Raw genomic sequence first — 72089 nt, forward strand, 5'->3', positions numbered from 1 at the left:
AACGGTAGCGTTTTTTCGCACACACACCCATAAAACGGCCAGTTTCCGCCCAGAAACACCCACTTCCTGTCAATCACATTACGATCACCAGAACGAAGAAAAAACCTCGTAATGCCGTGAGTAAAATTCCTAACTGCATAGCAAATTTACTTGGCGCAGTCGCACTGCGGACATTGCGCATGCGCATTAGCGACTAATCGCTCCGTTGCGACAAAAAAATAACGAGCGAACAACTCGGAATGACCCCCATGGATTGTACAGTTTCCTGCCTGTCACATTTTTGCTAATAATGCCTGATCAAAGTCAACACAGCAAATATGCTATTGATAAAACTTCTGAAAAGTTTGTTTTGCCATCTGTACATCATGATAGCCCAAATGTTCCTATCTGCCGCCAAACTCTGTCTTTATGTTTTCAGAAAGAATGCAGCAAAAACAGCTTCACTCATGAGGGTAATTTATTATTTCCTATTGAATAAAATGACCAAATTAAGTGTAATAGTTCTAGATTGCACCAAAAACCTAAGAAATGTGTACAAGCCACACTCTCCTCAGACACACACTCATTTATTATTACTACATTACTGTCATTTATTATTACTGCATAACTGACCAGCCTGGCCTGATTATATGTGTATGGTTTACTAGGTTTACAAGAAAAGAAACGTGGAAAAGCGGCATGGTACTGCTGTTTGGCCCACTTGCTGAGAATTTTAACCTTTGTCAAATTGATTTGCTCCATTCCACAAAGTGCTTATAAAATGTACAAATAATGCTCCTTTATATTAACTATGAAATACTGTATTTATTTATCTGTGATCATCTCTGCTTTCCCCACATTCTTTCCAATGTGCTGACACAAATGCATCATGAATGTTTCTTTTTTATTGGTAAATATCAACTTGTATGGGAGAAAATAATCTCTATCATTTAATAAAAATATACGTTAGATGAATATTCTTGACGTTCTTTATAGAATAGGTGGCACATTTCCAAATTGTGTACTGAGCTCCAACAGGCCCAGGAATTCCTGTTACACAACAGATATTTCCTATATGTACTACAGACAGAGGGTGGTCAGCGTTATGAGAGACAGCTCATCTGTATATCAGCCAAACTCAAGTGGTGGCATCTGCCACTAGGTTCCACCAACTGTACGTTCCAAGTTTCTTTTATGTTCTTCTGTTTTAGGTTTTATGCACTATGCTTAGTTTACATGGGATTCAGGAGACTGACGGTCACATAACCTCCCCCTGCATCCCAAGCACGGGGCACCAGATGCCCTGACAGTGAGCAGTTTGGCTTATGTTTTCTAAAAACAAAGGGTTAGTAATCAAGAACCCAAAATGGCAAGCAGCAGACATTAGGTGGCTCTATCCCTTCACACTTGTTGAACCCCTTCCATTATTTCTGACTGTTATTTGTGTTCCCTGGCAATCAGGAAGATGGATACAGTTACAGTGGTGCTGTCCTAGTAACTATGGGTAGAATTCTAAGCACTATTTCACTAAAGTTTCTGCTTGAGCTTCTGTTCTGGACTGAAAATTCATCTGGCATTATACTACATACAGCAGGTGCCTGTGAGTGGGAGGATAGCAGGGTGCTGCCTGGGATAAATATGGTTTTGAATTATCTATTTTGAATGCCAATAAAAGTGTTATCTCACTGAGAAGGAAATTGCATGATATACAAGCTGAATACGTTGCTACAACATAATTGCATTAAGTGCCTATTGCAGTTGTTTCCTCTGTCTAACTGGTAATGTTCATCCCTCCCTGTATTACTATGGCATTCAGGTGTGGTGACATTTGCCAGAACAAGCCCATCAGCCAGTGCAGGTTAAATCAACAGTTCCACAGGCATTCTAACCAGGCTGTATACTGTAGCTCCCCACCAGCTGCTTCTTTCACAAGCATTACCATATCTCAGCTTACTGTTTTGCACATCAGTGCTGCTCTGTTGGTTTTGTTAAGGAAAGGTCTGTGTGACGCTGGCTGTTCTTCTGTCTGAAAACATCCCACACTAAAATGTTCTCCTTTTGATGTTCATTTTCTCACATGCCTGGGGGGAACAGTTATGTGTGCCTAAAGTATGCAGACAACAGCGTTTGGGATTTTTCAGTAGAAAAGCACTTTTTATTGAATTACATTAAAACATTTTATTCTAATGTGAAATTTATCTAAGTTCCAAATCAAAGATTTATTTGACAATATAATCATTTATTACCGTTATTCATTTGTGAAACATCATTTTCAATATTTGTGTGGGTGTGTTATAATAAGCCAACGTTCACAATGTCAAAATGAGAATGTTAATATGATCTGAATGTCGACATATGAAGTGTCAACATACACAATGGCAACACTGACATAATGTCAGCCTTGCCAGAAGATCAACATTGTGAATCTCCACAGTCAGCATGTTGGCCATGCAGTGTTGCATAGATTTATTAGCTAAACCTACCAGCAGCCTAACCCTAAAATCTGGTAATAACGACGGTCAACATTGACAATGTCCACATTCTCACCAAACCCAGAAAACTGTCCTCCTAACCCTTTTGTCCACGTGCACGGTTTACCCCTTCTGTGTCACCTGGGTCTTTTAGCCCTTCATCTTTTAGATTGTAAGTTCTCACGAGCAGGGCCTTATCCCTTCATGTGCCTTTCCTTCTCTTACTTACACTGTCTTATACTCAATACTCCCTTTGATGGAAACTAATGCCTGGTTTTCTGTATAAACCTTGTACTTGTTTTATATTGTCTCAAACTTTAAGTGCTTTTTTCTTGTTTTGCTCATTTGTTTATGTACTCTATCATGGTCGCTGTGGATCCCTTGTGGCACCATATAAATAAAAGATAATAATATATCATGTTGATATTCTGTCATTGTGATGTTGTGAATGTTGACAAGCTGAATGTTCACATTAAGACCATATAAACATTCTAAACATATGTCATTTGTGCAGGGCCCTCTTAACAGAGAGGCACACAGGGCAACTGCCCAGAGCCCCCCAATTCTAGGGACCTCCGAGCAGGAATGGGCGGTGGTCATACAATAAGAGCGGCAAGGCAGCATTCTCTACCTGCCTTCCAGCCTGCAACCAGACAGTGAATGACTCTCAGCATGCTGATTGGTGGATGGCTGGAGAGTGCTGACAGCCATTTACTGTAGGGAAGCATGTGGAGAGATGGCACAGGAGGGGCACGTTATGATTTTTTTTTTAATTGGTTCCCCTTAATGGGTGTGTAGGGGCCCCAGTGCTTTGCTTTTTGCGAGGTCCTGCAATGCTGTTAAGACAGCCCTGCATTTGTCTATCAAATGTAAACTGTTTATTAAAATTCTAAATTAGGGGTCGCTTAATTATACTTCACAAGTTTTTGTTTAAGTACAGCTACCAGTATGCTGTATCGCTTTATAGAAGTTTGTAAATCTATTTGCCTGCTATGGGATGCAATTAATTTACCGGCTGTCGGTATCTTGGCAGTCAGGAGACCGATGCCGGAATCCCAACAGCCAGCGAAATGCCGCCTGTCAGAATCCCGACCAAAGCGCAGAGTTACCACTCGGGTGGTGGTGCACGCCACCACCCGAGGGGAATATAATATTGTGGCAAGCGAATTGAGCCCGTGAGGGTACTCGCTGCGCTCGCTGCTGGGATTTCCGGCTGTCGGGATTCCGGCGTTGGTCTCCTGACCGCTGGGATCATGACCGCCGGTATTGCATACCGGATCCCCTGCTATGTACTGTCTCAAAGTAATCTCCATGTGTAGTCAAACTCTAAGGGGTATATTTACTAAAAGTCGATTTGGGTCAATGTTAGGTTGATTTTTTTTGTTACCAACTTTGTGTTTCAGGGTCTAAATCACACATTTACTAACAGATGTTTTTTGACATTGTTTAAAAAGAAATATGTAAAAAAAAAATCATCTGTTAGTAAATGTGGAATGTAGACCCAGAAATACAAAATCAACCAAACATCAACCAATCATCGATCAAAAATCGACCCAGATCAAATGTTTAGTATACCCCTAATCCCACATTTACTAACAGATGATTTTTGACATATTTTTTAAAAGATGTCAAAAAACATCTGTTAGCAAATGTGTTTAGACCCTGAAACACAACATCAATCAAAAATCGACCCAACATCGACAAAAAAATAAATAAAAAATAAAAATCAATCAACATCGACCCAAATTGACTTATAGTAAATATAGCCCTAATAGTGTGCTTCATCTATAGCCTAGTAGTATGTTTTATGTTGAGTCTGGGAATGTGCATAATGTAAATACAGTCTAGTAACACCCTTCATCTCCAGTCTAATAGCTTGAATCATATGTAGTTTAGAAGCATATTTCATGTACAGTGTAGGAGCGCATTTTGTGGCTAGTATAGTAGTGTATTTCATGTACAATTTAGGAGCGCTCTTCATGTACAGTCTAATAGTGTGCTTCATGTATTGGTGAACTGAATATATGTTTAAGTGGGTCCTCCTTATTGCATTTATAATGTAATCCTGCAGCACCCTCTTTCCCTCTCCATTGGCAAAACAGTTTCAGACCACATCTGTGGATTCCTGTATTAGCTATTTTCGTTACCATCTGCTGCTGAAATTCCTTCAAGCTAGCGAAAAATTAGAAACAGGTTTGAAAATTTTCTACCTGCTGTGAAATTCACATGCATTTAATAAATGTACTTTTAGTTTTTCAGCACTGCTATGGGCCCATGCACGTGCAATTGGATCCTGCGTTTTTCTCTTTTCTGTGTTTACATAGCGGACAAAAAAAAACAAATAATTTTGTTATATTGTGATAATAATAATAAAAATGTGCATTTACTTTTTTGTACTTTATTTTCTGTAGCCTTTTGTTTATTCTTGAAAATATAGCTTGCTGCAGTTTTTTAGTCTTTATATCTTATCACTGAGCAATCTGTGGGGATGGATCTAAAACTGCATAGTATGTGTGTATAATCCTTATAAACATTCACATTTACTTGATCACATGGCAGATCCTAGATATTCAGCCAAACTGAATGGAGAGTATGTAGAGTTGCAATAATGTTTCCAGAATTGCATTAGAAATATAGAATTTAATGGCAGATAAGAACCACTTAGCCCTTTTTAAATCACAGCGCCAGAGCCGGCCCTAACCAATATGATGCCCTAGGCAAGATTTTGGCTGGTGCCCCCTAGCACCGCCGCTAGTTCTGAAGGAGATGCCTGGCATGAAAATTCATCTTATTTGCATTACTATGTGGCTAGGATGCATAAGCAGCTTCTGCTGATTAAAATGATATGCAGCATGCCTATATTCTGTGTGCGACTGCGGCTGTATTTGCATACGAAATGCTACATTACAGTGATTTCCAGGAATACACTGCAACGTAGCATTTCGTATGCAGATACAGCCGCAGTCACACACAGAATATAGGCATGCCACATATCATTTTAATCAGCAGAAGCTGCTGGTGCCCCTAAGCATACCAAATGCCCTAGGCATTTGCCTAGTTTGCCTATACCTAAGGCCGGCTCTGCACAGCGCCCTAGAGTACCAGAATTGTTGCCACAGCTCCCCTAGATATAAAGTTTCTTAATAAATTTAGAAAAAATATTACATATTACAACAGGATTTGCTTGTGTTTGTCCGCATATTTTATGATTGACAGCCACAAGCACTGGTTTTGCCTATTACATAGACTATATAAGAAAAAGGGATATCCATATCAGGTTGTACCTGCTTCCAGGCACGTTTATTGTCTTCCATAACAGTAGACATTATTTAATGGTACAAGGCTCATATTGTCTGAATATTGAGTAAATTATTCTGAATGTTTATAACATACTGCACTATATGGTTCTTTGTTGTTTTATTTTTTATGTGAGTGCCCATGGACCTTTATGGTGATCTGTGAACTGATTCATATTCAATAATTAAGTACGTTAAAATAATGGGGGTTAACTTAGGAAGGTGTGCCCTGCTAGGTTGAAAGCTTTGGAACCATAGGAATGGCTCTACTGTATGGAAATTGTATGTTAGAATAGGCATATTGCAATGTGAAGAGAACCAAAGGAATGCCTCTACTGTAAAGAATGGAAGTCACCATGTAGGTGATGATCAGTTTCAGTTGAGCATTAGAAGTGTAGCATAACTTTGTGTTTCCTTGATTTTTTACTGACTTAACTATGTTGTTGAGAATTGTCTATCTGCCTATGGCTGAGGGTAAATATAATTTATTTATTATTTATCTATTAACAGTTTCTTATACAGCATATTCCGTTGCGCTTTACAATTAGAACAACAGTAATAGAATAAAACTGGGTAAAAGCAGACAGACATAGAGGTAGGAAGGCCCTGCTCGCAAGCTTACAATCTATAGGGAAATAGGCATTGATACACAAGGATAGAGGCTATCTATTGCATAAAGGTCTACCAGATTGCTAGGTTCTTAATGGGTTGTATGATATGATCATCCAGCAATATTGGCCAAGGGTCAGAAGGGTGTGAGAGTAAAGAAAGACAAGATATGTGATGTTATGTGTACTGTACAGAGAGGATGTAATTAGATAGGTAAGCACTGAAGGTTATGTGGGTGGGTCTGGAATTTGATAGGCTTGTCTGAAGAGGTGACTTTTCAGGGAACGTTTAAAGATTTGGAGACTAGAGGTGAGTCTTATTGTGCGTAGGAGGGCATTCCACAGAGTAGGTGAAGCCCGGATAAAGTCCTGTCATTTTGAGTGTGAACAAGTAATGCGTGTGGATGAGAGACGCAGGTCTTGTGCAGATCGGAGAGGCCGGGTAGGGAGATATGTTGAGGTAAGTGAAGAGATGTATGTTGGGGTAGTTTGGTTAATAGCCTTGCATGTAAGTAAAAGTATTTTATATTTAATATGGTAGAATACCGGTAACCAATGGAGGGACTGAAAGAGCGGATCTGCAGACGATGAACGTCTAGCGAGGAAGATTAGCCTCCCAGCTGCATTCAAAATGGATTGTAGTGGTGAGAGCCTATGTTTGTCTAGACCAGTCAGGAGACTATTACACTAATCAATGCGTGAGATAATGAGAGCATGGATTAGAGTTTTTGCTGTGTCTTGTGTAAGATATGGTCGTATTTTGGATTTGTCTCTTAGAAGTATGCAACATGATCTTGAGACAGATTGAATGTGGGGAACAAAGGACAGTTCAGAATCAAGAATGACACCTAGGCAGCGAGCTTGTAGGGTAGGGATGATTGCTGAGTTATCAAGAGTGATAGAGATATCAGGTCTATAACTACTATTGGCCAGTGGAAATATAATTAATTCTGTTTTGGAAATATTAAGTTTGAGGTGGCGAGATGTCATCCAAGATGAAATGGCAGAAAGGCATTCAGCGACACAGCCCAATACAGATGGTGACAAATCTGGGGAGGATAGGTAGATTTGAGTATCATCTGCATACAGATGGTACTGAAATCCGAAAGAGTTGATTAGTTTGCCAAGAGATGTGGTATAGATAGAGAAAAGCAGAGGACCTAAGACTGAGCCTTGCGGTACTCCAACTGAGAGAGGTAGCGAAGAGGAGGTGGATTCAGAGAAACGAACACTGAAGGAATGATTAGATAAGTAGGAGGAGAACCAAGAAAGGGCTGTGTCCTGAATACCTAGGGATTGTAGTGTTTGTATGAGAAGAGAGTGGTCAACAGTGTCAAAAGCAGCAGAGAGATCATTGAATAATTAGTGCGTAATGGCCTTTAGATTTAGCAGTGACCAAATCATTCACTTCCTTAGTCAGTGCTGTCTCTGTGGAGTGTTGGGCACGAAATTCTGACTGAAGTGGGTCCAATAAGCTGTGTGAGTTAATAAAGTGTGTGAGGTGAGTGTAGGCAAGTCTCTCAAGTAGCTTGGAGGGGCATGGGAGCTGAGAGATGGGACGATATTTTGAGAGAGAGATAGGGTCAGAGTTTTGTTTTTTCAGAATGGGAGTAATCACTGCATGCTTGTACAGAGAAGGAAAGATTTTAGTTAAGGTTGGGACGAGCACAGCAGACAGAGCTTTACTAATTTGTGAGGGTATAGAGTCAAGGGGAGAGGTAGTTAGTAGGCAGATGAGAAGTGTGCAGATACTTCATCTTCATTTGTAGGATCAAATGAAGAGAAGGTGTTAGAGGGTTCAGGAAGGGAATTGAGCAGGTCACTGGCTGTGGAAGAGCATACCATTTCATTTTGGATCTTATCAATATTGTCCTTGAAATAGAATGCAAGATTTTGAACACTGATAGTGACTGGTAGGTTGGGTGAGGGAGGGACAAGAAGTGATTTAAATGTATTAAAAATAAATAGGTCTATGGCATGTATAAGTCCAGCCTGTGACACTATTCACCAAATGATGGTGAAATGTGCAAGCATCAATAAATAGGCAAGACTCTAGCTACCTTGTTCATATGCTTGAATAGGGATATATACAGTGCTGAAAGTAGGGTGATACAGGGTTGTACGGAGTACCATTAAGAAATATGGTAGTGGTACGCAGTACTACTAGCCCACCGCTGGGGCATAATTTATAAGGGGCATTTTTGTGTATGGGACATAAAATGGTGTCAGTGGCATAACTGTGTGTGGTATAATATGTAAGGCATTATGGTGTGTGGCATAACGTCTAATGGGTGTTACGGTGTCTGGCATAATATGTAATGGGCATTACGGTGTGTGGCATAATCTGTAATAAGCATTATGGTCTGTGGCATAATGTGTAATGGGCATTACGGTGTTTGGCATAATGGGTAAGGGGCATTATGGTGTGTGGCATTATGTGGCCATGCCCCTATTATCATGTAGCCACTCTTCTAGCTTCATTTGACCACACACCCTCATGACACATGACCACGCCCATTTTGACTATCCATACCACTAAGAAAAAAATTCTACTTGCTCCACTGTTTAGGCCATATGTTTAGTGTAGGTCCAGTGGTTGAGTGGGACCTCTTCAGAATTCACACAGGGAGTTATTTCCAAGGCATTGATGATGACTAGTTTCTGCCTTCTTCCACAGCCTCCTGTAGTGCAACACTCTATTGAACTCTATTGTTTGATGGTATGTTAATATTATAGGGAGTTGTTACTGCCTGGGTTTTATGCCTAAATAACACTGTGTGCTTACGGCTGGATTTCTTTTTCTCGTGTATGAAATTTCTAAGGGTTTATGCAAGTTCTCTATGAAACTGGATGAGATCCCAACAGGAACCACTTGAAGTATTTGTAGTATATAATATTCTAGGAATGATATACATTTTACAGAATATTTACTTCACCCAACCATGAAAATGTATGTGATCTTGTGATGATCACACTTTTTATGTATTAAAGGTTGGGTAATGTCTATTAATTGCATAATGTCAAATTATTTAATGTGTGAATGAAGCTAATGAAATGGAAATTACTTTTGTATGTCTTCCACAATATTGTCTGATGCCGAGATTTGTAAAGCCCTGGACTTTGTGTAGGTAAGCTTACAATGCTCAAGAAAGATAAGTTCAGAGATCTCTTGCATTAAATTAGGCAATGTAATAATGGGGGCCATCACTATGGACAGTAAATTGTCTGCATAGAGAACAAGGTGGTAGCCTTTTTCTCCCAAATTTACGCTGGAGAAATCTGTGTTCAGCCAAAGCCTCCATGCAGAGCAGACCAACGGTGAGAGAAGAAACCCTTGTCCAGTCCTAATGGATTTGTTTATTTTACCTCAGTGTATACTGTTAACTCTCATGTGGGCAGATGCTGCCCTATATAGTGCTAGTATTCTCTTAAAACATATATTTACCAAACCAATAAGCTCCCTCCTCACGAAGCTTCAGTGAAATCTGTAAAGATCCTTATTGTTGGTACAGGTTACTTGTAAACCTGGTGTATGAGAGATATAATTGTCATGGTGATGTATCTTTTCTCAATTCCGAGAGAAGTGGATTGAGGCAGTTCACTACTTATTTTGCAATTAGTATCACATCTGCATAAGCAGTGAGATTGGCAAAGTTCTTGGAAAACCCATTACATGGGCTTCTAAGGATTGGTCAGAGAAATGTCTTTATTACATTATTGACATTTGTAAGAGGAATCAATCAAGATGACCCTGAAACATCTTATAATATGTAATGGTGAACCAATCAGGGCCTGGAATCCTGAAGAAAAAATAGGGGTTATACCCGCTTCAAAATAATGAGATAAATCATATTCTATGTTACTGAATTAGTTAAATGAAATGTAACAAGTAGCTTTTAACAAAAACTCTAAACTGGAGAATATATTTTAATCTGGAACACAGCTACATTGCATGAGGCCACAATGACCGGAAGACAATAGCATAAAGAAGCTAATTAAATTGGGTTCTTGTTGTATAGACCTCCAAGCCTTTTTTAGAGAAATAAATGACACTTGAAGCTATTGCAGTAATCAATGTTCAGGATTTGTCAGGTCACTGGGGTCTTGTGAACTCGGTTCAGTATCTGGATGCTTGTTCATTGGTTTTAGGAGAGTGTAGTAAACTAGGAGGCCTGATGAGGCTATTCCTCATGTGGGAGATAATGGAATACCACGGGGTTTGTGGCGTATAGTCTGTTATGGAACTGACAGTTGCAGGCGAAATGCCAAACTAGAAAGCAATGTGGTGGATGATCATAATGCTGTCAAAAGCAGAATCAGAAGGCAGTGGATATAATGTGTTGTCAGGTTAATAGTGAGAAACTGTTACAGGACACAGTCCTGGCTAAAACTATGATAGAGACACAGTGCAGAGTGGATGTAGGCACTTGCTGGATGGAGTGCTCCACTCATTAAAGTAATGGAATATTGAGAAGTGGAATGCACAACCAGGGATGTAGCCAGAACTTTGTAGGCCCCATAGCAACAGTGCTTCTAGTGAGAGACCTCTCTTCAGCAGTTGTTAATGTTATGCCCCATAGTAGTGCCCTAGTTTATTTTCTGAATCATAATAGTGCCTTAGGTTCTGTTATGTTACATTGTAGGGCTGCCAGTACACATTAAGCCACACAGTACCCCCAATTTACATAATGCCATAGTGTCCCTAGTTCATATTATGCTACACTGCAGTGCCTCCACTTCATATTGTGCCACAATGCCTCCATTTCATATTGTGCCACATTACAGTGCCCCAGTTCATATTATGCAACATTATAAAACCCTTTAGTTCATTTTATACTACATTATTATGAGCAAGTCTAGGAACATGCCTAAATATATTGTAGCCCCCAAGGCAAAAGTTTGCAAGGGCCCCTATGTACCACGCAATGGTGAAAATTTAATATAACACATGTAAGTGTGACATGGAATGTGGGCCTCTCTCATCTTTGGGCCCCATAGCTGCACTCCCTGCGCCTATGGTAGCTACGCCCGTGTGCACAACACTGTGTCCACTAGATGAGCGCACAACATTGAACAGGAAATGGCACTTGCTGGTTGAAGGGCACAGTGCAGAATGGACATTGGCACTTGCAGACTGAAGTGCACTGCGTGGAATGCATACTGGATACTGGTACTTGTTGGATGAGGTGCACAGTAAAATGGATACTGGTATTTGCAAACTGAAGTGTATTGCGTAAAAAGAATACTAGTATTTTGTAGACATGTGCGGTGGGCACTTTTCGTGTTTTGTGTTTTGGTTCTGGTTCCATGCTCGTGTTTTGGATCTGGACTGGTCTTGCCAGAACCACCATTTCGTGTTTTGGTTTTGGTTTTGGATCTGGATGATTTTTGAAAAAAACCCATAAAAACAGCTAAAATCACAGAATTTGGGGGTAATTTTGATCCTATGGTATTATTAGCCTCAATAACATTCATTTCCACTCAGTTCCAGTCTATTCTGAACACCTCACAATATTGTTTTTAGGCCAAAAGGTTGCACCGAGGTGGCTATATGACTAAGCTAAACGACACAAGTGTGCGGCACAAACACCTGGCCCATCTAGGAGTGGCAATACAGTGTCAGACAGGATCGCAGATTTAAAAAATAGGCCCCAAACAGCACATGATGCAAAGACGTAAAAGAGGTGCAATGAGGTAGCTGGATGGCTAAGCTAAGTGACACAAGTGTGTGGCACAAACACCTGGCCCATCTAGGAGTGGCACTGCAGTGGCAGACAGGATGGCACTTTAAAAACTAGGCCCCAAACAGCACATCATGCAAAGAATAAAAAGAGGTGCAATGAGGTAGCTGTATATATGACTAAGCTAAGCGACACAAGTATGTGGCACAAACACCTGGCCCATCTAGTAGTGGCACTGCAGTGGCAGATAGGATGGCACTTAAAAAAACTAGGCCCCAAACAGCACATCATGCAAAGAAGAAAAAGAGGTGCAATGACGTAGCTGTATGACTAAGCTAAGCGACACAAGTGTGCGGCACAAACAACATGGGACGTGCTGGAATTTGCCCAGACATAATACATGCACAATATTGGTGGCACAGGAGAGTGTACCCCTAAACCACACACACGGCAAAGCCTGTAAAATTAATTTGGATAATAATAACTCTTTTATTTGGAGCTATTATAATAATATGCAGCACAGGCGAGCGTACCCCTACACCACTCAGGGCAAACCCTGTAAAAACAGGATTTTAATACCTACCGGTAAATCCTTTTCTCCTAGTCCATGGAGGATGCTGGGGTCCACTTCATTACCATAGAGTATAGACGGTTCCACAGGAGCCAGGGGCACTTTAAGACTTTTCCAGAGTGTGAACTGGCTCCTCCCTCTATGCCCTCCTCCAGACCTCAGTATAGGAACTGTGCCCAGGGAGACGGACATTTCGAGAAAAGGATTTACATTTAAGTTAACGGTGAGATTCATACCCGCTCACACTTCAACCATGTCGCACACATGGCATTCAACATAACACATGCCAACAGGCATGAACTATTGCAGCCACATGCTGAAAATAATTTTAACACAACACTTGTGTAACTACAATGAAATAACAACTGCAGGTGAAGTACGCACTGGGTTGGGTGCCCAGCATCCTCCACGGACTAGGAGAAAAGGATTTACCGGTAGGTATTAAAATCCTGTTTTCTCATACGTCCTAGAGGATGCTGGGGTCCACTTCAGTACCATGGGGTTATAACAAAGCTCCAGTACTGGCGGGAGAGTGCAGATGACCCTGCAGCACCGATTGACCAAACTTTAGGTCCTCATCGGCCAAGGTGTCAAACTTGTAAAATTTAGCAAACGTGTTTGTCCCTGACCAAGTAGCTGCTCGGCAAAGTTGTAAAGCCGAAACCCCCAGGGCAGCCACCCAGGATGAGCACACCTTTCTAGTAGAATGAGCTTTTACCGAAGTCGGTAACGGCAATCCTGCCGTGATATGAGCGTGCTGAATCGTACCTCTGATACAGCGCGCAATAGTCTGCTTAGAAGCAGGACACCCAATCTTGTGGGAGCATACAGGACAAACAGAGCCTCTGTTTTCCGTATCCGAGTTGTTCTTGCTACATAAATTCTCAAAGCTCTGACCACATCCAGAGACTTTGAAGCATTGAAGGTGTCAGTAGCCACTGGCACCACAATAGGTTGGTTTATATGGAAAGAAGAAACCACCTTAGGCAGAAATTTCTGACGAGTTCTTAACTCAGCCCTATCTTCATGGAAGATCAAGTAAGGGCTCTTGTGAGACAAGGCCCCTAACTCAGACACCCACCTTGCGGATGCCAAGGTCAACAGCATGACCACTTTCCAAGTGAAAAACTTCAACTCTATCTCCTGGAGAGGTTCAAACCAATCCGATTGAAGGAACTGCAACACCACGTTAAGGTCCCATGGTGCCACCGGAGGCACAAATGGAGGTTGGATGTGCAGAACCCCTTTCACGAACGTCTGAACTTCTGGAAGGGAGGCCAGTTGTTTCTGAAAGAAAATGGACAAGGCCGAAATCTGGACCTTGATTGAACCTAATCGTAGGCCCGCATCCACACCCGTCTGGAGAAAATGGAGAAAACGTCCTAACTGAAACTCTTCCGTTGAAGCCTTCTTGGTTTCACACCAAGACACATATTTTCTCCAAATATGGTGGTAATGTCGAGAAGTTAATCCCTTCCTGGCCTGAATAAGAGTGGGAATGACTTCTTTGGAAATACCCTTTTGGGCTAGGATCTGGCGCTCAACAGCCATGCCGTCAAACGTAGCCGTGGTAAGTCTTGATACATGCACGGCCCCTGCTGCAGCAGGTCCTCACGAAGAGGAAGAGGCTGAGGATCTTCTATGAGCAACTCCTGAAGATCTGGATACCAAGCCCTCCTTGGCCAGTCTGGGACAATGAGGATCGCTCGTACCCTTGTTCTTCTTATGATCTTAAGAACTTTTGGTATCAGAATAAGTGGACGGAAGACATACACCGACCGAAACACCCACTGGGTCACTAGTGTATCCACTGCTATTGCTTGAGGGTCTCTCAACCTGGATCAATATCTCTGAAGCTTCTTGTTGAGACGAGATGCCATCATGTCTACTTGAAGAACTCCCCAAAGACCTGTCACCTCTGCGAAGACTTCTTGGTGGAGATTGTGTCTGCTGAGCAAGTCTGCTTCCCAGTTGTCCACTCCCAGAACGAAAATTGCAGAGAGAGCTGTTGCATGTCTTTCTGCCCAGAGGAGGATCTTTGTCACTTCTACCATTGCCGCTCTGCTTTTCATTCCGCCCTGACGGTTTATGTACGCTACTGCTGTTACATTGTCCGACTGAATCTGTACGGGCTGATCTTGAAGAAGATGCACCGCTTGTAGAAGGCCGTTGTAAATGGCTCTCAACTCCAGAACGTTTATGTGAAGACAAGTTTCCTGACTTGACCATCTTCTTTGGAAGCTTTCCCCTTGAGTGACTGCTCCCCAGCCTCTGAGACTTGCATCCGTGGTTACTAGGACCCAGTCCTGAATCCCGAACTTGCGTCCCTCTAGGAGGTGAGAACTGTGTAGCCACCACAGGAGTGAAATTCTGGCTTTCGATGACAGGATTATCCTCTGATGCATGTGTAGATGGGATCCGGACCACTTGTCCAACAGGTCCCACTGGAATACTCTGGCATGGAATCAGCCAAACTTTATGGCCTCGTAGGCTGCTACCATCTTTCCCAATTATCGAATGCATTGATGAATCGACAGTCTTGTTGGTTTCAGAATTTGTTTGATCATTCTCTGGATCTCCAGAGCCTTTTCCACTGGAAGAAATACCCTGTGTCCAGTATCATCCCCAGAAAAGACAATCTTGTCGTCGGTTCCAACTGTGACTTTGGAAAATTTATGATCCAACCGTGTCATTGAAGAACTGTCAGGGAGAGTGCAATGTTCTGCACCAACCTTTCCCTGGACCTCGCTTTTATCAGGAGATCGTCCAGGTAGGGAATACTATTGACTCCTTGCTGTTCAAGGAGGACCATCATCTCCGCCATCACCTTGGTAAATACCCTCGGAGCAGTGGAGAGTCCGAACGGCAACGTCTGAAATTGGTAATGGCCATCCTGTACTGCGAATCTCAGATAAGCTTGATGTGGAGGATAAATGGGAACATGTAAGTAGGCATCTTTTATGTCCACTGACACCATGAAGTCCCCTTCCTCCAGACTGGAAATCACTGCCCTCAGAGATTCCATCTTGAACTTAAACCTTTGCAGGTAGAGATTCAGTATTTTCAGGTTTAGAATCGGTCTGACCGAGCCGTCCGGCTTTGGAACTACGAAGAGGCTTGAATAAAACCCTTCTCCTTGTTGTGACAGGAGAACTGGAACCAGGACAATGACTTGATCCTGACACAATTTTTGTACTGCTGCTGCAACTACCTCCCTGTCTGTGTTCAAATCTGGTAAGGCCGATTTGAAAAATCGGCATGGGGGAATGTCTTGAAACTCCAGTTTGTACCCGCGGGACACTATTTGTAGGATCCACGGGTCCAGGCCAGATTGAACCCAGAACTGACTGAAGAGTTTCAGCCATGCCCCCACCAGAGCGGACTCCCGCAAAGGAATCCCAGCGTCATGCTAAAGATTTGGCAGAAGCAGAGGTCGATTTCTGCTCCTGCGATACTGGAAACGCTGCAGACTTTTTTCCTTTTCCCCTTCCTTTACCCGCAAAGAAAGAGGAACCTTTACCCTTTTTGTATTTATTGAGCTGAAAGGACTGCATCTGAGAGCGATGTGTCTTTTTTGCTGGCGCAAGAGCATTAGGCAAGAATGTCGACTTACCTGCGGTAGCCGCAGAAGCAAAAGCATCTAGCCCATCTCCAAACAAGGCCTCACCCGTATACGGGAGAGCCTCCATATTCCTTTTGGAATCTGCTTCAGCATTCCATTGGCAAATCCACAACTCCCTTCATGCTGAGATTGCCATGGTAGCGGCTCTTGACCCCAAGAGACCTATATCTTTCATTGCTTCTAGCATGTATGCAGCAGCTTCCTTTATATGACCTAATTTTAGGAGAATCTCGTCTCTATCTATTGTGCCAATGTCTGATGACAAGTTTTCTGACCACTTTCAATAGCACTACTCACCCACGCACAGGCAATGGTAGGCCTGAGTAGTGTTCCATTGGCCACATAAATAGATTTCAACGTAGTCTCCAACTTGCGGTCTGGCGGCTCCTTAAGTGAAGCCGTCCCAGGCGCAGGGAGAATCACCTTTTTTGTTAAACGTGACAGGGCACTGTCCAAAATGGGGGGTGACTCCCACCTTTTCCTGTCCTCTGCAGGGAAAAGATAAGCTACCTGAATTCTTTTGGGAATCTGGAATTTCTTTTCGGGATTTGCCCAGACACCCTCAAAGAGACTGTTCAGCTCATGAGAAGGAGGAAAAGTTACATTACTTTTCTTTTCTTTATAAAAGTAAGCCCCCTCCTGTGGTAAAGGAGGGGGCTCCGTAACTTCTAACACCTCCTTTATAGCAATAATCATGTATTGTATGTTTTTTGCTAACTTTGGATCTATTCCCCTGGAATCACTAGTGTCGACACAGGAGTCAGAGTCCGTGTCGGCATCAGTTTGTACTACATGTGCAAATGACCTTTTATGTGACCCAGAGGGGTTCCCTGTGGATGAAAAGGCAGAACTCTGAAAAATCACATCTTTGACAGATTTACTCCAACTTTCTGCAAGAGATTCAGACTTATCTAATCTCTTACTGACATGATTCACACTATCACGTAATTCTTTCACCCATTCAGGCTCGTGGTGTGCCGACAGCGCCGCCACATTACAACTCTGTGTCCCTAAAATGGCTCCCTCAGGGGAAGAGCTCCCTGCCTCAGACATGTCACACACGTGCACAAACACACCACAGACACTCCGGGGCTTATAGGGGACAGACCCACAGTAAAATCTGTCAGAAGCACACAGAAAGGGATTTTCCAGTTCACAACTCAGCGCCTTTATGACAGGAAAATCGCTGCCTATAGCGCTTATAATGCCAAACAATATAAATTGAGCACCAATTTACACTCTGCACCGCCTTGTTTGCACACTGATACTTGATTCAGAAGTGGAGGAGGACCAGCGTTTCTTCCCCTGCAGCATGCACTGGAGAAAATGGCGCTGAGCTGTGTGCTAACTGACTGAGGAGGAAGCCCCAACCCCTGCAATGTCGCGTTTTCCCTCAGAAAATATGAGGTATTTTTTATACTGGCGGGGGTGTAGGATTGTGCCACTGCATAATATGCTACTTTTTACCAGTCAGAGTAGGTTTTCATGCTGCACACCCCCCGCGCACCCTGCACCCTGCTGTGCGCTGTGTATGGATTGCATGTCCGCGCAGCGTTCCTGCTCGCCGCGCGGTACCTTGAGCCATCACGATGACCGGAGGTCCCTCTGAAGATCTCCGGTAATATACTCACGCATCTTCTGACTTCTGGCTCTGTTAGGGGGGTGACGGCATGCTGTGGGAGTGAGCGCATAGCCGCAGCTAGTGTTCAGTACCCTCCAGGAGCTAATGGTGTCCTTTCAGCAAGAAGCAGAACCATGAAACTCTTTAGAAAGTTGGTTCCTACTTCTTCCCCCTAAGTCCCACGAAGCAGGGAGATTGTTGCCAGCAATCTCCCTGAAAATGAAAAACCTAACATAAAGTCTTTTTAGTGAAACTCAGTAGAGCTCCACTAGAGTGCGACCAGTCTGCCTGGAAACATTTTCTAAACTGAGGTCTGGAGGAGGGGCATAGAGGGAGGAGCCAGTTCACACTCTGGAAAAGTCTTAAAGTACCCATGGCTCCTGCGGAACCGTCTATACCCCATGGTACTAAAGTGGACCCCAGCATCCTCTAGGACGTATGAGAAAAGTATTTGGATAATAATTTAAGTAATATATATATAAAAAAAGGGGGAGTATGCTTTGCGCTTGAAACAATATATCAAAAATAACCCTTTTATTTGGAGTAAATAATATACAGCACAAGACACCACCACTGGACTGATGCAGCACAAGACAGCACCACTGAACTGGACTTATACGGCAGTACCCCTGGACTTACATGGCAGTGCACCTGGAGTTGAGAGCAGTGTCAGATAGGAGGACACTTTAAAAAAACTAGTCCCCAAACAGCACATGATGCAAAGAAGAAAAAGAGGTGCAAAATGGACCCACCCACCCTTATGTTGTGTAGAAAGAAAAAGAGGTGCAAGATGGAATTGTCCTTGGGCCCTCACACCCACCCTCATGTTGTATAAACAGGACATGCACACTTTAACAAACCAATCAATTCAGCGACAGGGTCTGCCACACGGCTGTGGCTGAAATAAGTGGTTTGTTTGAGCCTCCACCAAAAAAGAAGCAATCAATCTGTCCTTGCACAAACTGGCTCTACAGAAGCAAGATGTCGACCTCATCCTCACCCCTTTCAGTGTGTACATCCTACTCCTTACAGAGTATTAATTCATCCCCACTGGAATCCACCATCACAGGTCCCTGTGTACTTTCTGGAGGCAATTGCTGGTTAAGGTCCTCCTGGAGGAATTTATAATTCATTTTGATGAACATCATCTTCTCCACATTTTGTGAAAGTAACCTCCTACGTCGATCACTGACAAGGTTACCGGCTGCACAAAACACTCTTTCGGAGTACACACTGGAGGAGGGGGGGGGGGGGGGGGGGGCAACTTAGGTATAATAAAACCAGTTTGTGCAAGGGCATCCAAATTTCCTCTTTTTCCTGCCAGTATATATATGGACTGTCTGACATGCCTACTTGGATGCTGTCACTCATATAATCTTCCACGATTCTTTCAATGGTGACAGAATCATATGCAGTGACAGTAGACATGTCAGTAATCATTGGCAGATCCTTCAGTCCAGACCAGATGTCAGCAGTCGCTCCTGACTGCCCTGCATCACCGCCAGTGGGTGGGCTATGAATTTTTATCCTTTTCCTTGCAACCCCAGTTGTGGGAGAAAATTAAGTAGGAGCTGTTGACGGGTCACGTTCCGCTTGAGTTGACAATTTACTCACCAGCAGGTCTTTGAACCTCTGCAGACTTGTGTCTGCCGGAAAGAGAGATACAACGTAGGCTTTAAACCTAGGATCGAGCACGGCGGACAAACTGTAGAGCTCTGATTTCAACAGATTGACCACCCTTGAATCCTGGTAAAGCAAATGAAGGGCTCCATCCACAAGTCCCAAATTCTTAGCGTAATCGCCCCACCTTAGCTCCTCCAATTTCTCCAGCTGCTTCTGCAAAAGCCTGATGAGGGGAATGACCTGACTCAAGCTGACAGTGTCTGAACTGACTTCACGTGTGGCAAGTTCGAAGGATTGGAGAACCTTGCACAAGACAGAAATCATTCTCCACTGTGCTTGAGTCAGGTGCATTCCCCCTCCTTTGCCTATATCGTATGTGGATATATAGGCTTGAATGGCCTTTTGCTGCTCCTCCTTACTCTGAAGCATATAGTGTTGAATTCCGCCTCATTACCACCTCTTGCTTCAGATGATGGCAGGGCAGGTTCAGAAGTGTTTGCTGGTGCTCTTGTCTTCGGCACGCAGTGGCTGAATGCCAATAGTGGCCCGCAATTTTTCGGGCCACCAACCGCATCTCCTGCATGCCCCTGTTATTTTATTAAAAAAATTCTGCACCAGCAAATTAATTGTATGTGCAAAACATGGGACGTGCTGGAATTTGCCCAGATGTAATGCACACACAATATTGGTGGCATTGTCCGATATCACAAACCCCCAGAGTCAAAGTGGGGTAAGCCATTGTGTGATGATATCCCTCAGTTTCCTTAAGAAGTTGTGAGTGGTGTGCCTCTTGCGGAAAGCGGTGATATATAGCGTAGCCTGCCTAGGAGCGAGTTGGCGTTTGCGAGATGCTGCTACTGGTGCCGCTGCTGTTGTTGCTGCGGGAGGCAATACACCTACCGAGTGGGCTGTCACAGTCATATAGTCCTTAGTCTGCCCTGTTGCACTTGTCCACATGTCCGTGGTTAAGTGGACAGTGGGTACAACCGCATTTTTTAGGAAACAGAGGACACTTTTTCTGACTTTTCTGTACATTCTTGCTATCGCCTGCCTAGTGAAGTGGAATCTAGATGGGATTTGGTACCGGGGGCACACTACCTTTATTAATTCTCTAAGTCCCACTGAACTAATGGCAGATACCAGACGCACATCTAATACCAACATAGCTGTCAAGGCCTCAGTTAATCGCTTTGCAACAGGATGACTGCTGTCATATTTCATCTTCCTCGTAAAGGACTGTTGGACAGTCAGTTGCTTAGTTGAAGTAGTACAAGTGGTCTTCCGACTTCCCCTCTGGAATGACGATCGACTCCCAGCAGCAACAACAGCAGTGGCAGCAGTAGGCGTACCACTCAAGGATCCTCCGGAGGAATCCTGGTTAGGAGAGTTCTCCTCAGTCTTGTCATTGACATTGTCTGCAGGACTACTGATGTTCCTGACTGAGGAGAAAGTTGACGTTGAGGGAGTTGGTGCTTTGGCTTGCAGGAGCTTGGGTACAAGAGGAAGAAGGGATTTAGGTGTCAGTGATCTGCTTACGTTCTAACCCAAAGTTTCTGATGAATGCGCAGCAGGTGACGTATAAGGGAGGATGTTCCTAGGTGGTTAACGCCCTTACCTCTACTTATTACGGATTGACAAAGGCAACACACGGCTTGAAACCTGTTGTCCGGATTTGTGAAGAAATAATTCCACACCGAAGAGGTGGCTTTTTTGCAATTTTGCCCAGGCATCACAATGGGGTTATTCATCCCACGGACAACAACTGTCTCCCCCAGTGCCTGATTTAAACAGACCACATCACCATCAGAATCCTCATCGTCAACTTCCTCCTCAGTGCCAGCAACACCCATATCCTCCTCCAGTGACATCTTCAGTTTCAATATCAGAAACTGGACTGTGGGTGTTAATTCCAGCACTTGCAGAGGGCGTGCAAATGGTGGAAGGAGCCACTTCTTCCCATCCAGTGTTGGGAAGGTCAGGCATCACAACCGCCGACACACTTGGACTCTCCTTGGGGATTTGTGATACCATCCAAGAACGCACAGTTCTTTGCTGTGCTTTTGCCAGCTTAACTCTTAATCATTTTTCTAGCGGGAGGATGAGGGCTTCCATCGTCATGTGAAGCTGAACCACTAGTCATGAACATAGGCCAGGGCCTTAGCCCTTCTTTGCCACTCCATGTCGTAAATGGCATATTGGCAAGTTTACGTTTCTCCTCAGACCATTTAAATTTATTTTTTTGGGGTATTTTTATTGAACTTTGGCTTTTTGGATTTTACATGCCCTCTACTATCACAATGGGCATCAGCCTTGGCAGACAACGTTGATGGCATTTCATTGTCTATGTCATGACTAGTGGCAGCAGCTTCAGCAATAGGAAAAAGTGGTTCTTGATCTTTCTCTATTTTATCCTCCAAATTTTTGTTCTCCATTATTTTTCTGGAGTTATAGAACACAATATGCGGCACAGGACAGCGTATCCCTACACCACATATGGCAAACCTGTAAAAATTATTTGGATTAAATATTAATAACACCTTTAAATGGAGTAAATAATATACAGCACTGGACAGTACCACTGGACTGGATTTATACGGCAGTATCACTGGACTTATACACCAGTACCACTGGAATTATATGGCAGTACCACTTTAATTATACGGCAGTACCACTGGACTTATACACCAGTATCACTGGACTTATACGCCAGTATCACTGGAATTATGCGGCAGTATCACTGGAATTATATGGCAGTACCACTGGACATATATGGCAGTATCACTGGAATTATATGGCAGTACCACTGGACTTAAACGGCAGTATCACTGGACTGGATTTATACGGCAGTACCACTGGACATATACGGCAGTATCACTGGACATATAAGGTAGTATTACTGGACTGGATTTATATGCCAGTACCACTGGATTTACACGGCAGTACCACTGGACATATACAGCAGTATAACTGGAATTATATGGCAGTAGCGCTGGACATATATGGCAGTACCGCTGGACATATACGGCAGTACCGCTGGACATATACGGCAGTACCAATGGACATATATGGCAGTACCAATGGACATATACGGCAGTACCAATGGACATATACGGCAGTACCAATGGACATATACGGCAGTATCAATGGACATATATGGCAGTACCACTGGACATATACAGCAGCACAGGGACACCACCACTGGACTGATGCAGGACAACACAACACCACTGCAATGGACTGGACATATCGCAGCACTGGACATATCGCAGCAGAGGACACCACCACTGTGACTGGACTGATGCAGCACAAGACACTACCACTGTACTGATGCAGGACAACACAGCACCACTGCACTGGACTTGTACAGCTACACTGGACATATGGCAGCAGACAGTGGCGTAACTAGAAATTTTTCTCCCCCAAGCCAAAAAATTTTTGGCGCCCCCCCCCCCCCCCCCCCCGCTGCATAACTGGGAGCAAGAAAGGGACAAATATGCGCGCGCCGAAGGCGCGCGCTGCAAAAAAAGGGGCGTGGTTTTGTTGGAATGGGCGTGGTTTCTCGTAAAGGGGCGTGGTATTGCAGGAAAAGACTACCTTATACCCCAGTTTTGCAACCTGCACGCCCAGACGTTAGCCACCACAGGAAAGAAAAATAATCCTGATTCATGCCCCTTACATTATTTGTCATTTTTCCTCCTTATAGTAATGCCCAGTATACATTATGCCACATACTGCAATGGCCCTTAGACATTATGCCGCACACAACAATGCACATGACACAATATGCACACACTGTAATGCCCCCGACACATTATGCCACACACCGTAATGCCCCCGACACATTATGACAGGAATCGCAATGCCCGTTATACATTATGCTACACACTGCAATGCCCCTGATACATTATAGCACATACAATGCCTGTGACACATTATGACACACACCGCAATGACCTTGAGACATTATACCACAATGCCCGTGATATAGTATACCATACACCGTAATGCCTGTGACACATACCGCAATGCCCTGCCCGTTATACCCTATGCCACACACCGCAATGCCCGTTATGTATTATGCCACACTGCAATGACCCTGAGACATTATACCACATACCACAATGCCCGTGATATAGTATACCACACACCGTAATGCCTGACACATTATGACACACACCGCAATGTCCGTGATACATTATGCCACACACTGCAATGACCCTGAGACATTATACCACATATCACAATGCCCGCGATATAGTATACCATACACCGTAATGCCTGTGACACATTATGACACACACCACAATGTCCGTGATACATTATGCCACACACCGTAATGCCCATTACACATTAAGTCCTACAGTAAGGCTTCTAATTACTTTTCAATTACCTTCTCGTTGTCAGGGGTTTCATGCACTGGGTGTCATGCTCGTTGCCAGGTGTTTCATGCACTGGGTGTCATGCTCGTTGTCAGGTGTTTCATGCACTGGGTGTCATGCTCGTTGCTAGGAGGTAGTCCTTGTTGCTAGGGCTGTGCTCCCAGTGCCACATATGTCCCCAGTGCCAGATATTTCCCCACGGTGCCAGGTACTCACATGCCCCCGGTGCCAAATATAGCCCCCCCCCCCATGTGCCAGGTACACATATACCCCCCCAGTGCCAGATATGCCCCCAGTGCCAGATATTCCCCCCAGTGCCACATATGCCCCCAGTGCCAGATATTCCCCCCATGCCAGATATGCCGCCAGTGCCATATATTCCCCCCCAGTGCCACATATGCCCCCAGTGCCAGATATTCCCCCAGTGCCAGATATGCCGCCAGTGCCATATATTCCCCCCGAGTGCCATATATCCCCAGTGACAGATATTCCCCCCCAGTGCCAGATATTCTCCCCCAGTGCCATATAAGCCCCAGGGCCAGATATTCCCTCCCAGTGCCAGATATCCCCCCCCCCCCCAGTGCCACATATCCACCCCGTGCCAGATATCCCCCCCCCAGTGCCATATATGCCCCAGTGCCAGATATCCCCCCCAGTGCCAGACATCCCCCCCCCCCCCAGTGCGATATGCCCTAGTGCCAGATATCCCCCCCCCCCCCAGTGCCATATATGCCCCAGTGCCAGATATCCCCCCCCCCCTTCCCCAGTGCCAGATATGCCCTAGTGCCAGATATCCCCCGCCCCCCCCCACAGTGTCATATATGCCCCAGTGCCGGATATCCCCCCTAGTGCCTGACATCCCCCCCCCAATGGCCATATATTCCCCGGTGCCAGACACCCTCTCCTCTCTCCCCCCCCGTGACAGATATGCCGCAGTGCAGCCGCCGCTTGTTGGAGAACTTGGAGGGACACGGCGGGCGCAGCGTGTGCCTCTCCTGTGTCCCTCCTGAGTCCTGCATCATCTCCGGCGGCCGCGGGTCTGATAGGGGGAAGTGCCGTCCGTGAGCTCTAATTGGCTCACGGACGGCACTTCCCCCTATTAGACCCGCGGGCCGCCGGAGATGATGCAGGGCTCAGGAGGGACACAGGATAGGCACACGCTGCGCCCGCCGTGTCCCTCCAATAAAGCAGACTGACATGCGGACGTTCGTCCGCATGTCAGTCTGCTGTAATCAGTGGCGCCCCCGCAGCCCCTCGCCCCCAAGCCACCGCGAGGACTGCGGGGGCAGTAGTTACGCCACTGGCAGCAGAGGACACCACCACTGTGACTGAGCAGCATAAGACAGCACTGGAATCGCCACCCCACTTTCCCTCCCGCACAGCCACTGAGGACGGAGATACGTCCTCTCGCTACACTCTCCAATGCCGGAGTGAAAATGGCGGTGATGTGTGGCTCCTTACATGTAATCCAAAACCCACGAGAATTCCGACAGCGAGATGATGAGGTTTTGCCTCGTTCTGGTTTCTGAGTCAGGCAGGAAAACCCGAAGTCAAGTTCGGGGGAGTTTGGTTCTCAGGGAACCGAACCTGCTCATCTCTAGTATTTTGTAGGGGTGTGTGCTATCTCCTTTGTGTTTTGGATCTGTATTGGTTTTGCCAAAACTGCCCTCGCAGGTTTTGTATGTGGTTTTGTATCTGTATTTTTTTGACTAAGCTAAGCGACAGCAGCGGGCAGCAAACACATGGCAGTTAACAATATATTTTTAAATGCTGTAATCATCTGTTAAAATTATTTTAAAACTAGGATCAAGTTATTCTGTTTCTCAAAGATATCTTTGATATGCAGAAGGTTTGCTATTTTTGATCAAGTTCTTCTGTTCCTCAAAGATATATTTAATATACAAAAGGTTCGCTATACAAGTGTGGAGAAAAAAGATGATTAAGGCAAAAAATAATAAAAAAAGACAATATTTTAGATGCTGTAATCATGATTGACATGCAGAAGGTTTGCTATACTAGTGTGGAGAATTTAGTTATATTAATGTCATTTAATTTAAATTTAGTTAATTTATAATTATTATTAATAATATTAATTTGAATGAATCACAATGTGGTGGTAAGAAGAATTATGACAAAAGGACAATAAGTTATACCATAAGAATATGAACTATGGACACAGCACCTTGAAATGGACGGAGCACGTCTGGATGTACACTGGGAGGATACAGCACAAAATATATTTTAAAAAAGTATTTTATTTTGGGTAGACTGACAGAACACCACTAGGTGGACAGAGCAGCTGCAGTCCCTGGATGTATACTGGAATGAAACACCACAAATTATTAATTTAAATCAAAATATATATATTATTTTTTATATCACACACTGCGGTTACAGTGTTGCACAAATGTGCTATATTTTATATATTCACACCGGTGGTTACAGTGTCGCACAAATGAGTCAGAAATATATATATAATTACACACTGCGGTTGACCTTCACTGACCGTGTCGCACAAATGAGTCAGAAATATGTAGAATTATTTTTTATATCACACAGCGGCAGTTACAGTAACAAATGAGTCAGAAATATATATTACACACTGCGGTTGACCTTCACTGACAGCGTTGCACAACACGTGTATGAGTAGGAAATAATACACTGTGGTCTGACCAGCAGTGTCACAGTACTTATGAAAACAAATAAAAAATTGTATAGTACACTAGGGTACAGCACAAACAAAATATATATATTTTTTATAATTATAATTTTAGGCTTTTTGTTTTTTAGCTTTTATTATTTTTTATTTAATTTTACACTGGGGCAGAGCCCCTGGATGGATGGACAGATCACCTCTTTCAAATTCAGCAGACAGAGCACCCCTTTTTCAGATACAGCAGGCAGAGAGAGCACCCCTTTTTCAGATACAGCAGGCAGAGAGAGCACCACTTTTTCAGATACAGCAGACAGAGAGAGCACCCCTTTTTCAGATACAGCTGACAGAGAGCACCCCTTTCAGATACAGCAGACAGAAAGAGAACCCCTTTTTCAGATACTGCAGACAGAGAGAACACCCCTTTTTCAGATACAGCAGGCAGAGAGAGCACCCCTTTTTCAGATACAGCAGACAGAAAGAGCACCCTTTTTCATATACAGCAGACAGAGAGCACCCCTTTTTCAGATACTGCAGACAGAGAGAGCAGCCCTTTTTCAGATACAGCAGGCAGAGAGAGCACCCCTTTTTCAGATACAGCAGACAGAAAGAGCACCCTTTTTCAGATACAGCAGGCAGAAAGAGCACCCTTTTTCATATACAGCAGACAGAGAGCACCCCTTTTTCAGATACAGCAGACAGAAAGAGCACCCTTTTTCAGATACAGCAGGCAGAAAGAGCACCCCTTTTTCATATACAGCAGACAGAGAACACCCTGTTCAGATACAGCAGACAGAGAGAGCACCCCTTTTTCAATGACAGGAGCCAGGTGCTGCAGTGTGAAATTCTGCTGCAGCACCCGGTTCCTATCATAGAAGAGGAGCCGACAGCGCTGCAAACAGTCTCCGGGGGCAGCCCAGTAAAGCCCTGCATCTCAGGGCCCCTTTTTGCCTCGAGCGCGCCTCCGACACGCTGGCATATTAAGGGTGCGCATCGGGTGTCACTACACCCGGTGACGCTTCTGAGAGAGAGCACACCTTACGGATCCTATCTCGGATCGCAATGTTCAGGTGGATTCGGTTCACCGAGAATTGAACCTGCTCATCCCTAATATATATATATATATATATATATATATATACGGATGTATGTGTGTATGTTCCAGCGTAACTCTGGAATGCCTGGAGCAATTTACACCAAACTTGGTACGCATATGGCTTACAATCTGTAAAAAAAATACTTTAGGGGTAAGACACCACTAGCACCCCTAGAGGTTGAGGTGGGAAGTGGTGACATGTAAAAATCCATAGTATTCTGGGGACGCTGAGATGAATAGTAACACTCCCAATTCAGTTTCAGTCCAAGTTCAGCCCCCATCAGCATGGGGGATGAGAAGGGGTAGTGAACATGAACTTGAAGATGGGTGAAATAGCATCCCTAGGGGTGAGGGTGGGAAGGGGGTGACATGTAAAAATCCATAGTTTTCATGGTCGCTGAGAATAATAGTGACACTCTCGATGCCGTTTAAGTCCAAGTTCAGCCCCCATTCAGCATGGGGGGTGAGAAGGGGTGAAAAATAAAATATTGACATTCGTTTTCGGGGTCACTATCACAAACTCTTCTGAACCACTAGGACATTTTGATAGTAGCTTGCCTTTGTGATGCAGGCACCCACTAAGAAGGGATTTTTCAAAATTCCACCCACATAGGGATTAAAAGGGGTGAGATGGTTATTGGAAATTCCCTCCTCACAGAGGAGAGTCATGATGCCGTTGATACCAAGTCACGGAGAGGGGAGGACACAATGCTCTTTTCCTACAAAAGCTTGATAGTCAGCAACTGCTTATCTGCTGTGTAAAGAGTACCAACAGCTGTCCCAGTGACCTTAAGTGTTGTGCAAAAATCTTGACCTTTTTACCTCAAAGGAGGATCCCTAAGGAGAGCAAGTAGCTACGCAAGGAGACCTAGGGCTCTTTGAAATAGAGTCAGCCTGCAAACCTTACATATTTAACAAACAGTGGGCGGAGCTTGGCCTGTCGCCCAGCCAGAGCCGGCCCCAACCAATATGATGCCCTAGGCACTGCCGTTAGTTCCGCCTCTGGCCCTGCACCCCTTTCCCACCACTATCAACCCTCACCCATAGCAGTCCTCATTTTGGTGCTCCTACCCTCTATATTTTAAATAGGAACAGTAAACATATTCGGTGCACAGCCCAAAAAGGGGCATATTCTTGCTGAGAAGGGGCATGTCCACACAATAGTACCCCTAATTAAAATTACGCCACACAGTAGTGCAATTTTATTCACATTATATCATGTGATAGTGTCCCTTATTCACTTTACATCACACAGTAGTACCACTTTACCTTATATACGTTACTCGTCACAGTAGTGCCCCTTATTCACATTACATCACACTGAATTGCTCCTTATTCACATTACACCACACAGTAGTACCATTTTACCTTATATACATTACTCCTCACAGTAGTGCCTCTTATTCACATTACACTGAATTGCTCCTTATTCACATTACACCACACCATATTGCTCCTTATTCACATTAGCCTACACAGTAGTGTCCTTTCTGTACATTATGCCACACAGTAGATCACCTTATACACATAATGCCACACATTAGTAATGCCTTTATACACATAACACCACACAGTAATGCCCCATTACACATATGACACATTTTATTAATGTCCTTATACACATAATGACACACATAATGTCCCTTACACATATACCACACATTAATGCATTTATACACATGACACACACAATGCCCCTTACACATATGTCGAACACAATTGCACATCCAACCCACCCACACAAAGCACTAACACGGCCGCTAACACTGTGACCTCTGCTTGGATACAGATGTGTCCTCATACATCTTGCCTCCATACGCCATGCAGCAGGCGATGCCTGACGTGAGTCAGCTGGCAGCTCTGGTAACGTTGGGCACTTTTTTTTTGCGGAAAATGCATCTTATTTGCATTGCTATGCAACAAGGATTCACAAGCATCAGCTTCTGATTAAAATTATATGTGGCATGCCTATATTCTGTGTGCGACTGTGGCTGTATCTGCATATGAAGTGCTATGTTACAGTGATTTCCAGGAATATACTGTAACATAGCACCTCGTATGCAGATTCAGCCGCAGTAACACACACAATATAGGCATGCCACATATTTTAATCAGCAGAATCTGCTTGTGCCCCATGGCATTAAAACTGCCCTAGGCATTTGCCTAGTTTGCCTATGCCTAGGGTCGGCTCTGGTCCCAGCATGAACAGCACTGAGCATGGCAGCATAAGAGGCAGGACGGGGCAGAGATGCAAGCGGATTATTATCCTCAGCACCTGCATTTTGACAGCATCAATCCAGGGAAGCCTGGAGATGTGGCCTAACAAAGATTGGCATTATTCTTTAAAATCCGTAGCGAAGCACGGGTATTCAGTTAGTATATATACATTTATAAACGAATAAATGACACTCACTGGGCTTGTGTTAAATAAACAAGTCACATCAGCAGCATTATTTTTGCAACGTTTCGGGTACTTTAATCCCCGTCATCAGGCAGCAAATACATATATATATATATATATATATATATATATTTATTTACAAATAAATATATATATATATATATATACAAATATATATATATATATATATATATATACACCATGGAAGGCGGCACTCGGAGACTTGCATCAGTTCAAAAATAACGTGCTTTAATCGACGTTTCGGGAGTCGAACTCCCTTCCTCAAGACACAGCAACCAAGTGAGGAAGGGAGTTCGACTCCCGAAACGTCGATTAAAGCACGTTATTTTTGAACTGATGCAAGTCTCAGAGTGCCGCCTTCCATGGTTTATATATTGAGCTTTCATCGCTTAAGGAGGGCACCAGAGCAGGTACCCAGCAGGGACGAGGAGTGCCGGACCCAACAGTGCAGTATATATATATATATATATATATATATAAATACAAATATATATATATAAATACAAATATATATATATATATGTTCATGCAAAGGTCCAGCTCACCCATTAGAAAAATCAATCCAGTCCTGGGTGCCTGCATGAAGAAGTAGAATACATACTGGTGTGGTGCGGCACTCCTGACGGCTTTTACAAAAGACGTTACTGCAGCACATCAATCACAACCTTACAATACCTTTACTACGCCACTTTCATCAGGTCATATGACCCGATGAAAATGCCGTAATAGAGGCATTGAAACATTGTGATTGATATATTACAGTAACGTCTTCAGTATATGCCACCAGGAGTGAAGCACTACCCCAGTATGTATGTATAATATATATATCATTTTACACATATATATATATATATATATATACATACATACATACATACATGTACAAGGGTTAAAGTGAGCAAGAACAGGGTGGAAATGCGTTCCGTCAGTTCCACTTGGAGACGGAACGCAGTTCTGCCTCCTCCGCTCATCTCACCCGATGTGTGCCTGGCGCTGCGGGGAGATGCCAGGCGCCCACTGAGATTTTGTTAATAGCGGGTGCCTGGCTTCCTCTCCACAGCGGAAGCCGGCAGCAGGAGCTCACTACTGAGCTCCGGCTTCCGGCCCTGTCAGTGAGCGCTATGGGAGAGACGTCATGACGTCTCTCTCATAGTCGCCAGGAGGATCACTGCAGTCGGATGCGGGAGCGGGGATTGGTGAGTATTGTGTTTGTTTGTTTTTTAACATATGTGTGAGTGCTACTACTGGGAGCAAGCTACTGGGGGCAAACTCCAAGGGGGCAAACTACAGGGGCACATTACTACTTGGCGGCATAACTACAGGGGCTAAACTACTGGGGACATTACTAGTGATGAGCGGGTTCGGTTTCTCGGAAACCGAACCCCCCCGAACTTCACGCTTTTTACACGGGTCCGAGGCAGACTCGGATCTTCCCGCCTTGCTCGGCTAACCCGAGCGCGCCCGAACGTCATCATCCCGCTGTCGGATTCTCGCGAGGCTCGTATTCTATCGCGAGACTCGGATTCTATATAAGGAGCCGCGCGTCGCCGCCATTTTCACACGTGCATTGAGATTGATAGGGAGAGGACGTGGCTGGCGTCCTCTCCGTTTAGAGTAGACTAGAGAGTAGTAGAGAGTAGAGACACTTGATTTACTAATTTTGGGAAGCATATTAGGACGAAGTACTACTTGCTGATAGTGTGACCAGTGACCACCAGTTTAATTAATCCGTTCTCTGCCTGAAAAAAAACGATACACAGTGTGACACAGTCACATACCATATCTGTGCTCAGCCTCAGTGTGCCCTCAGTGTGCTGCATCATCTATGTAATACTGTATATCTGACTGTGCTGAGTGCTCACTGCTCACACAGCTTAATTGTGGGGGAGACTGCAGTTATAGCAGGAGTACATATTTTAACAGTGCACACTTTTGCTGCCAGAGTGCCACTGCCAGTGCCAGTGTGACTGACCAGTGACCACTGACCACCAGTATATTGTGATTGTCTGCCTGAAAAAGTTAAACACTCGTCGTGTGGTGTTTTTATTCTATAAACGCATTCTGCTGACAGTGTCCAGCAGGTCCGTCATTATATAATATATACCTGTCCGGCTGCAGTAGTGATATATATATATTTTTTATATCATTATCATCCAGTCTATATTAGCACTGCAGCAGACGCAGTACAGTAGTCCACGGCTGTAGCTACCTCTGTGTCGGCAGTCGGTCGTCCATCCATAATTGTATACCACCTACCCGTGGTGTTTTTTTTTTTCTTCTATCTTCTTGATACTAGTAGCTTACTTTAGGAGTCTGCAGTGCTGAGCTGACAGTGTCCAGCAGGTCCGTCATTATATAATATATACCTGTCCGGCTGCAGTAGTGATATATATATATATTTTTTATATCATTATCATCCAGTCTATATTAGCAGCAGACGCAGTATGGTAGTCCACGGCTGTAGCTACCTCTGTGTCGGCAGTCGCTCGTCCATCCATAATTGTATACCACCTACCCGTGGTGTTTTTTTTTTTCTATCTTCTTGATACTAGTAGCTTACTTTAGGAGTCTGCAGTGCTGAGCTGACAGTGTCCAGCAGGTCCGTCATTATATAATATATACCTGTCCGGCTGCAGTAGTGATATATATATATTTTATATCTCATTATCATCCAGTCTATATTAGCAGCAGACGCAGTACGGTAGTCCACGGCTGTAGCTACCTCTGTGTCGGCAGTCGCTAGTCCATCCATAATTGTATACCACCTACCTGTGGTGTTTTTTTTTCTTTCTATCTTCTTGATACTACTAGTAGCTTACTTTAGGAGTCTGCAGTGCTGAGCTGACAGTGTCCAGCAGGTCCGTCATTATATAATATATACCTGTCCGGCTGCAGTAGTGATATATATATATTTTTTTTATATCATTATCATCCAGTCTATATTAGCAGCAGACGCAGTACGGTAGTCCACGGCTGTAGCTACCTCTGTGTCGGCAGTCGCTCGTCCATCCATAATTGTATACCACCTACCTGTGGTGTTTTTTTTTTTTCTATCTTCTTGATACTAGTAGCTTACTTTAGGAGTCTGCAGTGCTGAGCTGACAGTGTCCAGCAGGTCCGTCATTATATAATATATACCTGTCCGGCTGCAGTAGTGATATATATATATTTTATATCTCATTATCATCCAGTCTATATTAGCAGCAGACGCAGTACGGTAGTCCACGGCTGTAGCTACCTCTGTGTCGGCAGTCGCTAGTCCATCCATAATTGTATACCACCTACCTGTGGTGTTTTTTTTTTTTCTATCTTCTTGATACTACTAGTAGCTTACTTTAGGAGTCTGCAGTGCTGAGCTGACAGTGTCCAGCAGGTCCGTCATTATATAATATATACCTGTCCGGCTGCAGTAGTGATATATATATTTTTTTTTTATATCATTATCATCCAGTCTATATTAGCAGCAGACGCAGTACGGTAGTCCACGGCTGTAGCTACCTCTGTGTCGGCAGTCGCTCGTCCATCCATAATTGTATACCACCTACCCGTGGTGTTTTTTTTTTTTTCTATCTTCTTGATACTACTAGTAGCTTACTTTAGGAGTCTGCAGTGCTGAGCTGACAGTGTCCAGCAGGTCCGTCATTATATAATATATACCTGTCCGGCTGCAGTAGTGATATATATATATATATTATATCTCATTATCATCCAGTCTATATTAGCAGCAGACGCAGTACGGTAGTCCACGGCTGTAGCTACCTCTGTGTCGGCAGTCGCTAGTCCATCCATAATTGTATACCACCTACCTGTGGTGTTTTTTTTTTTTTCTATCTTCTTGATACTAGTAGCTTACTTTAGGAGTCTGCAGTGCTGAGCTGACAGTGTCCAGCAGGTCCGTCATTATATAATATATACCTGTCCGGCTGCAGTAGTGATATATATATATATTTTTTATATCATTATCATCCAGTCTATATTAGCAGCAGACGCAGTACGGTAGTTCACGGCTGTAGCTACCTCTGTGTCGGCAGTCGCTCGTCAATCCATAAGTATACTAGTATCCATCCATCTCCATTGTTTACCTGAGGTGCCTTTTAGTTGTGCCTATTAAAATATGGAGAACAAAAATGTTGAGGTTCCAAAAATAGGGAAAGATCAAGATCGACTTCCACCTCGTGCTGAAGCTGCTGCCACTAGTCATGGCCGAGACGATGAAATGCCAGCAACGTCGTCTGCCAAGGCCAATGCCCAATGTCATAGTACAGAGCATGTAAAATCCAAAACACCAAATATCAGTAAAAAAAGGACTCAAAAATCTAAAATAAAATTGTCGGAGGAGAAGCGTAAACTTGCCAATATGCCATTTACCACACGGAGTGGCAAGGAACGGCTGAGGCCCAGGCCTATGTTCATGGCTAGTGGTTCAGCTTCACATGAGGATGGAAGTACTCAGCCTCTCGCTAGAAAAATTAAAAGACTCAAGCTGGCAAAAGCACAGCAATGAACTGTGCGTTCTTCGAAATCACAAATCCACAAGGAGAGTCCAATTGTGTCGTTTGCGATGCCTGACCTTCCCAACACTGGACGTGAAGAGCATGCGCCTTCCACCATTTGCACGCCCCCTGCAAGTGCTGGAAGGAGCACCCGCAGTCCAGTTCCTGATAGTCAGATTGAAGATGTCAGTGTTGAAGTACACCAGGATGAGGAGGATATGGGTGTTGCTGGCGCTGGGGAGGAAATTGACCAGGAGGATTCTGATGGTGAGGTGGTTTGTTTAAGTCAGGCACCCGGGGAGACACCTGTTGTCCGTGGGAGGAATAGGGCCATTGACATGCCTGGTGAAAATACCAAAAAAATCAGCTCTTCGGTGTGGAAGTATTTCAACAGAAATGCGGACAACATTTGTCAAGCCGTGTGTTGCCTTTGTCAAGCTGTAATAAATAGGGGTAAGGACGTTAACCACCTCGGAACATCCTCCCTTATACGTCACCTGCAGCGCATTCATCATAAGTCAGTGACAAGTTCAAAAACTTTGGGCGACAGCGGAAGCAGTCCACTGACCAGTAAATCCCTTCCTCTTGTAACCAAGCTCACGCAAACCACCCCACCAACTCCCTCAGTGTCAATTTCCTCCTTCCCCAGGAATGCCAATAGTCCTGCAGGCCATGTCACTGGCAATTCTGACGAGTCCTCTCCTGCCTGGGACTCCTCCGATGCATCCTTGCGTGTAACGCCTACTGCTGCTGGCGCTGCTGTTGTTGCTGCTGGGAGTCGATGGTCATCCCAGAGGGGAAGTCGTACTCGTAAGACCACTTTTACTACTTCCACCAAGCAATTGACTGTCCAACAGTCCTTTGCGAGGAAGATGAAATATCACAGCAGTCATCCTGCTGCAAAGCGGATAACTGAGGTCTTGGCATCCTGGGCGGTGAGAAACGTGGTTCCGGTATCCATCATTACTGCAGAGGCAACTAGAGACTTGTTGGAGGTACTGTGTCCCCGGTACCAAATACCATCTAGGTTCCATTTCTCTAGGCAGGCGATACCGCAAATGTACACAGACCTCAGAAAAAGACTCACCAGTGTCCTAAAAAATGCAGTTGTACCCAATGTCCACTTAACCACGGACATGTGGACAAGTGGAGTAGGGCAGACTCAGGACTATATGACTGTGACAGCCCACTGGGTAGATGTATGGACTCCCGCCGCAAGAACAGCAGCGGCGGCACCAGTAGCAGCATCTTGCAAACGCCAACTCTTTCCTAGGCAGGCTACGCTTTGTATCACCGCTTTCCAGAATACGCACACAGCTAAAAACCTCTTACGGCAACTGAGGAAGATCATCGCAGAATGGCTTACCCCAATTGGACTCTCCTGTGGATTTGTGGCATCGGACAACGCCAGCAATATTGTGTGTGCATTAAATCTGGGCAAATTCCAGCACGTCCCATGTTTTGCACATACCTTGAATTTGGTGGTGCAGAATTATTTAAAAAACCAGAGGGGCGTGCAAGAGATGCTGTCGGTGGCCAGAAGAATTGCGGGACACTTTCGGCGTACAGGCACCACGTACAGAAGACTGGAGCACCACCAAAAACGCTTGAACCTGCCCTGCCATCATCTGAAGCAAGAAGTGGTAACGAGGTGGAATTCAACCCTCTATATGCTTCAGAGGTTGGAGGAGCAGCAAAAGGCCATTCAAGCCTATACAACTGAGCACGATATAGGAAGTGGAATGCACCTGTCTCAAGCGCAGTGGAGAATGATTTCAACGTTGTGCAAGGTTCTGCAACCTTTTGAACTTGCCACACGTGAAGTCAGTTCAGACACTGCCAGCCTGAGTCAGGTCATTCCCCTCATCAGGCTTTTGCAGAAGAAGCTGGAGACATTGAAGGAGGAGCTAACACAGAGCGATTCCGCTAGGCATGTGGGACTTGTGGATGGAGCCCTTAATTCGCTTAACAAGGATTCACGGGTGGTCAATCTGTTGAAATCAGAGCACTACATTTTGGCCACCGTGCTCGATCCTAGATTTAAAACCTACCTTGGATCTCTCTTTCCGGCAGACACAAGTCTGCTGGGGTTCAAAGAACTGCTGGTGACAAAATTGTCAAGTCAAGCGGAACGCGACCTGTCAACATCTCCTCCTTCACATTCTCCCGCAACTGGGGGTGCGAGGAAAAGGCTCAGAATTCCGAGCCCACCCGCTGGCAGTGATGCAGGGCAGTCTGGAGCGACTGCTGATGCTGACATCTGGTCCGGACTGAAGGACCTGCCAACGATTACGGACATGTCGTCTACTGTCACTGCATATGATTCTCTCCCCATTGAAAGAATGGTGGAGGATTATATGAGTGACCGCATCCAAGTAGGCACGTCAGACAGTCCGTACTTATACTGGCAGGAAAAAGAGGCAATTTGGAGGCCCTTGCACAAACTGGCTTTATTCTACCTAAGTTGCCCTCCCACAAGTGTGTACTCTGAAAGAGTGTTTAGTGCCGCCGCTCACCTTGTCAGCAATCGGCGTACGAGGTTACATCCAGAAAATGTGGAGAAGATGATGTTCATTAAAATGAATTATAATCAATTCCTCCGTGGAGACATTGACCAGCAGCAATTGCCTCCACAAAGTACACAGGGAGCTGAGATGGTGGATTCCAGTGGGGACGAATTGATAATCTGTGAGGAGGGGGATGTACACGGTGATATATCGGAGGATGATGATGAGGTGGACATCTTGCCTCTGTAGAGCCAGTTTGTGCAAGGAGAGATTAATTGCTTCTTTTTTGGTGGGGGTCCAAACCAACCCGTCATTTCAGTCACAGTCGTGTGGCAGACCCTGTCACTGAAATGATGGGTTGGTTAAAGTGTGCATGTCCTGTTTATACAACATAAGGGTGGGTGGGAGGGCCCAAGGACAATTCCATCTTGCACCTCTTTTTTCTTTCATTTTTCTTTGCGTCATGTGCTGTTTGGGGGGTGTTTTTTGGAAGGGCCATCCTGCGTGACACTGCAGTGCCACTCCTAGATGGGCCAGGTGTTTGTGTCGGCCACTAGGGTCGCTTAGCTTACTCACACAGCTACCTCATTGCGCCTCTTTTTTTCTTTGCGTCATGTGCTGTTTGGGGAGTGTTTTTTGGAAGGGCCATCCTGCGTGACACTGCAGTGCCACTCCTAGATGGGCCAGGTGTTTGTGTCGGCCACTAGGGTCGCTTAGCTTACTCACACAGCTACCTCATTGCGCCTCTTTTTTTCTTTGCGTCATGTGCTGTTTGGGGAGTGTTTTTTGGAAGGGCCATCCTGCGTGACACTGCAGTGCCACTCCTAGATGGGCCAGGTGTTTGTGTCGGCCACTAGGGTCGCTTAGCTTACTCACACAGCTACCTCATTGCGCCTCTTTTTTTCTTTGCGTCATGTGCTGTTTGGGGAGTGTTTTTTGGAAGGGCCATCCTGCGTGACACTGCAGTGCCACTCCTAGATGGGCCAGGTGTTTGTGTCGGCCACTTGGGTCGCTTAGCTTAGCCATCCAGCGACCTCGGTGCAAATTTTAGGACTAAAAATAATATTGTGAGGTGTGAGGTGTTCAGAATAGACTGAAAATGAGTGGAAATTATGGTTATTGAGGTTAATAATACTTTGGGATCAAAATGACCCCCAAATTCTATGATTTATGCTGTTTTTTAGGGTTTTTTGAAAAAAACACCCGAATCCAAAACACACCCGAATCCGACAAAAAAAATTCGGTAAGGTTTTGCCAAAACGCGTTCGAACCCAAAACACGGCCGCGGAACCGAACCCAAAACCAAAACACAAAACCCGAAAAATTTCCGGTGCTCATCACTAGACATTACTACAAGGGGGCTAAACTACAAGGGGGCAAACTACAGGGGGGAATTACTACTGGGGGCATAACTACAGAGGCTAAACTACTGGAGGCATTACTACATGGGGCTAAACTACAGGGGCTAACTACAAGGGGGCAAACTACATGTGGCTAAACTACAAGGGGCAAGCTACTGGGAGCATAACTACAGGGGAGCACTACTACTGGGGGCATAACTACAGGGGTGCATTACTCCTGGGGGCATAACTACAGGGGCTAAACTACTGGGGGCATTACTACTGGGGGCATAACTACAGGGGCTAAACTACTGGAGGTATTACTACTTGGGGCAAACTACATGGGGCTAAACTACAGGTGCTAACTACAAGGGGGCAAGCTACTGGGGGCATAACTACAGGGGAGCATTACTACTGGGGCATAACTACAGGGGTAAACTACTGGAGCCATAACTACAGGGGCTAAACTACTGGGGGCTAAACTACAAGAGGGCAAACTTCAGGAGGGCATTACTACTGGGGGCTAAACTCCTGGGGGGCATTACTACAGGGGCTAAACTACAAGGGGGCATTACTACTGGGGGGGGCTAAACTACAGGGGGCTTTACCACTGGGGGATAAACTACATGGGGGAAACTTCATAGGACTAAACTAAAGGATTTAAACTACTGGGGGCATTACCACTGGGAGGCTAAACTAAAGTGGGAGTAAACTACTGGAGTCATAACTGCAGGGGCAATACCACTGGGGGCTAAACTACTGGGGGCATAACTACTGGGGCTCATTGTAAGGAGGTTTGCATTTTAAAGTGAAGCTTGGATTTTTAAGTGTATTGTGAGTTGGAAACAGCAGAAGGTGCGTTAGAATTAGTGATGTGCACCAGACATTTTTCGGGTTTTGTGTTTTGGGTTTGGTTCCGCGGCCGTGTTTTGGATTCGGACGCGTTTTGGCAAAACCCTCAAAAACAGCTTAAATCATAGAATTTGGGGGTCATTTTGATCCCATAGTATTATTAACCTCAATAACCATAATTTCCACTCATTTCCAGTCTATTCTGAACACCTCACACCTTACAATATTATTTTTAGTCCTAAAATTTGCACCAAGGTCACTGGATGACTAAGCTAAGCGACCCAAGTGGCCGGCACAAACACCTGGCCCATCTAGGAGTGGCACTGCAGTGTCAGACAGGATGGCACTTAAAAAAATAGTCCCCAAACAGCACATGATGCAAAGAAAAAAAGAGGTGCACCAAGGTTGCTGGATGGCTAAGCTAAGCGACCCAAGTGGCCGACACAAACACCTGGCTCATCTAGGAGTGGCACTGCAGTGTCAGACAGGATGGCAGATTTAAAAAATAGTCCCCAAACAGCACATGATGCAAAGAAAAAAAGAGGTGCAATGAGGTAGCTGTGTGACTAAGCTAAGCGACCCAAGTGGCCGACACAAACACCTGGCCCATCTAGGAGTGGCACTGCAGTTTTCTAGCGAGAGGATGAGTGCTTCCATCCTCATGTGAATCTGAACCACTAGCCGTGAACATAGGCCAGGGCCTCAGCCGTTCCTTTTGTTTTTTGGATTTTACATACTCTCTACTATGACATTGGGCATCGGCCTTCGCAGACGACGTTGATGGCATTTCATCGTCTCGGCCATGACTAGTGGCAGCAGCTTCAGCACGAGGTGGAAGTGGATCTTGATCTTTCCCTATTTTACCCTCCACATTTTTGTTCTCCATTTTTTAATGTGTGGAATTATATGCCAGTAATATATCAATAGCAATGGCCTACTGTACCTTACTGCTATATATTATATACTGGTGGTCAGCAAAATTATGCACTGTCCTCCTACTACTGTGCACAACAACTAAAATGCACCACAGGTATGGATGGATAGTATACTTGACGACACAGAGGTAGGTAGAGCAGTGGACTACTGTACCGTACTGCTATATATTATATACTGGTGGTCAGCAAAATTATGCACTGTCCTTCTACTACTGCGCACAACAACTAAAATGCACCACAGGTATGGATGGACAGTATACTTGACGACACAGAGGTAGGTAGAGCAGTGGACTACTGTACCGTACTGCTATATATTATATACTGGTGGTCAGCAAAATTATGCACTGTCCTCCTACTACTGGGCACAACAACTAAAATGCATCACAGGTATGGATGGATAGTAAACTTGACGACACTGAGGTAGGTAGAGCAGTGGACTACTGTACCGTACTGCTATATATTATATACTGGTGGTCAGCAAAATTATGCACTGTCCTCCTACTACTGCACACAACAACTAAAATGCACCACAGGTATGGATGGATAGTATACTTGACGACACAGAGGTAGGTAGAGCAGTGGACTACTGTACCGTACTGCTATATATTATATACTGGTGGTCAGCAAAATTATGCACTGTCCTCCTACTACTGCGCACAACAACTAAAATGCACCACAGGTATGGATGGATAGTATACTTGACGACACAGAGGTAGGTAGAGCAGTGGACTACTGTACTGTACTGCTATATATTATATACTGGTGGTCAGCAAAATTATGCACTGTCCTCCTACTACTGTGCACAACAACTAAAATGCACCACAGGTATGGATGGATAGTATACTTGATGACACAGAGGTAGGTAGAGCAGTGGACTACTGTACCGTATTGCTATATATTATATACTGGTGGTCAGCAAAATTATGCACTGTCCTCCTACTACTGCGCACAACAACTAAAATGCACCACAGGTATGGATGGATAGTATACTTGATGACACAGAGGTAGGTAGAGCAGTGGACTACTGTATAGAGAGATGGCTACTGACTCACTGTCTCAACACAGTGACTCGAATCATCAGGAAGTATGAATGATTCGAGTCACTCACTGTTTAATGAGTCGAGACAGCTGCAGCAGTAGCCTCTCTCAGCCAGAGGGAGGAAACTCAGTGTGTCCTTCAGTCAGTATGTTCTGCTGAGTGTTTTTAGCTGTGATTGGCCAGAGGCTATACCAGGTGACACCCAGTGGGAGGGGGGAGGGAGCAGTCACGACTCACCAGTCAGTGAGTGCTGTGCTGCTGTGCCTGATCCATTTCATGAATCATGATTCATCCTGAGTCTGCCAGTGAGTTGAGACAGTTGTACACTGGCCCTCATTCCGAGTTGTTCGCTCGCAAGGCGATTTCAGCAGAGTTACACACGCTAAGCCGCCGCCTACTGGGAGTGAATCTAAACTTCTTAAATGTGCGACCGATGTATGCGCATTTTTGCGATCAAAAACGAGTTAGCAGTTTCTGAGTAACTCCAGACTTACTCTGCCTGTGCGATCAGTTCAGTGCTTTTCGGTCCCGGCTGACGTCAGAAACACACCCAGCGTTCGGCCAAGCACTCCCACCGTTTCTCCAGACACGCCTGCGTTTTTTCCGGAAACGGTAGCGTTTTCAGCCACACGCCCATAAAACGCCATACATCCGCCCAGTAACACCCATTTCCTGTCAATCACAATGCGATCGCCGGAGCGATGAAAAAGCCGTGAGTAAAATTACTTTCTTCATAGTAAAGTTACTTGGCGCATGCGCAGTGCGAACATTACGCATGCGCACTAAGAGAATTCTCACTGCGATGCGATGAAAAATACCGAGCGAACAACTCGGAATGAGGGCCACTGTGTAGACTCAGTGGGGTAAATTTACTAAGGTCCCGATTTTGACCGAGATGCCGTTTTTTCATCAAAGTGTCATCTCGGTAATTTACTAAGCAATAATCACGGCAGTGATGAGGGCATTCGTAATTTTTTGGAAGTCCAACAAAAAAATTACGAATGAATACACCATCGGTCAAAACGCGGCTGTTTAAGTATGAATCTCGGTAATTTACTAAGAAGTGCAAAGCAAAAAACAAACAAACACTGCCGTGAAAAATTACAACTCGTAAAAAAGTGCTAAAAAAAAACAGACCTGCTTTTTTTTTCCGTGATTGGATAGGCATGCACGGATCCATGAGATCCGTGCATGTATATCAGTGGGAAGGGGTGGGAAAGTGGTTATTTTCTTTAAAAAAATTGCGTGGGGTCCCCCCTCCTAAGCATAACCAGCCTCGGGCTCTTTGAGCCGATCCTGGTTGCAGAAATATGGGGAAAAAATTGACAGGGGTTCCCCCATATTTAAGCAACCAGCATCGGGCTCTGCGCCTGGTCCTGGTTCCAAAAATACGGGGGACTAAAAGAGTAGGGGTCCCCCGTATTTTTAAAACCAGCACCGGGCTCCACTAGCTGGACAGATAATGCCACAGCCGGGGGTCACTTTGATATAGTGCCCTGCGGCCGTGGCATCAAAAATCCAACTAGTCACCCCTGGCCGGGGTACCCTGGGGGAGTGGGGACCCCTTCAATCAAGGGGTCCCCCCCCCCAGCCACCCAAGGGCCAGGGGTGAAGCCCGAGGCTGTCCCCCCCCCCATCCAATGGGCTGCGGATGGGGAGGCTGATAGCCTTTTGTGATAATGAAAAGATATTGGCCCTCATTCCGAGTTGATCGGTCGCAAGGCGAATTTAGCAGAGTTACACACGCTAAGCCGCCGCCTACTGGGAGTGTATCTTAGCATCTTAAAATTGCGACCGATGTATTCGCAATATTGCGCTCACAAACTACTTAGCAGTTTTAGCGTAGCTCCAGACTTACTCTGCCTGTGCGATCAGTTCAGTGCTTGTCGTTCCTGGTTTGACGTCACAAACACACCCAGCGTTCGCCCAACCACTCCCCCGTTTCTCCGGCCACTCCTGCGTTTTTTCCGGAAACGGTAGCGTTTTCAGCCACACTCCCATAAAACGGCCTGTTTCCGCCCAGTAACACCCATTTCCTGTCAATCACATTACGATCGCCGGAGCGATGAAAAAGCCGTGAGTAAAAATACTTTCTTCAAAGCAAAGATACTTGGCGCAGTCGCAGTGCGAATATTGCGCATGCGCACTAAGCGGAATTTCACTGCGATGCGATGAAAAATACCGAGCGAACGACTCGGAATGAGGGCCATTGTTTTTAGTAGCAGTACTACAAGGCCCAGCAAGCCTCCCCCGCATGCTGGTACTTGGAGAACCACAAGTACCAGCATGCGACAGAAAAACGGGCCCGCTGGTACCTGTAGTACTACTACTAAAAAAATACCCAAAAAAAGACAAGACACACACACCTTGAAAGTAAAGATTTATTACATACATGCACACAAACATACATACATACTTACCTTATGTTCACACGAGGGTCTGTCCTCTTCTCCAGTAGAATCCAAGGGGTACCTGTTGAATAAATTCTACTCACCAGATCCCGGTCCCAGGGTCCTCGGGGCATCCATTTGTAATCCACGTACTTGCATAAAATAAGAAAACGGAAAGCCGAGCCACGAACTGAAAGGGGCCCCATGTTTTCACATGGGACTCCTTTCCCCGAATGCCAGAAACCCACTCTGACTTCTGTCTAAGTGGGTTTCTTCAGCCAATCAGGGAGCGCTACGTTGTAGCACCCTCCTGATCGGCTGTGTGCTCCTGTACTGTCTGACAGGCGGCACACGGCAGTGTTACAATGTAGCGCCTATGCGCTCCATTGTAACCAATGGTGGGAACTTTCTGCCCTGCGGTGACATCACTTTAGGTCAACCGCAGGGCAGAAAGTTCCCACCATTGGTTACAATGGAGCGCATAGGCGCTACATTGTAACACTGCCGTGTGCCGCCTGTCAGACAGTACAGGAGCACACAGCCGATCAGGAGGGTGCTACAACGTAGCGCTCCCTGATTGGCTGAAGAAACCCACTTAGACAGAAGTCAGAGTGGGTTTCTGGCATTCGGGGAAAGGAGTCCCATGTGAAAACATGGGGCCCCTTTCAGTTCGTGGCTCGGCTTTCCGTTTTCTTATTTTATGCAAGTACGTGGATTACAAATGGATGCCCCGAGGACCCTGGGACCCGGGATCTGGTGAGTAGAATTTATTCAACAGGTACCCCTTGGATTCTACTGGAGAAGAGGACAGACCCTCGTGTGAACATAAGGTAAGTATGTATGTATGTTTGTGTGCATGTATGTAATAAATCTTTACTTTCACGGTGTGTGTGTCTTGTCTTTTTTTGGGTATTTTTTTAGTAGTAGTACTACAGGTACCAGCGGGCCCGTTTTTCCGTCGCATGCTGGTACTTGTGGTTCTCCAAGTACCAGCATGCGGGGGAGGCTTGCTGGGCCTTGTAGTACTGCTACTAAAAACAATATCTTTTCATTATCACAAAAGGCTATCAGCCTCCCCATCCGCAGCCCATTGGATGGGGGGGACAGCCTCGGGCTTCACCCCTGGCCCTTGGGTGGCTGGGGGGGGGGACCCCTTGATTGAAGGGGTCCCCACTCCCCCAGGGTACCCCGGCCAGGGGTGACTAGTTGGATTTTTGATGCCACGGCCGCAGGGCACTATATCAAAGTGACCCCCGGCTGTGGCATTATCTGTCCAGCTAGTGGAGCCCGGTGCTGGTTTTAAAAATACGGGGGACCCCTACTCTTTTTGTCCCCCGTATTTTTGGAACCAGGACCAGGCGCAGAGCCCGATGCTGGTTGCTTTAATATGGGGGAACCCCTGTAAATTTTTTCCCCATATTTCTGCAACCAGGATCGGCTCAAAGAGCCCGAGGCTGGTTATGCTTAGGAGAGGGGACCCCACGCAATTTTTGGGGGGGATTTTACAGTGTTTAATTTAAAAAAAAAAAAAAAATTAACCCCAGCACGGATCACACAAATCCGGCCGAGATTCATTGTAAAAAAGTCGGCAGTGTTTTGCTAATCACTGCCGTAAAAAACTGAAAAAAAAAAACGAATGACATCGACATCGGAAAACCCGAAAAGGCAAAATACGGCAGCTTAGTAAATCCATCGTAACAAATTCAAAAAGTTGCAGTTTTACACTTTCGATGTCATTCGTGATTATTCTCCCACCAAATCGGGAGAATTACGAATTTTAGTAAATTTACCCCAGTGACTCAGTGGATGGATCTGATTCATGCAGCATAAGCCTGCAGGAGGTGGAGCCCCTGTGGTACAGTGTTCTCAACTCATTGTTCCTGATCAATGTGATTGTGAGTGGCAAACTCCCTGGAGGCTAGATAGTGGATAATATAATAAATCCAAGCCCACCTAAAATCATCCAATTAGCAAAGTATGCAAAGTAAAAAAAAATGTTTTTATTTGGTTTAGTTACAGACTGAATGATGTGTTTCATGGCTGTTAAGCTTTCTCTCCTCAACCAGAAGTAATGTGCATATTCTGTAACTAGTATGCAATAAGTGGTTATTAATAATATATCAACATAACAGTGAATCTATGTTAATATATTATTAACCATCAGTTCATAAGCAGCTGCATTCCCCAGATACACTCAGGGCCGGCAACAGAAATCTTGGGGCCCGGTACAGTAATATCTCTGCGGGCCCCCCCACCCTGCCCTAAAAACATTGTCTGCACTATGTTCTTCCCCACGACCGTCACATGCACCTCCCTGGGATGTAGTTATGATCCCGGCAGCCGGGATCCTGGTGGTCAGCATACCGACGCCGGGATCCCGGACGCCAGAATGCCGGCAGGGGGCCAAGCCATATTCCCACTTGTGGGTATCCCGGCGTCAGTATGCTGACCATCAGGATCCCGACCGCCGGTCACCCGATCCCAACCCCGCCTGCCTAATACAATACTGATATATTGGGATCATCTCTTTCCAAAATTAAGATTCCCAGACACACAATGGCCAGGCATTTTGTACTGTCTGTGCTGAGCAGCAGATGAGCCTGAAAGACCAGTCACCACCACACAGACATTCTGCTCTGATCTCATCTGACATGCATGCATGCAGATGCATCTATATGTGCAGAATGCTGCATGCATAATGTGCCTGCCTGCCCGCAGCCCAACCCAAACCAATCCCAAAGCCCCAAACCAAACCCAAATCCCTAAACATTCTGGAGTTGGAGAGCCTTACCAGCAGCAACACACAGCCGCTGGCGCCGCTAATTGACCAGGCTCAGAATCCCGCAGTACTGTCCTGGGCCACTCCTGCTTGGCGCTCCGGCTCCTTACAGCTCACACAGCAGGGAGGCGTGCGGTGAGGCCTCGAAGAGGAGGGGCGGTCCGGACGGGCGTCATCGTGTGTGACTGGTGCAACGTCAGTGCACTGCACAGCATACAGCACGGCCGGGGACTGGCTGGCTCAGGCTGACAGCTGACCTGGCTGGGGCTGTGCACTGAGGGGGTGACCACACGGCTTGGGGGGATGGGGGGGTGCTGCCGCAAAAAACAACAACTCAACCACACAGCGGGCCGCACGCAGCTGGTGCGGTGCCGCGAGTTATAGAATTATGTACATTTATTATGATATGCTGCCACCGCTGGACCTTGGGGCCCCTCACAATGACGGGGCCCGGGACGGGTGTCCCCTTTGACACCCCTGTCGCCGGGCCTGGATACACTGCACAATCACTGCAGCTGAATAACTCCCTCCATGAGTCCAGCACTGATCTGCCAGCACTGGCAACTCACTGATTCATGTGCAGTCTCTGCAACACATTCCAGTACAAATGAGTCATGACTCATGTGCCGAGACACTGACTCGAGACACTTCACTGAACTGAGTCATGTGTCTCAACTCAGTTCAGTGAATCATTTGCCCATGACTACTACTGTACCGTACTGATATAATACAGGTGGTCACTGGTCAGCAAAATTCTGCACTGTCCTCCTACTATATACTACAATGCAGCACAGATATGGAGCGTTTTTCAGGCAGAGAACGTATAATACTGGTGGTCACTGGTCAGGAAAACTCTGCACTGTCCTCCTACTATATAATACTGGTGGTCCCCAGTCCCCACAATAAAGCACACGGAGCACAGATATTTGCAGCACACTGAGCACAGATATGGAGCGTTTTTCAGGCAGAGAACGTAGATATTTTCAGCACACTGAGCACAGATATTTACAAGCACACTGAGCACAGATATTTGCAGCACACTGAACACAACTGAGAGAATGCTGCACACGTCCTCTCCCTATCATCTCCAATGCACGAGTGAAAATGGCAGCGACGCGCGGCTCCTTATATAGAATACGAATCTCACGAGAATCCGACAGCGGGATGATGACGTTCGGGCGCGCTCGAGTTAACCGAGCAAGGCGGGAGGATCAAAGTCTGCCTCGGACCCGTGTAAAATGGGTGAAGTTGGGGGGGGGGGTTCGGATTCCGAGGAACATCTCTAGTTAGAATACAGAAAAAGGTGAGTTTTATAATACGCAATCAGGAACACACATATTTGCAATCCCATTAAACTTCTGGTGAGGCTGCAAGGGGCTGACCTTGTGAGTGAGTGAGTGAGAGGGTCTCTAACTTGGAGTAGCAGAGGGGCTGTGATTGTTGCGTGTGTGAGGGGCAGATATTTTGAGGGCTGCCTTTGTTTCTGTCTTTGTTTTTGTTCTATTTTGTGTGTGAGCATACTAGATACTGCCCAGTGACGCTGCCGTTGGGGAAAGAGCCTACTGCTGCTGACAGCAGGTACTACCAGGGACACACAATCAGCCTGCAGGGTCTGAATCCACTGCTGAACTGCACAAGGGGGCAAGGAAGACTGCTGCTGCAGACATCAGAGGAAAGGGATGGAGACTGCCGAATAAAATCGAAGGAACCGGTGACTACTGCTGCATAAAAGCGAAGGACTAGGGGACGCAAAGAATAGATAAGTATAAGCTTAACTTCATTATTGTATAGTGAGTGTTTTGCCTAGATTGTTTTGCTTCTCTATTTTTTCTTGGGTAACAGGGAGTTAGACCTTACAAAAATATGGGTGGGGCTGGGATTGGCGATTTCACTCAGTGCATGTCGTGCAAGATTTATGCGCACCTGGAGCAACCGTCCCAGTGTGAGTACATCTGCATGAGGTGTGTGCGAACGGCTGCCCTGGAAGCCCAGGTAACTGATCTAGAGCAAACCGTTACGCGAATGAGGGATATTCACAATCTTGAGCGAAGTTTAGATAGAACGGTGGAGGAGTTGAGGGAGCGGTCACTGGTAGATGAGGATGAACAGGCAGTTAGCTGGGTCACAGAAGGAAGAAAAAGAGGGCGAGGCTCGACATCTCTGAACTATCAAACCCGAATAAATTTGCACGACTGGACGAGGAATCGGAGGATGATAATGAGGAAATGACGGTGCCGGAGGAGACTGTTCCATCTAGCAATTAGAGGAGCGGTCCCTCTGGCACAGTTGGGATAAAAGTTAGTAAGGTACCTAGTCAGATTGTGGTGGTAGGGGATTCCATTATTAGGAAGACAGATAGGACAATCTGCTACCGGGACCGTGATCGCCGTACAGTCTGTTGTCTCCCGGGTGCCCAGGTGTGGCACATCGCGGACCTGGTAGACAGATTGTTGGGAGGGGCTGGGCATGATCCGGCGGTCTTGGTGCACGTTGGCACCAACGACAAAGTTAGTGGAAGGTGGGATGTCCTTAAGAAAGACTATAGGGAATTAGGCAAGAAACTAAAGGCAAGGACATCTAAGGTAATATTCTCCGAATTATTACCCGTGCCACGCGCTAGCCCAGGGAGACCGAGGGAGATTAGGGAGGTAAATGTGTGGCTTAGGGATTGGTGCAGGAAAGAAGGGTTTATGTTCCTAGAACACTGGGCGGACTTCTCAGTCAGGCGCCATCTTTTTTGTCGTGATGGATTGCATCTGAATGAGGAGGGGGCAGCGGTGCTGGGGGGAAGGATGGTTAGAAGGTTGGAGGAGATTTTAAACTAGGTGCCTGGGGGTGGGTTTAGCAAGAAATTACGGGTCATTCAGTAAGAATAGCAGGGGTGGCGTTAGTGAACAAAACGGGGGAGGAGTAGGGGGGAGGAATAGAGCAGACGGCAAGGGTAGTAATATGGGAACTAAAAAGGGTTTTAGAACAACAGTATCCAACGATGATAACGGGTCATCTTTACTACATAAGAATCACGATATCCCTACCATAAGGGTAAATACATATCTCAATTGTATGTATGTAAATGCTAGAAGCCTTACAGGTAAAAAAGGGGAACTAGAAATCCTTGCAGCAAGCAGGGAATATAATATTATAGGCATTACTGAAATGTGGTGGGACGAATCTCACGATTGGACAGTCAATCCAGAGGGTTACATGCTGTACAGGAGAGACAGACTAAATAAACGGGGTGGAGGGGTATGTGTCTTTACGTGAAGCCATTTCTAAAACCTGTTATACGGGAAGATATTCAAGAAGGGACTGTAAATACTACTGAGACATTATGGGTAGAAATTGCATGCAGGGGTAAAGGAATAAAGAAGTTATTATTGGGGTTATGCTACAGGCCGCTTGGTATTAATGTGTCTGATGAGAAATTGTTACTGAACCAAATTGAAAGAGCAGCAGGAGTAGGAGACATAGTAGTGATGGTAGACGTTAACTATCCCGAGATAAACTGGAAAATCAATTCATGTGATACTGCTAGGGGCAATATGTTTTTAAACATGCTAAATGATAATTACTTAGTTCAATTAATCGTGGAACCAACTAGGTACAATGCAATCTTAGACCTGGAATTAACTAACAATGGGGAATTGGTATCAAATATTGAAGTAGGAGAGCCCATAGGTAACAGCAACCACAATATGGTCACATTTAATATCATTTTTCATAAGCAGTCCTATACTGGCTCAACTAGTACTCTAAACTTTAGCAAAGCCAACTTTGACATGATGAAGGAAGCGTTAAGGGACATTGAATGGGAAATTCTGTTTCAAGGAAAAAATACTACAGAGAAATGGGATGTATTAAAATCACTGCTAAGGGGGGCGTGGCCTGGCAGGCAAGCAGGGAGGACGTGTCTGAGGGGAGCTCCCGCACTCAGCCTCCTATAGAGTCTTTACTGGCCCTGTTTCTGCACCTATATAGCTCTCCCTGCTCCCTACATTTCGCCCCTATCCCCCCTGTACCTGGTGTGTGGGGTCCCGGAGCCGGAGGGGGCCTCCTGCCTCATTGCGGGTTGGGGCCTGCACACCCCCCAGAAGCCGGTGGCTCAATTTCGAATACGGCCGGTTCCGGGAGTTCCCCGCCGCGGGAATCAATACTACATCTGCTCCGTCCGGCATCCGACCTCCTGCTGTGTCCGGCTCCCTCCACCTCTGCGCTGCTCTGTTCATCCTCTCTGTGAGCGCCTGGTGGAGTGGGTGAAGGAGCTCCGTCCCCAACGTCCGTCCCGAAGCCTACTTCCGCCCGCCGAGCCGGGGCCTGTAGTGACCGAGGCAGCCGCCGAGTGCTCCCGTGAGCACGCAACTGTACCGGACACCTCCGTGGCAGGCCGGGAGGTGCCCTGTCCTGCAGCACATACAGGGCGCCTCCGGCTCTTCCACCTTCGGCACCCGGAGAGCTCGTCCTGCTGTGCTGGTGAGGTGCTGGGCCCTGGAGGCTCTGTCCTCTCCTGACACCGGCGGCCATCTTTGATGAGGGCACTGCGGTGCTCCTGCCTCTCCCACTGGCTGGTGACCACAGTGAGGTGCCCTGGCTTGTAGCTGGTCCATGGCTGGGGCCCCCTACCTGGTTGGGAGCACTGGGGGAGGAGTTGTGGGGTAAAAAATGAGATCTCCATCCCCCATCACATATTTCCCTATCCTGGCTCTGTCTGACCTGAACCCCTCCTATACATTCACCTACGTTGGGGACTGGACCGCACTGCACCGCAGGGCTGGCTACACGTGGGGATCACCCTTTAGAGCCTCTACTGCTACTACTGTAATTTTTTTTTTGCTTTGCCTCAGCTGCCTTGCTCCATTTATGATATTTGACTCTGGAGCTCCACCTACTGGTGGATTTTTTGTTTGATTTCGGCTGCCTGAGAGAGCCGACTCTTCCAACAATGTGATCCGCAGAATTCTGCCCTGAGTCTGGGGACCTTCTATATCATAATTTTCAAAAGCATACTATCTCTACTACCGGGACTTTTCTAACTCTGTAATGCAGTGATCTTTTAAAGCTGTTCTACACGCACGTTCCACCATGCCCAGAGGTAACAAAAAGCAACACGGAGCGGATCTGAGCCAAAGCCTGAAAAAATTTGCTTACTCAAATGCTAAATCTACGGGACAAGGGGCTCCCTTGCTACCTGATGTATCGGATTCGGAGGACTTGGATCATTCCCCATTGACCCGGAAAGACCTGCAAAGGCTTTTCCGTGAAATTCAGGAGACAAGGAAATCAGTACAAGCAGTGCAGGCAGAAGTACATATGGCCATTGCCTCTCTTAAGGCTGATGTTACCGACCTTGGAGACAGAACGGACCACTTAGAGTCTAAAATGGATGAAGTGGTTGCCCTCCAGCAGGGAGTAGAGGATGAAATCCACGGTCTAAAGCAGTAAATGCAATTACTCCTAGAATGCCAAGAAGACCAGGATAATAGGGCGCGACTAAATAATCTTCGCATCCAAGGGGTCCCTGAGGACGTTGATATGACGTCCCTACACGATTACCTTAAGAAACTGTTTGTACACCTGTCGCCCTCAACTCCCGTAGACCAACTCTTGTTGGACAGGGCTCATAGTGCTCTCCGCACTCGCTCTCAGGATTCAGCCCAGCCCAGAGATGTTATTCTGCGATGCCATTACTATACGGCTAAAGAGGACCTGCTCAGGGAGGCTAGGAAGCTCTCCAAGCTGGAGTTCCTGGGACATTCTCTCCAAATATTCCAAGATATTGCACCTAGCACCCTGCTTAAACGGAAAGAATTCCGACCCATCACCTCAGCTCTTCGGGACAGTGGCATTCGCTATAGATGGGGTTTCCCCTTTCGCATTCTGGTGTGGCACCATAACTGCCTCTACTTGGCTAGGGATCTAGCCAAAGCTAAAGGACTCTTACGTGACCTGGGTCTTTCTCCACCTCCGGCATTGTCCGAGTCTCCACGGCGGACATGCGAGGCCTCTTCCATAGAGTCGACTGCCACTCCGAGACGTTCTTTGAATCGAGACTGGTCGCGAGTACCCTCTGCACGGAAATCAGCCTCTGCCGGCCCACCCACCTGATGCCTTCCGTGTTTAATTATTATTTAATTTCTCTGAAGTCCTAGTGGATGCTGGGGACTCCGAAAGGACCATGGGGAATAGCGGCTCCGCAGGAGACTGGGCACAAAAGTAAAAGCTTTAAGACTACCTGGTGTGCACTGGCTCCTCCCCCTATGACCCTCCTCCAAGCCTCAGTTAGATTTTTGTGCCCGAACGAGAAGGGTGCAGTCTAGGTGGCTCTCCTGAGCTGCTTGGAAAAAAGTTTAGTTTTAGGTTTTTTATTTTCAGTGAGACCTGCTGGCAACAGGCTCACTGCATCGAGGGACTAAGGGGAGAAGAAGCGAACTCACCTGCGTGCAGAGTGGATTGGGCTTCTTAGGCTACTGGACATTAGCTCCAGAGGGACGATCACAGGCCCAGCCATGGATGGGTCCCAGAGCCGTGCCGCCGTCCCCCTTACAGAGCCAGAAGAGCAGAAGAGGTCCGGAAAAATCGGCGGCAGAAGACGTCCTGTCTTCAATAAGGTAGCGCACAGCACCGCAGCTGTGCGCCATTGCTCTCAGCACACTTCACACTCCGGTCACTGAGGGTGCAGGGCGCTGGGTGGGGGCGCCCTGAGACGCAATGTAAACACCTTAGGGGGCAAAAAATGCATCACATATAGCTCCTGGGCTATATGGATGCATTTAACTCATGCCTGTTTTTCCATAAAAAAGCGGGAGAACGGCCACCGAGAAGGGGCGGAGCCTATCTCCTCAGCACACTGGCGCCATTTTTCCTCACAGCTCCGTTGGAGGGAAGCTCCCTGACTCTCCCCTGCAGTCCTGCACTACAGAAACAGGGTAAAACAAGAGAGGGGGGGCACTAAATTGGCAGATAAATCTATACAGCAGCTATATAAGGGAAAAACACTTATATAAGGTTATCCCTGTATATATATAGCGCTCTGGTGTGTGCTGGCAAACTCTCCCTCTGTCTCCCCAAAGGGCTAGTGGGGTCCTGTCCTCTATCAGAGCATTCCCTGTGTGTGTGCTGTGTGTCGGTACGTTGTGTCGACATGTATGAGGAGGAAAATGGTATGGAGGCGAAGCAATTGCCTGTACTAGTGATGTCACCCCCTAGGGAGTCGACACCTGACTGGATGGTCTTATGGAAGGAATTACGTGATAGTGTCAGCACTTTACAAAAGACTGTTGACGACATGAGACAGCCGGCAAATCAGTTAATACCTGTACAGGCGTCTCAAACACCGTCAGGGGCTCTAAAGCGCCCGTTACCTCAGGTGGTCGACACAGACCCAGACACGGACACTGACTCCAGTGTCGACGGTGAGGAAACAAACGTATTTTCCAGTAGGGCCACACGTTACATGATCACGGCAATGAAGGAGGTTTTGAACATTTCTGATACTACAAGTACCACAAAAAAGGGTATTATGTGGGGTGTGAAAAAACTACCCGTAGTTTTTCCTGAATCAGATGAATTAAATGAGGTGTGTGATGAAGCGTGGGTTTCCCCCGATAAAAAACTGCTAATTTCTAAAAAATTATTGGCATTATACCCTTTCCCGCCAGAGGTTAGGGCGCGTTGAGAAACACCCCCTAGGGTGGATAAGGCGCTCACACGCTTATCTAAACAAGTGGCGTTACCGTCTCCTGATACGGCCGCCCTCAAGGAACCAGCTGATAGGAAGCTGGAAAATATCCTAAAAAGTATATACACACATACTGGTATTATACTGCGACCAGCAATCGCCTCAGCCTGGATGTGCAGTGCTGGAGTGGCTTGGTCGGATTCCCTGACTGAAAATATTGATACCCTGGACAGGGACAATATATTATTGACTATAGAGCATTTAAAGGATGCATTTCTATATATGAGAGATGCACAGAGGGATATTTGCACTCTGGCATCAAGAGTAAGTGCGCTGTCCATTTCTGCCAGAAGAGGGTTATGGACGCGACAGTGGTCAGGTGATGCGGATTCCAAACGGCATATGGAAGTATTGCCGTATAAAGGGGAGGAGTTATTTGGGGTCGGTCTATCGGACCTGGTGGCCACGGCAACGGCTGGGAAATCCACCTTTTTACCCCAGGTCACCTCTCAGCAGAAAAAGACACCGTCTTTTCAGGCTCAGTCCTTTCGTCCCCATAAGGGCAAGCGGGCAAAAGGCCACTCGTATCTGCCCCGGGGCAGAGGAAGGGGAAAAAGACTGCAGCAGACAGCCTCTTCCCAGGAACAGAAGCCCTCCCCCGCTTCTGCCAAGTCCTCAGCATGACGCTGGGGCCTTACAAGCGGACTCAGGCACGGTGGGGGCCCGTCTCAAGAATTTCAGCGCGCAGTGGGCTCACTCGCAAGTGGACCCCTGGATCCTGCAGGTAGTATCTCAGGGGTACAAATTGGAATTTGAGACGTCTCCCCCTCGCCGGTTCCTGAAGTCTGCTTTACCAACGTCTCCCCCCGACAGGGAGGCGGTATTGGAAGCCATTCACAAGCTGTATTCCCAGCAGGTGATAATCAAGGTACCCCTCCTACAACAGGGAAAGGGGTATTATTCCACGCTGTTTGTGGTACCGAAGCCGGACGGCTCGGTGAGACCTATTTTAAATCTGAAATCCTTGAACACTTACATACAAAGGTTCAAATTCAAGATGGAATCACTCAGAGCAGTGATAGCGAACCTGGAAGAAGGGGACTATATGGTGTCTCTGGACATCAAGGATGCTTACCTCCATGTCCCAATTTGCCCTTCTCACCAAGGGTACCTCAGGTTTGTGGTACAGAACTGTCACTATCAGTTTCAGACGCTGCCGTTTGGATTGTCCACGGCACCCCGGGTCTTTACCAAGGTAATGGCCGAAATGATGATTCTTCTTCGAAGATAAGGCGTCTTAATTATCCCTTACTTGGACGATCTCCTGATAAGGGCAAGGTCCAGAGAACAGTTAGAGGTCGGAGTAGCACTATCTCAAGTAGTACTACGACAGCACGGATGGATTCTAAATATTCCAAAATCGCAGCTGATTCCGACGACACGTCTGCTGTTCCTAGGGATGATTCTGGACACAGTACAGAAAAAGGTGTTTCTCCCGGAGGAGAAAGCCAGGGAGTTATCCGACCTAGTCAGGAACCTCCTAAAACCAGGCCAAGTGTCAGTGCATCAATGCACAAGGGTCATGGGAAAAATGGTGGCTTCTTACGAAGCGATTCCATTCGGCAGATTCCACGCAAGAACTTTTCAGTGGGATCTGCTAGACAAATGGTCCGGATCGCATCTTCAAATGCATCAGCGGATAACCCTGTCTCCAAGGACAAGGGTGTCTCTCCTGTGGTGGTTGCAGAGTGCTCATCTTCTAGAGGGCCGCAGATTCGGCATTCAGGACTGGGTCCTGGTGACCACGGATGCCAGCCTGAGAGGCTGGGGAGCAGTCGCACAGGGAAAAAATTTCCAGGGCTTGTGGTCAAGCATGGAAACGTCACTTCACATAAATATCCTGGAACTAAGGGCCATTTACAATGCCCTAAGTCAGGCAAGGCCTCTGCTTCAGGGTCAGCCAGTGCTGATCCAGTCGGACAACATCACGGCAGTCGCCCACGTAAACAGACAGGGCGGCACAAGAAGCAGGAGGGCAATGACGGAAGTTGCAAGGATTCTTCGCTGGGCGGAAAATCATGTGATAGCACTGTCAGCAGTGTTCATTCCGGGAGTGGACAACTGGGAAGCAGACTTCCTCAGCAGACACGATCTCCACCCGGGGGAGTGGGGACTTCACCCAGAAGTCTTCCACATGATTGTGAACCGTTGGGAAAAACCAAAGGTGGACATGATGGCGTCCCGCCTCAACAAAAAACTGGACAGATATTGCGCCAGGTCAAGGGACCCTCAGGCAATAGCTGTGGACGCTCTGGTGACACCGTGGGTGTACCAGTCAGTGTATGTGTTCCCTCCTCTGCCTCTCATACCCAAGGTACTGAGAATCATAAGAAGGAGAGGAGTAAGGACTATACTCGTGGCTCCGGATTGGCCAAGAAGGATTTGGTACCCGGAACTTCAAGAGATGCTCACGGAAGACCCGTGGCCTCTACCTCTAAGAAAGGACCTGCTCCAGCAGGGACCATGTCTGTTCCAAGACTTACAGCGGCTGCGTTTGACGGCATGGCGGTTGAACGCCGGATCCTGAAGGAAAAAGGCATTCCGGATGAAGTCATCCCTACCCTGATCAAAGCCAGGAAGGATGTAACTGTGCAACAATATCACCGTATTTGGCGTAAATATGTTGCGTGGTGTGAGGCCAGGAAGGCCCCTACAGAGGAATTTCAACTGGGTCGTTTCCTGCATTTCCTGCAAACAGGACTGTCTATGGGCCTAAAATTGGGGTCCATTAAGGTTCAAATTTCGGCCCTGTCAATATTCTTCCAAAAAGAACTAGTTTCAGTTCCTGAAGTCCAGACGTTTGTCAAGGGGGTACTGCATATACAGCCTCCTTTTGTGCCTCCAGTGGCACCTTGGGATCTCAATGTAGTTTTGGGGCTCCTAAAATCACATTGGTTTGAACCACTCACCACTGTGGACTTAAAATATCTCACATGGAAAGTGGTAATGCTGTTAGCCCTGGCCTCAGCCAGGCGTGTCTCAGAATTGGCGGCTTTATCCTATAAAAGCCCTTACCTAATTTTTCATACGGACAGGGCAGAATTGAGGACTCGTCCTCAATTTCTCCCTAAGGTGGTTTCAGCTTTTCACTTAAACCAGCCTATTGTGGTGCCTGCGGCTACTAGGGACTTGGAGGATTCCAAGTTGCTGGACGTAGTCAGGGCCCTGAAAATATATGTTTCCAGGACGGCTGGAGTCAGAAAATCTGACTCGCTGTTTATCCTGTATGCACCCAACAAGCTGGGTGCTCCTGCTTCTAAGCAGACTATTGCTCGTTGGATTTGTAGTACAATTCAGCTTGCACATTCTGTGGCAGGCCTGCCACAGCCAAAATCTGTAAAAGCCCATTCCACACGGAAAGTGGGCTCATCTTGGGCGGCTGCCCGAGGGGTCTCGGCTTTACAACTTTGCCGAGCAGCTACTTGGTCAGGGGCAAACACATTTGCTAAATTCTACAAATTTGATACCCTGGCTGAGGAGGACCTGGAGTTCTCTCATTCGGTGCTGCAGAGTCATCCGCACTCTCCCGCCCGTTTGGGAGCTTTGGTATAATCCCCATGGTCCTTTCGGAGTCCCCAGCATCCACTAGGACGTCAGAGAAAATAAGAATTTACTTACCGATAATTCTATTTCTCATAGTCCGTAGTGGATGCTGGGCGCCCATCCCAAGTGCGGATTGTCTGCAATACTTGTACATAGTTATTGTTACAAAAAATCGGGTTATTATTGTTGTGAGCCATCTTTTCAGAGGCTCCTATGTTATCATGCTGTTAACTGGGTTCAGATCACAAGTTGTACGGTGTGATTGGTGTGGCTGGTATGAGTCTTACCCGGGATTCAAAATCCTTCCTTATTGTGTACGCTCGTCCGGGCACAGTATCCTAACTGAGGCTTGGAGGAGGGTCATAGGGGGAGGAGCCAGTGCACACCAGGTAGTCTTAAAGCTTTTACTTTTGTGCCCAGTCTCCTGCGGAGCCGCTATTCCCCATGGTCCTTTCGGAGTCCCCAGCATCCACTACGGACTATGAGAAATAGAATTATCGGTAAGTAAATTCTTATTTTCTGTAATATGTTACTTCAACGCATGTTTATTTTGTGGAACTGTACTTTCTCTCTTCTTCCATTCCAATACTGGCCCGACTTCCCTTATACCTGGCATATGCAGCTAGCTGCTTTGCTTCTATTACCGTAGCCGTATATGCAGGGAGGTTGTAGGGCTGAGGCTCCCCCTCTGGGAAATACATCCCCCAGCACTGGAACTGACACCTTTTGTTCTATTTACTGTTTGTTAGTGCTATCCTCCGCCTATGGTTATATTTGTCTCAGTTTTGGATAGTCACTATTATTTTACTAGTTGCCCTGTATGGTAGTAGGATTTAGGAAATGTTCTTTTATTTCTTATGCCCTTAACACTGGTCCCTAGACTCGGGACACACGATGGTAATTGTCCGCTGCTCTTGATGCACCTGGCCCGGCCAGGTCGCGTCCCCACAGTTGGGTCTTATACCCGAGTCCGTTTGTTGTCACTTAGTGACTCCTTTCTATTGTTCCCTGACCGGCGAGCTAGACCAGATGTAGTTCTTTCTGGTCTCCAATCTTCCCCTCTCCGCTTCTTTTCCCGTGTCTTGTTTCCCCTGTTTCTGTTTCCTCTTTTTCTTCTTGTTCAGATGTGTAGAGATGTTCGCCGATTGCCATGGGTATTCACAATGTTTTTGCTTTGGTTTGTTACAGGGCTGCGGTGTCCGGAGGGAGGTGGTGAGGCGTTCCGAAGACTTGCTGGTCATGGCTCTTAGAATATATTCCCACAATGTTAAAGGTTTGAACAGCCCTCACAAATGCACCAAGCTTTTTCTCTCCCTTAAACAGGCCAAAGATGATTTAGTTTTCCTACAAGAAGAAACCCACTTTAAGAAATCCCTCCACCCTGATTTAAAGTCTAAAGCATACCCTCTTACCTTTCATGCATGTGATGCTACACACAAGAAAAGGGGGGTCTCCATCTTGATAGCGGCCCACCTCGCGTTTGAATTGTTGGACAGTCATGTAGATAAGTCAGGTAGATGTCTCATTCTTATTGGGAAACTAAATAACATTCTATGTACCCTCGTTAATGTCTATGCACCGAATCAGAATCAGGCCGCATTCTTTAGGAGGTTGAATGAGCATTTGACTAGACTCCGTAAAGGGGAAGTCATAGTGGCAGGCGATTTTAACGAAGTGCTTGACGCCTCATTGGATAGATCCTCCCCTCTCTCTCCTTGTTCTTCTACCCCTACACGCCCGTCCTCGGCATCTCTTGCCCTGCTCGACCTTTTGAAACTCCAGTTGCTCTTTGACTCTTTCAGACTGACTGACCCTCTGACTAGAGACTATACTTTTTTTTCCTCTGTACATAAGTCTTATTCCAGGATAGACATGATCCTACTCAGCCGAGACCTGTCCTCTAAACTTAAATCTACTAGTATACTCCCTATGATATGGTCCGACCACTGCCCGATCACGATTGATCTCCATTCTATTGCCCCCCGTCCCCCTCCTGCCTCGTGGTGGTTGAATGATTCCCTATTGCATAGCCAGGAAGTTGCTAACCAAATTAAATGCTGCCTCACTTACTATTTATTACTTAACGACCTTTCGGAGACTTCACCTATTACCCTATGGGAGGCACATAAGGCTGTTTTACGTGGCCATCTGATTAGTCAGGCATCCAGGTTTAAAAAGTCCCAGGAAGCTACCTTCCTTTCCCTTTCCACTAAACTTCAGACCTTTGAACGTCAACATAAACTCTCCCCTACCCCTTCCAACTTAGAGTCCTTACTGGAAGCGCGGTCTGCTATCTCGCTATCTATGTCAGAACGTACGGCAAAGACTCTCCAGAGGCTTAATCAGACCTTCTATGAGAAGGGTGACAAAACCGATAGAATCCTGGCGTCCCGCCTTAGAGTACAGCGGTCACGGAATAATATTCTGGCGGTGCACACCGAGTCTGGTGAGGTAACGTATGCCCCGGAAGGTATAAACTAGAGATGAGCGGGTTCGGTTTCTCTGAATCCGAACCCGCCAGAACTTCATGTTTTTTTTCACGGGTCCGAGCGACTCGGATCTTCCCGCCTTGCTCGGTTAACCCGAGCGCGCCCGAACGTCATCATGACGCTGTCGGATTCTCGCGAGGCTCGGATTCTATCGCGAGACTCGGATTCTATATAAGGAGCCGCGCGTCGCCGCCATTTTCACACGTGCATTGAGATTGATAGGGAGAGGACGTGGCTGGCGTCCTCTCCGTTTAGACACTTGATTTACTAATTTTGGGGAGCATTAGGAGTACTCAGTAGTGTACAGTGCAGAGTTTTGCTGATAGTGACCAGTGACCACCACTTTTATTTATAATCCGTTCTCTGCCTGAAAAAAGCGATACACAGCACACAGTGACTCAGTCACATACCTTATCTGTGTGCACTGCTCAGGCTCAGGCCAGTGTGCTGCATCATCTATATATATTATATATCTGTCTGACTGCTCAGCTCACACAGCTTATAATTGTGGGGGAGACTGGGGAGCACTACTGCAGTGCCAGTTATAGGTTATAGCAGGAGCCAGGAGTACATAATATTATATTAAAATTAAACAGTGCACACTTTTGCTGCAGGAGTGCCACTGCCAGTGTGACTAGTGACCAGTGACCTGACCACCAGTATATAATATTAGTAGTATACTATCTCTTTATCAACCAGTCTATATTAGCAGCAGACACAGTACAGTGCGGTAGTTCACGGCTGTGGCTACCTCTGTGTCGGCACTCGGCAGCCCGTCCATAATTGTATATACCAGTGACCTAACCGTGGTTTTTTTTTCTTTCTTTATACATACATACTAGTTACGAGTATACTATCTCTTTATCAACCAGTCTATATATTAGCAGCAGACACAGTACAGTGCGGTAGTTCACGGCTGTGGCTACCTCTGTGTCGGCACTCGGCAGCCCGTCCATAATTGTATATACCACCTAACCGTGGTTTTTTTTTCTTTCTTTATACATACATACTAGTTACGAGTATACTATCTCTTTATCAACCAGTCTATATATTAGCAGCAGACACAGTACAGTGCGGTAGTTCACGGCTGTGGCTACCTCTGTGTCGGCACTCGGCAGCCCGTCCATAATTGTATATACCACCTAACCGTGGTTTTTTTTTCTTTCTTTATACATACATACTAGTTACGAGTATACTATCTCTTTATCAACCAGTCTATATATTAGCAGCAGACACAGTACAGTGCGGTAGTTCACGGCTGTGGCTACCTCTGTGTCGGCACTCGGCAGCCCGTCCATAATTGTATATACCACCTAACCGTGGTTTTTTTTTCTTTCTTTATACATACATACTAGTTACGAGTATACTATCTCTTTATCAACCAGTCTATATATTAGCAGCAGACACAGTACAGTGCGGTAGTTCACGGCTGTGGCTACCTCTGTGTCGGCACTCGGCAGCCCGTCCATAATTGTATATACCACCTAACCGTGGTTTTTTTTTCTTTCTTTATACATACATACTAGTTACGAGTATACTATCTCTTTATCAACCAGTCTATATATTAGCAGCAGACACAGTACAGTGCGGTAGTTCACGGCTGTGGCTACCTCTGTGTCGGCACTCGGCAGCCCGTCCATAATTGTATATACCACCTAACCGTGGTTTTTTTTTCTTTCTTTATACATACATACTAGTTACGAGTATACTATCTCTTTATCAACCAGTCTATATATTAGCAGCAGACACAGTACAGTGCGGTAGTTCACGGCTGTGGCTACCTCTGTGTCGGCACTCGGCAGCCCGTCCATAATTGTATACTAGTATCCAATCCATCCATCTCCATTGTTTACCTGAGGTGCCTTTTAGTTGTGCCTATTAAAATATGGAGAACAAAAATGCCACTCCTAGATGGGCCCGGTGTTTGTGTCGGCCACTAGGGTCGCTAATCTTACTCACACAGCTACCTCATTGCGCCTCTTTTTTTCTTTGCGTCATGTGCTGTTTGGGGAGGGTTTTTTGGAAGGGACATCCTGCGTGACACTGCAGTGCCACTCCTAGATGGGCCCGGTGTTTGTGTCGGCCACTAGGGTCGCTTATCTTACTCACACAGCGACCTCGGTGCAAATTTTAGGACTAAAAATAATATTGTGAGGTGTGAGGTATTCAGAATAGACTGAAAATGAGTGTAAATTATGGTTTTTGAGGTTAATAATACTTTGGGATCAAAATGACCCCCAAATTCTATGATTTAAGCTGTTTTTTAGTGTTTTTGGAAAAAAACACCCGAATCCAAAACACACCCGAATCCGACAAAAAAAATTCGGTGAGGTTTTGCCAAAACGCGTTCGAACCCAAAACACGGCCGCGGAACCGAACCCAAAACCAAAACACAAAACCCGAAAAATTTCAGGCGCTCATCTCTAGTATAAACAGGGTGTTCCGGGACTATTATACTAAACTCTATAATTTACACTCAGCTGACTCAGGCCCCGGTCCCCCAGATGCCTTAATATCAGAATTTTTGCATGGGGCTAATCTCCCTCGGCTGTCTGAATTCGACTCTTCGGAGCTGAATAAGGATATAACTGATGAAGAAATAGCTGCCGTCCTGAGGAACTTCAAATCATCTAAAGCTCCGGGTCCTGATGGCTTTACGGCCTCTTGCTATAAAAAATTTGCCTCCATTTTGGTCCCCCATCTCAGGGTACTGTTTAATGCGGTACTTCATGGCACCCCATTCCCGAGTAATATGCTGGAGGCTAGGGTTATAGTTATCCATGAAGAGGGCAGGGATCCTCAAAATTGTGCTAACTATCGGCCGATATCCCTCTTGAATTTGGATATCAAACTCTATGCAAAAATCTTGGCTACTCACCTCAATGGTGTGCTCCCAGAGCTGATACATTATGACCAGGTGGGATTCATCCCTGGACGTCAGGCCAGGGACAACACTAGGAAAGCGATCGGCCTTATTCAATTGTTGAATTGCAGACAAACCCCATCCATTATCCTTTCTCTCGATGCCGAAAAGGCGTTCGATCGTATTTCATGGCCTTTCTTATTTCAGACACTACAGGCGTTTGGGATATCAGCTGAATTTTTGACAGGAGTCTCTGCCCTATACTCCTCCCCTATAGCTGAGGTCCTCACTAACGGAATATTATCCCCTTCCTTCCTGCTGTCCAATGGCACGAGACAGGGGTGTCCTCTCTCCCCCCTAGTGTTTGCCATGGTCATTGAACCCCTGGCCGCTATGATAAGAAACTCTGATGGAATTAGGGGAGTGAAGGTGGGATCGCAGGAGTCTAAGATTTCGCTCTTTGCAGACGATGTATTATTGTCGCTTACTCAGCCGCAGTCTTCTCTCCCTGCCCTATATCAGATTATAGAGGAATATGGTTCCCTGTCGGGCTATAAAATAAATTTCATTAAATCCGAAGCCATGGGGGTCATTCCGAGTTGTTCGCTCGGTAAATTTCTTCGCATTGCAGCGATTTTCCGCTTAGTGCGCATGCGCAATGTTCGCACTGCGACTGCGCCAAGTAAATTTGCTATGCAGTTAGGAATTTTACTCACGGTTTTTTCTTCGTTCTGGTGATCTTACTGTGATTGACAGAAAGTGGGTGTTTCTGGGCGGAAACAGCCCGTTTTATGGGTGTGTGTGAAAAAACGCTACCGTTTCTGGGAAAAACGCGGGAGTGGCTGGAGAAACGGAGGAGTGTCTGGGCGAACGCTGGGTGTGTTTGTGACGTCAAACCAGGAACGACAAGCACTGAACTGATCGCAGATGCCGAGCAAGTTTCGAGTTACTCAGAAACTGCACAGAGATGTCTTATCGCAACATTGCGAATCTTTCGTTCGCAATTTTAAGAAGCTAAGATTCACTCCCAGTAGGTGGCGGCTTAGCGTTTGCAAAGCTGCTAAAAGCAGCTTGCGAGCGAACAACTCGGAATGACCCCCCATGTTATTACATATACCCGGAGATCTCAAACGCTCCTGCAGTCCTCCTATGACCTTCGATGGCAGACAACTAAGATTAAGTATCTTGGTGTTTATATCACCTCTCACTATAATTCCCTGTATTCTGAAAATTTCCCGCGACTGTTGACCAAGATAAAATCTGATCTGGCAAGATAGAGATCACATATTATATCCTGGCTGGGTAGGATTATTGCTCTCAAAATGACAGTCATGCCACAACTTCTCTACCTTTTTCAAACTCTACCTGTGAGGGTTCCGGAGAGGGTTCTTAGGGATGCCCAGGCCTCATTCGTGAGGTTTGTCTGGAACGACAAACCCCCACGGATAGCCTTTACTGTGCTCCGGCTCCCTCGTTTGGAGGGAGGCCGAGGATTTCCCGATGTTAAATTTTATTACTTGGCCAGCCATCTAAGTCAAATGGTGGCCTCCTTTGCGCCCCATGGCTCTATTGCCTGGGTGGACTTTGCAGCTCTTTCTTTGGGACTTCGCTCATTGGCTTCGATGTGGGGTCTGGGCAAACCATATCAGCTCACTCTAACGAACTCCTCCCCTTCTCTTAAATTCCATCTCTCTATTTGGCATAAATCTCTCACGAAATATAATCTGTCCTCCTCATGCTCCCCTCTCACACCCCTCTGGGACAACCCTGATTTCCCCGCTGGGGTCTCACCCTATCGGTTCACACCCTGGTTTAGTGCTGGGATCCATGTGGTGCATGATGTCTCTCTACAGGGCCATTGGATGTCAATAGACGATATCAAATGCAGGTTTTCCTCGCTATCCCCTCCCTTTTTTTAATATTTTCAGCTCCGCCACCTTCTTCTCTCCCTGCTTCAAGCTGACGCTCTGCGGGATCTTACCTCTTTTGAGTCTCTATGCACTACAAAACCCATATGTAGAGGGTTAATCTCACTGATCTATTCTATGTTGGTTGGAGTTTCCTCGGGGCCGCAGACTCGCCATGAGCGGGAGTGGGAAAGGGACTTGGGTCCCCCACCAGACGATGCCTGTTGGGAGGAGGTACGGGAGGGTATCGCTAAAAGCTCTATCTCTACCCGACTCAAGGAGACATCCTATAAACTATATTATAGGTGGTATTACACCCCAGACAAACTATCTAGGATGTTCCTTTCTGCCACCCCGGTATGTTGGCGGGGATGCGGTCACCGTGGAACTCTATTCCATATTTGGTGGACCTGTCCACGTATTGTTCTCTTCTGGAATAGGGTACTCAATATATTGAACTCCCTATCTGGTTTAGCGCTCGATCTGGACCCGTGGATGTTCTTATTGGCCCGTCCACATCCAGATCTAGACCCTCTTTTGAATAAACTATTTTCCCATATATTAGTGGCTGCTAAATCATTAATTGCTAAAAATTTGAAGGCCTCCGCTGCTCCTACTATCCCAGCTTTGAATAATTATATTTGGTTTGTTGCTAGTATGGAAAAGATCACTTATTATCTGCATGACTGTCCCCACAAATTTGAACTAGTTTGGGGCCCCTGGTTGCTTATGATGTCTCCCCCACTTTGATGCTCAAACCGTTCTTTTGCTCCCGCCCTCTGAATCCCTAGCCATGCTGTCACTGGACCCTCCCTCCGGACGCCGTATTGCCCTCCATGATCCTTATTGGTTTTTGAGTGATGCCTAGCTCGAAAGTCTATATCTATATTGTAATGAGTATGCATTATTTTTAGAAACATTTTATGTTCTTTCCCCCCTGGGCATAGTTTGGCTCTGTTCTTTTCTCTACATCTGCCTCTTTTCTTTTTCCTCCTGTTCACCCCTCTTCCCCTCGCTTTCTACTTCCATGTTTTTATCTTTTAAGTATATGGCCCCCGCATAGGGGACATCTTTGTTTGTTTGTTAAATACGATCCAAATTATTTGAACAAAAAATTTCCATGGAGATTGATTTTCACCTTTTATTGTACAACTATGTTTGTATTGTCAACTTTTTTGTCTCTCCTGGTATAAATAAAGAGTTTAAAAAAAATAATCACTGCTAAGTAATAATACTTGTAAATGTATTCCCACCAGCAGCAAAACAAGGAATAAAAATCCCAAACCAATGTGGTTTAACAAAAATATAAAGGAATTAATGGACCAAAAAAGATGAGCATTTAAAAAATACAAATATGAGGGGGATGCGGAGTCTTTTCAACACTATAAGGACTGTATCAAAATATGCAAAAAAGGAATAAGAGCAGCTAAAGTAGAAACTGAAAAACTAGTAGCAAAGGAAAGCAAAGCGAATCCCCAAATTTTTTTTTAAGTACATCAACAGCAAGAGACTAAAGAAGGAGACTATAGGACCTTCAAAGGACAAGAGGGGAGTCTTAATCAAAAATGATAATGACACAGCAAACAAATTAAACAAGTTTTTTTCAACGGTATTTACCAGAGAGGACCAAATGCTGGGTCTAACACAAAATCTCAACAAAGATAATGTCCCACTGCTAAATGCTTATTTGTGTGAGGAGGTAGTCTGTGACCGATTAAAAAAGTTAAAGATTAATAAGTCACCTGGTCCTGATGGAATTCACCCGAGGGTTCTTATGGAGCTGCACGCTGAACTATCAAGACCTCTATCTTTTCATCTTCATGGATTCGGTTAAATTGGGTATGGTTCCCAAGGACTGGCGTATAGCGGAGGTAGTGCCGATATTTAAAAAGGGGAGCAAAGCTGAACCAGGTAATTATAGACCAGTTAGTCTTACATCTATAGTGGGGAAAGTATTGGAAGGTATTCTAAGGGACAGTATTAAAAAGTTCCTTGAAGCAAATAAGGTCATTAAAAGGAACCAACATGGATTTGTGAAGGACAGATCATGTCAGACCAACTTACTTGGCTACCTGGATCAGGGTAAGGAGGTGGATATAATCTTTTTAGACTTTGCCAAAGCTTTTGACACTGTACCAAACATGCGTCTTATCTATAAGCTACAAGAAATAGGGCTAGGGAGCACAATATGCAATTGGGTCAGTAATTGGTTAGATAATAGGGAGCAGCGCGTTGTGGTCAATGGATCATTTTCAAATTGAACTAAAGTACTAAGTGGTGTACCACAAGGGTCTGTACTTGGACCACTCTTGTTCAACATTTTCATCAATGACCTAACAGTAGGTCTAGAGAGCATGGTGTCAATTTTCGCAGTCGATACCAAATTGTGTAAGGTTATAAATATGGAGGGGGATGCTGAGTCTCTTCAGAACGACTTAACTAAACTGTAAGCATGGGCAGCAAAATGGAGAATGAGATTCAACACAGACAAGTGTTAGGTAATGCACTGTGGGGGTAAGACCAAACATTACACCTACATACTAAATGGGGTAATATTAGGGGATTCTGTACTGGAAAAAGACTTAGGGGTTCACATAGATAACAAATTAAGCAGCAGTACCCAAAGTAGGAGTGCAGCAAAGAAGGCTAATAAGATATTAGCATGCATAAAACGGGGAATTTATGCAAGGGACGAGAATATTATACTCCCATTATATAAATCACTAGTGAGGCCACATCTTGAATACTGTGTGCAATTTTGGGCACCATATTACAAAAAGGATATCCTGGAGCTAGAAAAGGTTCAGAGGCGGGCGACCAAACTAATCAAGGGCATGGAGACGCTGTAATACGAGGAAAGGCTTGCAAGGCTAGGCATGTTTACATTGGAAAAGAGGAGACTGAGGGAGTAATTCCAAGTTGATCGCAGCAGGAAATTTTTTAGCAGTTGGGCAAAACCATGTGCACTGCAGGGGGGGCAGATATAACATGTGCAGAGAGAGTTAGATTTGGGTGGGTTATTTTGTTTCTGTGCAGGGTAAATACTGGCTGCTTTATTCTTACACTGCAAATTAGATTGCAGATTGAACACACCACACCCAAATCTAACTCTCTCCGCACATGTTATATCTGCCTCCCCTGCAGTGCACATGGGGGGTCATTCCGAGTTGTTCGCTCGTTATTTTTTTCTCGCAACGGAGCGATTAGTCGCTAATGCGCATGCGCAATGTCCGCAGTGCGACTGCGCCAAGTAAATTTGCTATGCAGTTAGGTATTTTACTCACGGCATTACGAGGTTTTTTCTTCGTTCTGGTGATCGTAATGTGATTGACAGGAAGTGGGTGTTTCTGGGCGGAAACTGGCCGTTTTATGGGAGTGTGTGAAAAAACGCTACCGTTTCTGGGAAAAACGCGGGAGTGGCTGGAGAAACGGAGGAGTGTCTGGGCGAACGCTGGGTGTGTTTGTGACGTCAAACCAGGAACGACAAGCACTGAACTGATCGCACTGGCAGAGTAAGTCTCGAGCTACTCAGTAACTGCACAGAGAAGTCTTTTCGCAATATTGCGAATCTTTCGTTCGCAATTTTGATAAGCGAAGATTCACTCCCAGTAGGCGTTGGCTTAGTGTGTGCAAAGCTGCTAAAAGCAGCTTGCGAGCGAACAACTCGGAATGACCCCCATGGTTTTGCCCAACTGCTAAAAAAAATCCTGCTGCGATCAACTTGGAATCACCCCCTAAGAGGGGACATGATCAACATATACAAATATATAAGGGGTCAATACACAGAGCTTGGGAGGGACCTGTATTCTATAAGATCAGCACAGAGAACACGTAGTCACTCGCTTAGGTTACAGGAGAGGAGGTTCCGCACATTGAGGCGAAAAGGGGCACTACCAGTACAGTGGACATTGCATAAGGAACACTACTACTGTAAGCACTGTATAAGGGGTATTACTGCTGTGGGCATTGTGTATTACGGGGGGTGCTACTACTGTGGGCATTATGTGTATTGGGGAGTGCTACTACTGTGGGCATTATTACTATTTTGTGACCATGTCCCTTTCTTTTTGAGACCACGCCACTTTCTGTGGGTGCAACATCTTTATTGCATAGGCGCTGTATATATATATATATATATATATATATATTTATTTTGACTCTAAATATATGTATATATATATATATATACATACACACAGCAATAGTGAAATTGGCGCCTTGGGGCTGTTATAACACCCCTAATTATACAATAGAGTGACACAATGTCCAAATATAATCTTATTTAAAAAAAGCAATCAGTAGGTTCCAATATACAAATGTATTAAAATTTATTTTAAAAAAATCTGAAACTGTAATGGTATAAATGTTCGTAAAACGTTTCATCCACCAATAACATCCAGTGGTGGTCCACATAAGAGCAAGTGTACAGATATTTCTTTCACAAACTCCTCCTTCTAAGATTGTAGACTGGAGGTCACATCACAACAAGACTGATAACCCAACGTGTTTTGTCTCACAAAAACCCAACGTGTTTTGTCTCACAGAGACTTCATCAGGGGTATATCTCATTTGAGTAGTTAACATAAAGAATGAGTAGATATGATTGCTCTGGGACACTTGCATCGGTTAAAAATGAATCACCCAATATGAACTCATAGCCGAAAGTGCCTGGCCAGTCATGGAAGATAAGCCTGTGGTATTTATGGAATCAGAATCAACAGATGATTCCTATAATTTCCAACCTGATCAATTTCAAAAATCAGCATGTGATACTCAGGGAGTCAGATTCAATAGATGGACTTTATGGTATTGTACCACAAATATTCTGTGCTTTGTGTCCTAGTATCACAAGTAGGTAATTGTGATGCTAGGACACACAGCACAGGATATTTGTGGTACAATATCAAATTAAATATACCCCTGATGAAGTCTCTGTGAGAGACGAAACGCGATGGTTTATCGTTTTACGAACATTTATACCATTACAGTTTCAGATGGTTTTTTATACATTTTAATAAATTTGTATATTGGAACCTACTGATTGCTTTTTTAAATAAGATTATATTTGGATATTGTATAATTAGGGGTGTTATAACAGCCCCAAGGTGCCAATTTTACTATTGCTGTATATCTATTGTTTTTGTCCCTCCTAACAGGGGACCTAGTGAAATAAGGCAGCCAGTTCAAATTATTGAAAAAAATCGCTACCCTAGTACTTTGAGTTTAATTAGCAAAGAAAGGGAGTTTGTGTTCAGGGCCAGTTCTACACGTTGTGGCGCCCAGGGCGAAAGTTTCCAGTGGTGACCCCCCACCTGGGAAAACAGTTAGTGCGCGCCGAAGGTGCACGTCAAAAAATAGGTGCGTGGCTTCATAGGAGAGGGGCATGGCCACAGTTATGCCCCCTGTAATTATGACCCCCAGTAGCTGTGCCCCCAGTAGCTGTACCCCCTGTAGCTATGCCCCCAGTAGATTTGCTCCAGTAGTTGTGCCCCCTGTAGCTGTGCCCCCAGTAGATTTGCCCCCTGTAGCTGTGCCCCCTGTCGCTGTGCCCCCAGTAGCTGTGTCCCTGTTGCTGTGTCCCCAGTTGTTGTGCCTCCTGTTTCTGTGCCCCCAGTAGTTGTGCTCCCTGTTGCTGTGCCCCCTAGTAGCTACTTACAAACACAAAAAATAAACAAGCAACAATACTTACCAGCTCCGATCCTGCTCCCGATCGCTGCTGCCACTGCTGCTCGGTCTGGCCGCCAGCTCCTCTCTATGGGAGAGACGTCATGACGTCTCTCCCATAGCAGCACCTCACAGACACTAGAGGTCAATTATGACCTCTAGTGTCTGACGATGGAGCCGGCTGCAGTGGGTGCCCACACAGCCCATGGCACCTGCTGCAGCCAGGGAGTGGGATGTGGGTGGCTGTGGGGTAACTGCGGCCGTGCCTGCAGGCCGCAGCGCCCCGGGCACAGGCACTGCTTGCCTGCTCCAAGAACAGCTCCTGTTTGTGTTGTATATTAGAGCAACACTCCAAAACAGATTTAAAAAAAAATCCATGAAATGACCGATTCCCTCCACAGGTAACCAAATAGTGACCAGGCATGTAGTGTAGCAGTCGGCTGCACTCACGGCTCCATAAAAGGATGACACAGATGCGGTCTGAACAGTCTACGTTTTAATGTTTAAAAGATAACATTTTCATCATCAACCGCCCAACAAGTTTCTGGCGCTCCCTACCAATGTCAAATGACATATGACAAAAAGAGGGTGTGGCTTCACTGCAAGGGGCATGGCATTGCAGGCAATTACTACCCAGTTTTGCAACCTGCACACCCAGACATTGGCCACCACAGGAAAAAATAATCTTGATTCGTGCCCCTTACATTATTTGTCATTTTTCCCTCCTTATAGTAATGTCTGTTATACAATATGCTACACACCACAATGCCCATGACACACTATTCCACACACCACAATGCCCATGACACATTATTCCACACACCATAATGCCCATTACACATTATGCCACATACCTTAATGCCCCTGACACAATATTCCATACACCGCAATGTCCCTGACACAATATTACACAAACCACAATGCACCTAACAAATTATTCCACACACAGTAATGCCCGTTACACATTATGCCACACACTGCAATGCCCCTGACACACTATTCCACACACCACAATGCCCATGCACATTATGCCACACACCGCAATGCCCCTGACACATTATTACAAGCACCATAATGCCCATGACACATTATGCCACACACCGCAATGCCCATGATACATTATGCCACACATCATAATGCCTATGACACATTATGCCACACAATGCAATGCCCATGATACATTATGCCAAACATCATAATGCCCATTAAATATTATTCCCCACAGTAAGGCTTCTAATTACTTATAAATTACCTGCTCATTGCCAGGAGTCTCATGCTCATTGTCAGGGGTCTCATGCTCATTGTCGGGGGTTTCATGCTCATTGTCAGGTGTTTCACATTCATTGCCAGGGGTTTCATACTCGTTGCCAGAGGTGTAATGCTCTGGGTGTCATGTTCATTACCAGGAGTTATGTTGGCAGGGATGTAATGTTTATTGCCAGGAGTCTTGTTGTCAGGGGTGTAATGCTCATTGTCAGGGGTGTAATGCCCATTGTCAGGGGTGTAATGTTTGTTGCCAGGGGTGCAATAC

This window comes from Pseudophryne corroboree, chromosome 5 (genome assembly GCF_028390025.1).
Source record: "Pseudophryne corroboree isolate aPseCor3 chromosome 5, aPseCor3.hap2, whole genome shotgun sequence".
In the NCBI taxonomy this organism is placed as follows: Eukaryota; Metazoa; Chordata; class Amphibia; order Anura; family Myobatrachidae; genus Pseudophryne; species Pseudophryne corroboree.